The sequence below is a fragment of the Pelobates fuscus genome, chromosome 4 (assembly GCF_036172605.1).
Source record: "Pelobates fuscus isolate aPelFus1 chromosome 4, aPelFus1.pri, whole genome shotgun sequence".
In the NCBI taxonomy this organism is placed as follows: domain Eukaryota; kingdom Metazoa; phylum Chordata; class Amphibia; order Anura; family Pelobatidae; genus Pelobates; species Pelobates fuscus.
Genome location: NC_086320.1, coordinates 29,931,000 through 29,993,717, shown reverse-complemented (window position 1 = coordinate 29,993,717; position 62,718 = coordinate 29,931,000). Strand labels below are relative to the sequence as shown.

Genomic DNA, 62,718 nt, shown 5'->3' with positions numbered 1-62,718 from the left:
CATCTTCAGACCAAATTAAGGATCTGCTAATCTATTGAAGAATATCTGTATTTTTGATGAATGAAAACACAGTTTATTAAGCTTATTAAACTTGCATCACAATTTATTGTGCTTTGTGGTGTTTTATTTCCAAAGTCTTTATCTCAAAACTCTTTAACAATGTTCCAAGAACTGATCAACTGACCCAGTAATGACCCACAAGATTACATGATTTAGATTATAGGGATACATATTTATTATAGTACTTGCACCTCACAGAGCTCAATTAGATACTGTCTTAAAATATTGATGTATGTTCTGCAACATCAGTTTATTGTTTTTGGTGTCTATAATATTAATAATAAAATGACTACATGACATCGTCTGGTATAATGTCTCAAAAACCATGAACATACATGGCCATCCGAATTTCCAATGTTAGCTTTTTGGCCACATATTGGATACTTTATTTTAATGTAAACAACTATACCCCATGGTATAGTATAAAATTACAGAGCAGAGGAATATGGCAAGGGCACGGCCCTCCTTAGTTTAGCAGCAAACTACTGCTCTCGACAGATTAAATGGGAAGGCAATCATAAGATAATGAAGCTGAGATTCCTCCATAACACTTCCAACTTGCAATTAGAGATAACATCATAGAACTATATTATACACAACTTTACAACATGTATTGTATACAACTAAACAATGAGACAAACCTCTCAAACTGAAGTCCAAGTACATCTGGGCACACAGCAGCTGAAAAAGCAGTCGTGTTTATTGGAACAAATTGTACAGATAACGTCTCAACCTCGCCATGAGGTCTTTTGTCAAGCTAACTCATGGCGCAGTTTAAACGTTGTTTATGTTCAATGTGGGGGTTAGCCCACTTCTAAGATAGTCTTGCCCATTGTGGGTGTCGCCAGTGATGCAAGTTGAATCACTGGTAATGCCCCATAGAAGAACCGCACACACGTTTCGATTACAGACCTCCAAATGTTGAATGATATTAACATGTGATTCAACTTATCTGATTCCTACTGCCTAGACAAACAAATATTTAGAATGAATAATTAATTAAAAGAACAACCTGTTTCATTATCGTGTCCCAAAGAGAAAGGATGGACTCTGCGTGCATGAAAACCTCCATTCTTTGTAAATCCCTCCTGAACAGTGATTTGATGAAGACTAGCAGGAGTGCACCCATAGATTCCCTTAACCATAACTTCTGATATAAACTGTAGTGGTTTTAATGCTTTGATGCATTCCTCTATCACACTATGCATCTTAATCCTACCAATAATATCTTTAGGTTTAGGGTTTAGTAAAATCAGAAATATAATTGTACGTACAAAAAGAATGAAACTCATCGGCAGCTCATTGAAGAAGCTATTTTCTCTAGTTTATACAAACTATAAAGATATGTTTTTTATGCACAACACATTCATTAATATTCTCTCTTTCAATGATATATTTACAGAATGCTCCAGCGTTTTGCTTCCCCTTATTTCCTTTAAATATTAAAATATGGTAGGGAGATAGACACATTCAAAATTCTTTCTTTGTTTGTGCATTCTGTTCCAATAAACAGCGACTGTGTTACCAGATATACTTGGACTTTACTGTGATTGAGGGAGGTGGGGACTACTCCTGTTCGGATAACACCAGTTGCTACGTTTATGGGAGAGTGCGGTCCCTGTTTGTTTGGTAAGCTTCTCAAACCAGACCCAACAATGCACGTTGTTAGGATCTCGTCAAGGTGGTTTCAACAGTAACAATAAACCATTGCTTTGTTGTCAGTGATCATGTATGGATGTTCTGGAGACCTGTCTTGTTGGCTATACCATGATAAAATAATCTCAGTGAGCACCAAAGTTCAACATAATAAATTCAATCTGATACAAACATTTCTTCCTCTTTGGAACCATTTGTGCAAATTATGTGCACAGCTAGCTTAGTACGTCTCCCGGGGAATAATGGACGTTTGGTAACATCTCACAAAGGCCTCAATTTAAAAAGCTTTCAAAATTATTCCAATCTGTAATGAAAATGTTTCTAATGATTTATCTATAAATAACCAATAAAGTCTATGCGAATGTCTTTAGCCAAATAATTCAGAAAGTTTTTCCGACGGATTAGAAACATTTTGAAAGCTTATTAAATTAAGACCATCGAGTTAGACGTCAATTTGTTTCAACATTAGTTGTCATATCAGACTAATTATCATGAAAAAAATAAAATTAAACAAAACCAATGGAAGAACTAATGAAACATGCTCAAATCATGTAACCAGTGGACATCTTTTTTTTTTTAAATCATACTTCAAAGATCCAGATTATATTTAACCTTCCTTTAGTCTTCTTCATCCAAGCATTAGTTGTTCTTAGCTTTCCAAATACATAGCACAAAATCTTAACATTGTGATGGTTCCTCTGATGTTGAACAACAAGGTGGGGATCAAAGCCTTTATTTCTTTAATACTATTAAGAAATCAATAATACGACACCACAGTGCAAAGTTACACATTTATTTTTCTTTAATAAATACAATGATCCCATTTGACATATAAAATGAGCTTCTTCAACATAATGAAACTCTAAACAAATCACAGTTTTTCTGCTTGAAAATTTTTTGGAAACATAATTAGAATACTGGAAATCGTAGACCAATAAAGAGGAAAGACTTACATATCTGAAATCAAGCCATACGTGGTTTAATATTATCAAAATAAAATGAAACATATCTTTAAAAATAGAAACAAAACAATATAGTACATACCCTCTATCATCAGAACAAATGAGATGTTTTTAGTGACTTTCACAGATATGATAACCGCTCTATAACCCTCCCCACGTCAAAGATCCCAAAACCCTTTCCCCATAATATAAACCAGAAAATAATTATATTTCAAATGTTTAAAATTTGTGATTTTTTTTTTCATTCATTACAAATTTATTAATTATAAGCACCAAGAATTAATACATATTTTATGGTAGTTCAGTCCATGTTAACAAATAAAGAATAGCCCTCCTTTTTATTTGCCGTTAACGCATTTTTTTTTTCTGTGATCACAATTAACAAGATAGTGGTATCCCATTGATGATATTCACAATATTATCCACACAGATTTTAACAACCTGCCACAATACAATAATATTGCTTTGTTTGCTTATACTAAACAGTTAAAGGGACACTCAAAGGACCATAGCCACTATTATTTATATAGTTGTGATGGTGCAAGAAGTCTATGGGATGGACTCTGCGTGCATGAAAACCTCCATTCTTTGTCAAATCCTCCTGAACAGTAATATGACGATAACTAGCAGGACTGCACCCGTAGATTCCTTGAGCCATGTCCTTTGCGATAAAATGTGGAGGTTTTGGTACTTTGAACATTCCTTTATCACAGTTTAATACTATCAATAATATATATATATATATTTTTTTTTCAGGGTTTAATAAAATCAGAAATATAATTGTACGTACAAAAAGAAAGCCACTGATCGGCAGCTCATTGAAGAAGCTATTTTCTCTAGTTTATACAAACTATTAAAATAGATATTTTTTTTAATGCACAACACATTTATAAATATTCTCTCTTTCAATTATATATTTACAAAATGCTCCAGCTTGTTGCTTCCTCTTATTTTCTTTCAATATTAAAATTTAGTGATGAGACAGACACGTTCAAAATTCACAAAAAAACAGTGGGGCCACTGAGATAGAGTTCAGAATGACTGAGGACGACATTAGATGCCTACAACAGACACAGTGAGATGTTTAGTTGCTTGTTAATAGCTTGCTTTGACTATCTCCTTTCATTTATTTACATACCTGGGAATATGTGGGATATGCCCACAGGTTCTAACAGAACATTATCGGACCTCCTCGGAGGAGGATGGTATTTAGACACACCACTCCTCAATTCATTCTAAATCATGAATGCCCATTGGGTTTATGAGCAAGCTACTCTGCCTCCTTTGGTATCAGCCAAAATGTATTCTGGAACTGTTCATACACTGGCCTGTCTCTCATCCTACTTGTTAGACATGAACAGAGAGGTCGATGCGCTGGGTTTAATACATACATCCCAGGCATGTTTGTTTCCATAAGCTGAGCTAGTAGCAGCTATTGGTTAACTAATGGTTAAAGCTTTCTCACAAGGTTTTGACATTCTAAGCGCCAGAAATGCACCGCAGTGTTTGCACGCCTCACTGGCACTAAAATGGTTAACTCTCGTTCTCTTTGGTCCAAAGATAGCTCTTGTTCACAGAGCTGACATCCCATTTAACCCATTGGCTGACAGAAGGGCCCTGGCAGTGAAAAGGGTTACATTTTTTTAATTAACTTTTTTTGTTTTGTTTTTTTTTTATTGTTTTTTTTTTATTTTTTATCTGTACAGTTGGCAGGCATGTATTGTTTGGTACGTAACCCAGCTTAGCACGAAACCTCCATAGATTTTGCATTGTTGAGATCAGGGTTGGCTGGGTTGTTGTCAGTGTGGGAACGGCTGCGATTTCCGTCTCCTGTCTGAGACCTGCTCCGGGCGCCCTCTCCGGTGTGTGAACGGCTTCTGGAGCCCTCATTCGTGTGAGACCTGCTTCTGTTGCCATCTAAGGATGAGACACTGGCACCAGATCCTGTACGAGATCTCATTAATCTGGTCATGCTCGCAGCGGGCACTAGGGATGAAACATGACAGCTCAGATTTACAGCAATATGGACGTGAAAGTATGGACAATATAGGAAAACATAAAGTTATCGACATTCTGACTACGTATGGCTTTCCATATCTCCTCTGGTTTGGCATCTGCCCTGTCTCTACCTGGACTGAACTGGACTTTAATAACAATTGGTAAATACTTAATGTGAACTTCTGGGTAATATCTAAAAAACAATGGGAAAAATTATGAATAAAAGAAAAACAAAAAAAATATTCATAGTTTTAAAATTCCCTTTGATGCAGATCCCTCTTACATCTGGATAGACTCCTGTCCCATTAACCTATACACAGCAGGGATAAGTGGTTCATCTCCAAGAGCAGTTCAACTCATCGCACCAAATTAATGGACAGCTCCAGACACTGACAATATGCAGCTTGAACAAACACTAACACAGGCTGCCTGGATCTGAGAGTTCTGTGTGGCCTCATTGACAGCTTTAAGGGGTTGTCAGTCATTTAAAGTCTAGAAAAGTGATGATGTTTGCCTCCATTGTGAAACTTGTTTGTCAATTCAGAAAAACTTTGGTAAATTAATCCACAAAATATAATGTCAGCTAGAGGGAGCTCTTCACATGATAAACTAGACTTGACCTGTTCAGTAAAATATTTTAAGTGTTCTTTTAAATAGCTTATAGATAATGTTCATCAGCTTAAAAGAGAAGAGAAAAATATTGCATTTGGTTGTATATACTTACTGTATCCCATTCCTTGAACAAAGTATTTAAAGGCTTCGGCTAGTTTTGCAGGCTGAAATGGAAAACATTATTTTGTTAGTGATTGTTAAGTTGTCTTTAAGTAAAGAGACATTTATATATTTTGAGTTTAGATCTGCCTTTTTTAAACTTGAATTTTGAAAATATTCTCTCACTGTAGTATGTACGCTTTATATATTTTGTTTTTTCACTAAATAATCAATGCTTAAGGATAAGAGAATAGGGAGAGAGCCATTCGTTTCTTCTTCGATGACTCAATGTGATACTCTGAGATCAGCTAATGTAGTCAGTTCTAGACAAAGTTTTAAAACCCAAGTTAGATATAAAAGAAAGTATTAACTTTTAGTAGTCTGCACTATGCATCGCCCCTAATTTCTCTCTATGTAATTCCTCAAGGCTCATATACAGTGTGGATTTTCAAGATGTCTTCAAACGACAAGTTGTGATACACTAATTATGATTCTTCATGTCATTGTGCCAAATTCACCTGATATTATCTGAGGGATTTCCCAAAGCCAGCACAGAATGGGTGCTTGGGCTAAATGTAAATACTCTGATGATGCTTAAGCTACAATGTCTAGTCCAGTGACAAACACAAGAGATAAAATGACAAAAATAAAACCAAAATACACAAAATACACAAAAATGTATCAGCCTCTACCTGGATAACTTGAGGGAATCCACCGCAGTCTGACATCTGAGAAGACAAATATAAGTCATTAGTAATATTATCTATATCCTCGCAGCTCATCGTAACAGAACAATATCCTGTTTGCAAAGTATTTTTGACCCCATACTTAACACTTAAATTTTTTTTTTTAATATGTAAATCCTCAAATCTTCATATGCATTATCATTTAAAATGTAGATGTGTAAGCAAGGTGTTGGGTATTTAAAAAGAAAATCCAATGGGGGAATTTCTGTTTGACAGTGAACTAAGCACGGTACGTCAACAAACAGACAGAAGAAGATTCAGTGAGTGTTACCTTCAGCAATGTAGTCTTGGTTGGGTCCAGTTTTGAATTACATTCCACCTACACAGTTAGAAGAAAATTCTGTTTAGTTTTATTCCAAAGTATATTCTCCGGGGTATTTTTTTTCACAGATATGATAACAAGCATATGACAATCAATGCCAACTAGTATAAAGGGCACAGTTGATTATATTAATTTATAGCAACAATTGCCATTTTCCATGAAGACTCATAATTCAGCTTACCACAGCATCGACGGCAGGTGAACTATCGCCTACCACCAGCAGGGCAGGACACCTGGAACACAAGAGGAGGAACTATTAAAACATCTCCCATAACCTAGACCTATGTCCCCATTTCTACTAGACATTATTTTTGTCATTTCCTGAAGGACACTGAGATTATTGCAATGTATTGTTTGTATTTTCACATGACTATCTGCACTTAACCTATATCTACTTAGTGAGGGTTATTTATAAATAAATACCGTAACCGCCATGTTGTCAGAATTAAACAACTGGGCTTAACTGGTCCATGGATTATTATTATTATTATTATTATTATTGGTATGTATATAGCGCAAGCTTATTCCACAGCGCTTTACAATAAAAGGGAAATTGACCAAATGAGACAATAACAAAATATAACAGGGACAATAGGTAGTTGAGGACCCTGCTCAAACAAGCTTACAGTCTAGAGGAGGTGTATTGAGAGAGACAGCAAATAGACATGGTGGGAAAGTAGCAGAACTGGAGGTGAGAGTGGAGTGTGGCCCTATAGGAGAGAGTAAGAGGAAAGTTTGAGAGATAGAATTTACTCTTTTAGGCAATAAGCATTCCTGAAAAGATGGGTTTTGAGGGACTTCTTAAAGGTTCGAAGACTAGGGAAGAGTAGGACAGGGGTAGGCAGGCTGTTCCAAAGGAAAGGAGATGCCCGTGAGAAGTCTTGCAGGCTAGAATTTGCAGTAAGGGTGCGAGCAGAAGACAGGAGAAAGTCAACAGTAAGGTGGAGAGACCGAGAGGGGGCATACCTATGAATCAGTGAAAAAATGTAAGAGGCGCTAGAGTTAATTAGAGCTTTATAGGTAAGGGTTAGTATTTTAAATTGACACCTGTAGGGTACAGGATGCCAGTGTAAGGATTGACAGTGGGGTGAGGTGTGAGAGGAGCGAAAGGAGATAAAGACCAGCCTGGCAGCAGCATTCACCACAAATTGTAGGGGGGCAGTACGGCTTCCACCAAATGAATATAGGGTGACGCATATATGAGATGAAGGGGTCTTAATCAGTGGAAAGGCTAAAATTGGCTTTTTCCACACAAAAAAAAACTGTCTTTCATACATTGGCATGGCCACAGAGTAAGTTTCCTTACATCTGTTGCCAAAAGGTGTGTTTTATTTTTTTATGGCCACATTATTGTTACTATTACAATTTTTATTATTATTTTAAATGTTTTTCAACTAACATTTTTCCCATGTCATGCATGATACAAAAATTAAGTAGAAAAATATGTGACGTACTTCAAAGTGACAGCATTGGTCCCAGGAATAGGTCTTTCAATCTCCAGATCTCTTCGGCTGTAAAACACGAAGCAAACACATATATTTAGGGATCTGTATCTTTATCTTGCAACGTCGCCTGATGGAAAGCTTGGGATATGACTGAATAAGATAAGGAACTCTTGGTGAGAGGACTAGACTTACCATGGCTATATTTGACGTGTCAGGTTTATTAATTGCGCAAACACCGAACAGATTCACAAACATTCTCAGAATCTGGGCTATTTAGAAGTAATTTTTGTAAGTAGTTTTGATGCTGTTTTTATAATATCTACAATGTTTTGCACGTCTAGTGTGAATGTGTCTGATTTTGAAATAAATATACACATCAGAAAGTCCGTGATCACTTGGACTCCAGAGGGCAATAGAGTAAAAGGTCAAAGTATGGAATTTGGTAACAGACTGTATACATGTTTCACATTTCCCACTGAGTCAATAATTGATCACAATATTGTCAGTATTACCTGATGTAAGATTTGACAAAGAGCTGTAAGTTATTCTGGTTGATATCGTTAATAATGTGCTGTCTGTAGGTGTGAACCAAGTCGTGGTTATCGTGAATCTCATCCTAAATTGGAAGAAAGAGAGAGTTTTAGCTTGAACGATTACAGTGCATATACGAATACAGAGTTACTCTGTCTGCCAAATGCAGTTATGGATATCTGAAAGTAGGTCAATATACAATCTGCTTGGCTACAGAGATAACACAATCATTTTACTTATAACAGCTCCAATAATACAGTGAGGGAAACAAGTATTTGATTTTGAACGTTTGCCCACTGACAAAGAAATGACCAGTCTATAATTTTAATGGTAGGTGTATTTTGAGAGACAGAATAACCAAAAAAAAAAAAATCCAGAAAAACCCATGTCAAAAAAGTTATAAATTGATTTGCATGTCAATGAGTGAAATAAGTATTTGACCCCTTCGACTTAGTACTTGGTGGAAAAATCCTTGTTGGCAATCACAGAGGTCAGATGTTTCTTGCAGTTGGCCACCAGATTTGCACACATCATCTTTGGTACTGAGTAGCAAGAGCTATTCAGCAAGAGGGATGGGTCGAAGAAGAAGTTGATCATAAAGGTTTAAGATTGTTTGAGTATTACAATAATTGTGTTACTGGGAAGTCTTCCCAGCCAGCGCCTTATTATGGCGCCCAGGAGATGACCACTCCCAACATCCCATCAGCAATGACCGAAATGCAGCTGACCATGGTCCCCACTCCTGGCTAAAAAAAACTATTACACCCTTAGAAAAAGCCTTATCAGTAATGCAGGGACTTCTGTCATATGATCCATGACACAGGCTGTTTCACTTACCGCTCTTTTAATGGTTCTCACTTTTCTTAATACAACCTCGTGCTAGCTTACAATGCAGAGATTCTTGTGTCTTTCTTTTATTTTCATATTGTTTTATAAGCATGGTTTATATTATGCCTCACTTCCCTCCACGTCTACATAATCCTGCATACTTACGATACGTTTACCTCTAACCTAACAGACATGTCTGGATAGCCTGACACTCTAGTTTAATGTACCTTATAAATTGTGCAAATGACAATGTATGATTATGCAGTAGCCTCTATTGCTCATACATTTAAAAAAAACAAAAACGTGTAATGTTATCGATGCCACACAACTGTTATATAATGTTTTATTATCTGTTTGCGCCAGCTGTTGTGGCAGTGCAAACCTGCCTGTTTAACCTATACACAAATAAAATAAAGAATTAAAATAAATAAATAAATACACCTACCTTTAAAATTATAGACTGATCGTTTCTTTGTCAGTGTTCAAACGTTCAAAATCAGCAGGGGATCAAATACTTTTTCCCCTCACTGTACGTATCCGACTGAAAACTATATGTGCCAGAGAAATAACTATGTATTGTTTAATTTAATATTGTGTATTATGTTGTAACTCTTCATTGGACCAAAATTAATGAATAAATCAACTCCAAAAACTGCGAATTTTGCATAATTGACGATTTCCAACAAAGAGCTTGAATCTTTTGGTCATATTTTGTGTTGAGAAAGGAGTCTAACTTACATAATAGTGTAATTTTGTCCTCATTCCTTTTGTCATTTTATCATTGTAATGCAATCATAGCATTTTGTACATAGTGTATTGCTATTATAGCAAAGGTGAATAAAATGAGCCGAGAAGTGTTCTGTTATCGAAGGTGTTATAAGAATATTTCAGAAATTGTTACCTTTGAAAAAAGATGAGATATCACCATGTCAGGCAAGGCGTGGGCCCATCCAGAAATCTAAAAATAAAATAAAATTAATGATATCATTCAAAAGCTGTAAGTTACTCTGATTTATATATACACACGTAGGCAACGATTACTGGAGACACATATTTACTTTTACTGATCAGATCACTAAACTAAGACAATATGAAGTTATTCTATGCTTCTAAGCATAACCACCCGACCATAAGCTAATCACCATAACCTTAAATCCATTTTTTTGAGGAAATCATATTATTTGTGATCTGTTTGAGAGACAACTGGGACCCAAATCTATGTATCGGGCGCAGTGGAATTATACTTTATCTTTCTTAAAGCCCCACACACAAATAGTTCACTAGCCAAATGCGAGGTGCAGAACCTCAATTTACCTTGGTTGCAGCCCAGTCCATCCAGCCTTCAGCACAGGGGTTAATGTTAATCAGCACCAGTCCTTCTACCATGCTAGGGTGATTCAGCTGGGACACAAAAATACATGTGTTTAAAAAATATGTACTGATAAAATAAATTACATGATGCTATTTCAGTCCAAACAACAAATATTTGGTATTTTTTTGTGTGGATTTCAAGACCTTAGAAACTATATGGAGTGTCATGTAAACCTATTTTATTAAAGGGAACCTCCAGGCACCATAACAACTTTGTTGTGAAAACGAGGACCACTTCATTGTGATGAAGTTGTTATGTTGCGAGGAAGTACCTGGCACCAGATTAGTTCCAATTAAATTGTTATGGTGCCTGAAGTGTTATTAATTCCCATAATAAACGAGAGGCATTAATCACTTCCATGAAGTTAGGAGACCTTAATTTGTGTCAGGTAGTGCAGCAGAGCCCCCTCTCTGTATATGCTATGTTTGAGGTCTCACATGTATGAGGCTGGCCCAGTTTACACAATAACCCTATTCTAAAATATAATGTAATATAAAAGATACGTAATGAAAATAATGTCACCGAGGGATTTTACCCAACCTTCAGAATTATGGTTTTATGCTCAATGGCATTATTTACCCATAATGCACAGTTCACCAATATGTATCCTCTATTAATATGTAATGTCTACAATAAAACAAAAGGTCTTGAATAAAAGACACAACACTAGTGATAATGTACCAGGCAAAATATTGACTGGCTATTTTAATATTGATTCCCACGTAAAAACTACTGTTACAGGTAAATGATACATTAATCAAACAAAGAGAGAGTTAAACAAGAAAACCAAAAAGGATATCCAAGAAACCCAGAGAAGAGGTTTCTGGTACAAACAGAATGAGTAAAGATCATGAAGACCCTCTAAGTCATCAGCTGGTTTTATTTCTTCTTTACTTTGAGTATGAATTGGAAGTGGTGAAGAACACTAAATATTGTCACAGAACTCTTTTCTGTTTGCCCTCTGCAGTGGCATGGAATGTTAAGCTACGGTTTACATTGGAGCAGTTACTACAGAAAATAGTAAATTATATTTCTAATGAAGTGAGGACCACTGTGGGACCATTGTGTCGTTAAAGTACAAAAAGCATTCTCTTGCAGACCACTGGCGGAACTACCTCGGTCACACGGGTCGCAACTGCGACTGGGCCCGTCATTCCAGGGGGCCCAGCCGCCCTGTCGACCCCTGTGACCAGGATGGCCTGCCAGCATTTTGGTGTGGCCACGACCGCACGGAAAAACTCTTGGGGCCACCCAATGGCAATGCATTTCCTGGAGCCCATTCAGCACTGCAGCGCTGCAACACTTTAAGAGCGTGACTGGGCCCCAGTCAGAGCTGGGAGGAAGCCGTCACAGAGCCACGCAGGAGGAGAGGCGGGAGTCAGAGTGGGAGCTTTGACTCCCATCCGCATGAGGCAGCCACTGGACCCCAGGTAAGTCACTAAATTTGTTTTAACAGTTTGTGTGTGTGTGTGTGTGTGTGTGTGAGAGAGATAAAGAATGTCTGTATCAGTATATCTGTGTGTGTGTGTGTGTGTGTCTGTCTGAGTGTGTGTCTGTATGTCTGTGTGTACCTGTCGGTATGTCTGTGTGTGTATGTGTCTGTCTGTGTGTGTGCCTGTATGTCTGTGTGTGTGTGTGTGTGTGTGTGTTTGTATGTCTGTGTCTCTGTGTGAATGTGTGTGTCTGTATGTATGTGTGTTTATATGTATGTGTTTGCATGTCTGTGTGTGTGTGTATGTGTCTGTGTGTGTGTCTATATGTGTGTGTGTGTGCCTACATGTGTATGTGTCTGTGTGTGTGTGTCTATATGTGTGTGTGTGTGTGCCTACATGTGTATGTGTGTCTGTCTGTATGTATGTGTCTCTGTGTGTGTGTCTGTATGTATGGGTGTCTGAGTGTATGTGTTTGTGTGTGTGTGTGTTTGTGTGTTTATATGTATGTGTCTGTGTGTATGTGTGTCTGTATGTATGTGTGTGTGTGTGTATGTGTGTGTCTACATGTATGTGTGTCTGTGTGTGTGTCTGCATGTGTATCTGTTTGTCTACATGTGTGGGGGGGCAGGGATGTGGGGGACGGGGACATATGGGGTGAGGGGTAGATGTATGGGGGAGCAGAGACGTATGGGGTGGGGGGGGCAGGCAGGGCAATATTTGTACTGGGGCCCTGTGATTTCTAGTTACGCCTCTGTTGCAGACTATAAGTACAGCTGATAACGGGTAGTCTTTACTTTGTGAATCTGTCTTAATCAACTATAAACTTTTTGCTGTAAGTATCAATGTTTGCGACATGCTAAACATGGCACGATTCCATTACGGGATTATTAGCGGTCGTGTTCCACCTGTTTTAGTGTGTAACTTGGTAAATATCTGACATTACGATTCTAAAGTTTTTTTCACTGATGGTTATTACCTGGAAGGTACATTTGAAAATACTTCCTACAAATAAACAAAGACGTTAGACACTTACTGCAAATCTGGTGAGAACATAAGCTCCAGCTCCGATTCCCATTCCAAGTATTGACTTCAACCTGCAAAATATAAAATGTGATGTGTTTAGTGAAAATTTGAAAAAACTCTCCTTTTTTAAATGATCTAAACAGAAATTATTTTAGAAAATGTCCTGATTCTTTTTAGCATCGCTTGGTCCATGAAAACGCAGGCCCAAAACTCTACTTCAAGGCTGCACAAATCTCTTGTTCTTCTTTGACAAGGATGGTATTGGTTGATACATTGTATTAGTTAAAGGGACCCTATAGGCACCCAGAGTGCCTATAGGTGTCCAGTGGGCTGAAAAACCACATATGAATCAATGCTTTCCTATAGGGAAGGCCTAAGGAGCGCTGCAAATGCGCATTAGTCCCCCCCATCGACTGACGTCTGCGGAGGAAGAGGAACCCGACCCAGCTCCGAGGGAATCAAGAAAGTGACAAAAGTTAATTTTTAACCCTTTACATCACCAGTGGCAAGGGGTCACGAGGGAGGGGGCAAAGGGTTCCTACAGTGCTAGGAATATAGCTTTGTATTTCTAACACTATAGTGTTCCTTTAAACACAAATAAATTATCACTTTACATATAAGTGTGGACTGATGGAACATTTACATTGCGAGCTGGTGTGGCCGTACCAGGCCCATTGCTCCTTCTACAAATCAGCAGGTGTGTCTACATTAACTATGCAGCGTTTATTAAATTACGATTAACAGGATATCACTAACTGTTTTGCAACAGCTACTGAGCTTGCATCTTGGAACTGATTTAAATTTCCACAAAGTTCACATAATTCTTAGTCTTCCATTGGCTGGGAGCAATCATGGAATCTGTAGTCTAATAATTGCTATGGAGGAGCACAGCTTGATGCCCCTGTTTAAGGTGTATCACCCTATACAGAGTGGGAAGCTATGACAATGCTAACGCCAGTCAGATTACAGGATAAGATTACTGTTGTGGCACATAGTGGATAGATCACATTCATTATTTAACACATTCTTGTCATTTTACTCTATTTATTTGACGGAATTACAATGTACATTAAATAAATAATTGTCATAAATGGAACAAAATATACATTTTTCTTACCCAAGTTGTTGGACAACGCCAGGCAGCATTTCAGCCAGTTGATCCATTGAAGGATACACGTAACTGTATAAAGAAACGTCCAAGTCAGGTGACAAAAACAATTGAGAAACCCATTACAGAATCCAAACATGGCTTCCATACTGTTAACGCAGCAGAGTTGGCAGGCCATGTACAAAATATAACTGGTACCAAGATGACATGCAGGTCTACAATTAATTCCGCAATGGTATCCACGAAGCAAAACATCAGGGATATCTACAATTCTTTGCACACGTAAGACATACCATTTAGAGAGTTTTTCAGTTGTCTCTTTAATTTTATAAAATTGTACTGCCTAAAGATTGGAACTCGAGAGTATGAAACTGTAGGTTTTACATCTGTAACTAATAATATACATTTATTTTTCTCTTTCAGCCATTGACGTTACTGTCGGCTAATTTGTGTAGTCACTAAGCAGTCCTAAACCATAATGCCCGATAATTCCCATCCAGGCTAAAGGGATAAAGGGATCCTTAACCTAGAAAGTCACCATACGAAGTAAATACATTAGTATCTCACCCAGCTGGAAACGAAGCCGCTCCCTCCTGCTGACCGGGGGCATCAACGTGACACACCGAGAAATGCTGGGTAATTTCGTGCATGTCCTCGAAGTTAAAGAGGGAATTGAAGCAGGTTTTGTCTGTGTAACAAAGAGAAATTAATTAAAGAATCTCATTAAAACAAATAGTGAAATGTATCAGTAATATCCAAAACATTAACAGATACAGTGCTGGCAGAGGAGCTGAAGAAACAGAACTGTCTCCTCAGCTTTTACCCTAAGGACATAATAAATAAGTAACCATTTTATTTCAAAATCTATTTTTATTTTTTAAATGATGGCCCATTCAGGTTGTTTTTAAAATGAAGCTGGAGTTTTTGTATTCATTCATTTAACACTGATTTCCCCTTGTTTTTTCTCTCATAATATCATTGGAGAGGAGTGGATTATAAAGGCCAGCAGCTGCAGGTAGCAACTGCTTTTCAGTAGTGTAACTCCCACTAATCTCAGGCAGACTGGGACATGCGCTGTACAATGTCAACTAAAGAGTGCTTTACAGAGAATAGCACACAGATGATGTCATCACCATGAAATAATGGACAGACAGCACATGTTTTCAAATCCTGTACTGCATCAGACTATAATACAAAGTATATGTTAGTGTACGTTCTAGAATTTCTGAGTTTCATTAGTTTCTGGCATGTGACTCCCATCATCCTGGGGCAGACCAGGACATATCACATTAGCAATATGAACAGTGAGAGACCAGTCCATACCGAATGCTCAAAAAGAGCTTGGCTCACAATCAGGAGTGGCACCATAACCATTATTAATTAATAATATATGTTACCTGGAGAGTTTTTCCACTTGTGGCAAACTCCTTATTATTAAACATTTAATCAGCGCGCCATTTTGTACGATCACCATGTGGGGTTAAAATGAGCTAAAAGAGTTATTTAACTGTCTACATCATCCATCACATGCAGAGCCATTCATGCATTATTTTTAACCATAAATTAGTTCCGAATCAATGTGACCAAAAGGCCTACGTGAATGCCACATAACCAAGTTAGAACATTAAACTTACAGTTTAATCCGATGTCATGGTAAGTTAAAATCACTGGTCTGTTCTGTCTCGGAGTCCCACACATCGTGACGTGGACAACTCCGTGGGCTGTTTCGATGTCATGTTCCTGTTACGTTTTATAAAAATATATATTGTCAGGCTCCAAAAATAATACATAACAGTATAACCACCTCTTTTTAATTTTAACATATTTACATTTATCTTCAAGGAACCATACATAATTCTGTCAGGGTTTTTCACTAAGGCAAGAATTCAAAGTGAATTTCAAATTTAAATCCAAAACAGCCAAACTGAAAGCCTAGCTAACTATGAATTATCACGTTAGTAAATAGATCTATGTAATTGTGAGTAGAGAATATTTCATGTAAAAAGGATTATGGAATGTGGACGAGCTGGCTATAACTCTCTTATAAAGGGTCTCGTCATTAAGCACCGCGTTATGAGAAGCAAAGTAAATCGCAAAATGTAGAAAAAGCTAGGAAATTGACAACATTTGCAAGTCATTTATCAGCTCACCACAACTTCCTGTTTGATGAACAGACTCTTCCATGCAGGACAGAAGGCGTGTGCGCTTAAGAGACAATCTGGTAGAACGGAATAAAATATTGTTTTTCCAACTGACTATCTTAGCATAAAATTGTCGGTTAGTTCCGGACAACTGCCAGTTTAGAAAAAAACCCTGATCTATCCATGCTGGCAGCTTTTATGCGTATCGAAAGGAAACTATTATTATTATAATTATTGTTGGCATTTATTTAGCACGAACTTATTCCGTAGCGCTTTACAATATTACAAAAGGGGGAAAATGAAACAATAAATTAGATAATTACAAAATGTTACAGGAACAATAGGTTGATGAGGACCTTACAGTCTGGAGGAGGTGGGGTACGAAAACACAATAGGAAGGACATTGAGGGGATAGCAACCAAGCGACAAGGTGCAACCAGGCGACAAGCGAAAGTAGCAGAACTGAAGGTGAGAGTGGAGTGTGGCCCAATCTTTAGAATCATGGCCTCCAAGTGAGAGAACCATTTTAAATGTTGGCCACTTGTAAAATATACATGCTGCAGGCCTGTGGAATTGTCTTAAAGGGACACTATAGTCACCCAGACCACTTCAGCTCAATGAAGTGGTCTGGGTGCCAGGCAGTGGCGTACTAAGGAAGGGCGGGGGGGGGGGCGGCCCGCCCCGGGTGCCACTGACTAGGGGGGTGCCATGACGTCCGGTGTCATGTGTCACCCCCCGGCCCCCATCATTACGCTGTGCACAGCCGCAGCACCTTTGCGGCCCGGCAGGACTTACTACATGGATGAGGGGAGGAGTGTTGCGGGCCGCGGCGTCGCGCAACGTGATGACGTCGTGCGCAGCGCCGTCAGCCCGCCTTCACGGATCTTCAGCGGAAGGATCCGGGGCGGTGAGGCACCCAGTCGGTCAAGGCATCAATACAATGTAAGTAGTCATTTTATGTGATGGGGCTAAATTAATTAAAGGGGGGGGGTGGATAATGGATTAATTAAAGAATTAAAGGGGAGGGAGGTTTAATTAAGGGGGGTGTGTATTAATTAAGGGGGGTGTATTAATTAAGGGGGGTGTATTACTTAAGGGGGGTGTATTAATTAAGGGGGGAGTGAGTATTAATTAAGGGGGGTGTATTAATTAAGGGGGGTGTATTAATTAAGGGGGATGCATTAATTAAGGGGGAGTGAGTATTAATTAAGGGGGGTGTGTTAATTAAGGGGGTGTATTAATTAAGGGGGTGTATTAATTAAGGGGGGTGTATTAATTAAGGGGGATGTATTAATTAAGGGGGGAGTGAGTATTAATTAAGGGGGGTGTATTAATTAAGGGGGTGTATTAATTAAGGGGGGAGTGAGTATTAATTAAGGGGGTGTATTAATTAAGGGGGTGTATTAATTAAGGGGGGAGTGAGTATTAATTAAGGGGGTGTATTAATTAAGGGGGTGTATTAATTAAGGGGGGTGTATTAATTAAGGGGGGAGTGAGTATTAATTAAGGGGGGTGTATTAATTAAGGGGGTGTATTGATTAATTAAGGGGGGAGTATTAATTAAGGGGGCAGTGAGTATTAATTAAGGGGGGTGTATTAAGGGGGTGTGGGTTAATTAAGGGGGGTGTATTAATTAAGGGGTGTGTGGATTAATTAAGGGGGGATATTAATTAAGGGGGGAGTGAGTATTAATTAAGGGTGGTGTATTAAGGGGGAGTGAGGATTAATTAAGGGGGGAGTGGATTAATTAAGGGGTGAGTGGATTAATTAAGGGGGATGTATTAATTAAGGGGGAGTGAGGATTAATTAAGGGGGGTGTATTAATGGGGGTGTGAGTTATTTAAGGGGGGTCTATTAATTAAGGGGGTGTATTAAGGGGGAGTGAGGATTAATTAAGGGGTGAGTGGATTAATTAAGGGGTGAGTGGATTAATTAAGGGGGATGTATTAATTAAGGGGGTGTGGATTAATTAAGGGGGGTGTGGATTAATTAAGGGGGGTGTATTAAGGGGGAGTGAGGATTAATTAAGGGGTGTATTATAATTAAGGGGGGTGTATTAATTAAGGGGGTGTGGATTAATTAAGGGGGGTGGAGTAATTAATGGGGGTGTATTAAGGGGGAGTGAGGATTAATTAAGGGGGTGTATTAATTAAGGGGTGTGTGGATTAATTAAGGGGGTGTATTAATTAGGGGTGTGTGGATTAATTAAGGGGGTGTATTAATTAAGGGGTGTGTTGATTAATTAAGGGGGTGTATTAATTAAGGGGGAGTGAGGATTAATTAAGGGGGGTGTATTAATTAAGGGGGTGAGGATTTATTAAGGGGGGTGTATTAATTAAGAGGGGTGTGGATTAATTAAAGGGGGCTGTGGATTAAAGAATTAAAGGGGGAGGTTTAAATAATGGGGGTGCAGGGTTTTTTTTTATTAAGGGGGTTGCAGTATTCTATTTATTAAGGGAGGATGTGCACTGCAGATTTTTGTTTTTTGTTAAGGGGTGTGCAGGGTTTTTATAAGGGGGGTGTGCAGGTTTTTTGTTATTAAGAGGGGTTGTGCACGTTTTTGTTTTTTATTAAGGGGATGTGCAGGATTTTTATGTGTAGGGATTGTATGAAATTTATGTGATCGGGGTGCAGGGTTTTTATATGAAGGGCGAGACAAGGGACTTTGTAGAAAGGGGCAGGGCAGGAGTTTTCTAGAAGGTTCTCACCAGCCCCTTTCTACAAAAGCACTGGTCTTCCCCCTTCTACAAAACTGGCGCATTTTACAAATTTTACAAGCAGTTTACAAATTTGTGCAATAAATATTATTGAAAACATTGAAAAAAGATGTGGGTGTTTTCTTACATTTTTATTATGGGGGGGGGGGCACACTCAGGGTCCGCCCCGGGTGCCAAATGCTCTAGGTACGCCCCTGGTGCCAGGTCCCCCAGGTTTTAACCCTTCAGATGCAAACATAGCAGTTTCAGAGAAACTGCTATGTTTACATTAGGGGTTAATCCAACCTCTAGTGGCTGTCTTCCTGACAGCCGCTAGAGGCGCTTCTGCGACGCTGGTTCCAATTTCGCATCCAGCGTGCAGAGCGACTGTTGAACAATTGTATGGTATTAGTTATTGACTTGGAACAAATCTTTAAATCCTGCAAAATTTGCAGTAACTGGGACAACAACTGGGAGGATAAACTGTACTGGCAGGCTTATGCAATGTATGATCATATAATGTAACTAAATCCCCATTTTTTTGCCTAGATTAGGTGTTTTTAAAAAAAACTTTTACAAACTAATAAAATCTGTCAACATTGAAGTTGCTGTTTAGTAGATAGGAGAGTGCGCTGGATCTTGTGTATTTATTGTATAATATGGCCCCCAGCAGCACCCCATTTAAGCATGTTTAGGTGAGTGCAACCATCCCCCCATGTTTCCTATATATATTTGGGAGTCTAGCCAACTCCTTGGTTCTGCACCCCTCCCTGTTACAGGTGCCTCATCTCAGGTCCCTATTTAGCCTTGTACTGCAGAGAGCCTCAGATGGAATTTTTTCCCAAGTAAGTGGTTAATCTCATAAGAGCAGACATTAGACTGTGAGAGTAGGACCTGCCAAAGATGGGGTACATTGACGTTGTGGCAGGCTTATGCAATGTATGATCATATAATGTAACTAAATCCCCATTTTTTTGCCTAGATTAGGTGTTTTTAAAAAAAACTTTTACAAACTAATAAAATCTGTCAACATTGAAGTTGCTGTTTAGTAGATAGGAGAGTGCGCTGGATCTTGTGTATTTATTGTATAATATGGCCCCCAGCAGCACCCCATTTAAGCATGTTTAGGTGAGTGCAACCATCCCCCCATGTTTCCTATATATATTTGGGAGTCTAGCCAACTCCTTGGTTCTGCACCCCTCCCTGTTACAGGTGCCTCATCTCAGGTCCCTATTTAGCCTTGTACTGCAGAGAGCCTCAGATGGAATTTTTTCCCAAGTAAGTGGTTAATCTCATAAGAGCAGACATTAGACTGTGAGAGTAGGACCTGCCAAAGATGGGGTACATTGACGTTGTGGCAGGCTTATGCAATGTATGATCATATAATGTAACTAAATCCCCATTTTTTTGCCTAGATTAGGTGTTTTTAAAAAAAACTTTTACAAACTAATAAAATCTGTCAACATTGAAGTTGCTGTTTAGTAGATAGGAGAGTGCGCTGGATCTTGTGTATTTATTGTATAATATGGCCCCCAGCAGCACCCCATTTAAGCATGTTTAGGTGAGTGCAACCATCCCCCCATGTTTCCTATATATATTTGGGAGTCTAGCCAACTCCTTGGTTCTGCACCCCTCCCTGTTACAGGTGCCTCATCTCAGGTCCCTATTTAGCCTTGTACTGCAGAGAGCCTCAGATGGAATTTTTTCCCAAGTAAGTGGTTAATCTCATAAGAGCAGACATTAGACTGTGAGAGTAGGACCTGCCAAAGATGGGGTACATTGACGTTGTGGCAGGCTTATGCAATGTATGATCATATAATGTAACTAAATCCCCATTTTTTTGCCTAGATTAGGTGTTTTTAAAAAAAACTTTTACAAACTAATAAAATCTGTCAACATTGAAGTTGCTGTTTAGTAGATAGGAGAGTGCGCTGGATCTTGTGTATTTATTGTATAATATGGCCCCCAGCAGCACCCCATTTAAGCATGTTTAGGTGAGTGCAACCATCCCCCCATGTTTCCTATATATATTTGGGAGTCTAGCCAACTCCTTGGTTCTGCACCCCTCCCTGTTACAGGTGCCTCATCTCAGGTCCCTATTTAGCCTTGTACTGCAGAGAGCCTCAGATGGAATTTTTTCCCAAGTAAGTGGTTAATCTCATAAGAGCAGACATTAGACTGTGAGAGTAGGACCTGCCAAAGATGGGGTACATTGACGTTGTGGCAGGCTTATGCAATGTATGATCATATAATGTAACTAAATCCCCATTTTTTTGCCTAGATTAGGTGTTTTTAAAAAAAACTTTTACAAACTAATAAAATCTGTCAACATTGAAGTTGCTGTTTAGTAGATAGGAGAGTGCGCTGGATCTTGTGTATTTATTGTATAATATGGCCCCCAGCAGCACCCCATTTAAGCATGTTTAGGTGAGTGCAACCATCCCCCCATGTTTCCTATATATATTTGGGAGTCTAGCCAACTCCTTGGTTCTGCACCCCTCCCTGTTACAGGTGCCTCATCTCAGGTCCCTATTTAGCCTTGTACTGCAGAGAGCCTCAGATGGAATTTTTTCCCAAGTAAGTGGTTAATCTCATAAGAGCAGACATTAGACTGTGAGAGTAGGACCTGCCAAAGATGGGGTACATTGACGTTGTGGCAGGCTTATGCAATGTATGATCATATAATGTAACTAAATCCCCATTTTTTTGCCTAGATTAGGTGTTTTTAAAAAAAACTTTTACAAACTAATAAAATCTGTCAACATTGAAGTTGCTGTTTAGTAGATAGGAGAGTGCGCTGGATCTTGTGTATTTATTGTATAATATGGCCCCCAGCAGCACCCCATTTAAGCATGTTTAGGTGAGTGCAACCATCCCCCCATGTTTCCTATATCTATATATATATATATATATATATATATATATATATATATATATATATATATATATATATATATATATATATATATATATATATCAGGATATATATATATCAGGATATATATATATTGGAATTCTGCATAAAAAGTGTATATATACACACACACACACACACACACACACTTTTTATGCAGAAATTCAATGTGTCATTGCTGTGTTTATAGGACATTCATCTCATTATTACGGTCACAAAATATCAATCAAAACTTTTGCAACACAATTGCAGTACAGGACAAAAAGTAGATCCCCAGCTGGCAAGGCATCATGGGAGGTGTAGTTTTGCAACACACAGAGATCTATGTTGTGCACATCCCTGCTTTACCGCAAAGTCAGCTGTACTGTCAGCATGTAAAATGCTATGATAATCATCACAAATATTGCAAAGATTTTCTAAGTCCTACAAGATAGATAGATAGATAGATAGACAGACATAAAGACAGACAGATAGATAGACATATAATTTAATTATAATTACCTCACTGCTTGTGTAGAAAACCGAATTGTCCATATCCAGGACCATTGTGTACATAAGAGATTAGCTAAATATTTCCCGTACCGTCCACAACTCATTGCGAGGTGAAAACGTAACAGGGTTTTATAGACCAGATGCTATTCTGCATAAGTACTGATACTCCCAGAATGCAATTCAAACGCAACAAGCTAAGTTGGGATGTTCTTAAACAGGATCTGTGTCAAAGGTTCATGTTATGACAAATGCTTTTCAAATCCAGCTCAGACAATAAACAAGGTCAAGACAAGAAACCGATGTGTGCCAACTGCGTTGGCAGCTCTCCAAAAGTATTAATCCATCCCAGCGACTCGGAATAACGTAAATGAACGTTACCATAAGCTGGGAATTTGAGGAGCTCCTGAGGTGGATACTGCAAAACAAATGTAATCTGTGTGCAAAATAGCTGCCACGTCGTATGCCGGCCAACAGTCAAAATCATGTCTGAATACAGCTAGAACCAATGGCTGCAAATATCTCATCAATGGCGTCCACAGGATGACAATGGTGGAGGTAACCTCATATCTACATATTATATTATCTATTGACAAAATGGATATAGATATATATGGGTGGATTCTGGATTTAATTGCATCGTATCCAGTTAGACGCAAATGGTAATGGCTCACAATATAATGGCACAAGTGAGAAAAGCCATTTTTGAGACCTGAGCGTGGACTAACCGAAGGGCAAGCGACTGAGTTTCTCTAAGCTTCTCATATTCTCTGTTTGTGTTGTAATACCTTGTCAGAGTACCAACAGGGCACTTTATGAAATATATAATTTGTCTTTGCTCTCTCCTCCAGCTCTGCTTCACTCCTACTTGATATTTCCTATCCTAATGTTTCTAATACCCCACCTCCTATAGACTGTAAGCTCATTTGAGCAGGGTCCTCTTCAACCTATTATTCCTGTAAGTTTTCTTGTAATTGTCTTATTTATTGTTACATCCCCCCCCCTCTCAAAATATTGTAAAGCGCTACGGAATCTGTTGGCGCTATATAAATGGCAATAATAATAATAATAATAATAATAATAATAATACAATTAGAGACGTGACTGCATTAACCCATGCACATGCCAGAAACCAAAAATACAATAAGGATCTAACATAGTATCATGTACCAATAGCTTGTTTGCAAGGTCAGACATTGCCAAATGATGACAGATCCTAACCTAATTCATTTAGCTTAACAGGACTGCACGTGACGATTTGGATTTAAATAGAAGTTATATTTCCATATTAAGGAATACCAGCAATGTATACTTCTATCCCTTGTAGAAGAGAGGTATTCCAGATCACAGGAGCTTCTGGATCTAAAGAGAAGATTTCCAGCAGAGGGGGTCAAGATTAACAGTGGATGAGTTCAAGAGAGCAAAAAACAGGCACATGTCAAGGACAAAGTCCGTGTTGATCCAGACAGGGATTGAGGGCAGTTGGCTTTTATCTGACATCACGAGTACTAAGTGGGAAATCATAGATATTATTCATTGTGTTTGATAGATTGTTTATAGCCTGCTGAACAATAAAGGAACATTAGGAACACAAAAAGTATTTACAAACCTATCTTAGCAGAGTGTGTTTAATTTAGAAGACATTATGTGCTCTGTTCATTACCTGTAGGTGCAAAGCAGACACCCATATGAGACTAGATAAAGTAAAATAGAAAAATTCAAATTGAAACCTTTAAGAAAAGAAACAAACATTTTCTGAAACCTGTAGATGAGTCTGCATAATCAAAGTAGCACATTTTGGGACTTTTTCCAGCAAAACGTGAGGATTTTATCATATTGCTATAATTTGCAAAATATCCAATATTCAATTATTAAATACTGCTATATAATGTTGTATATTATTGTCACAAACACACACACACACACACACACACATACACACACAAACACACACACACACACACATACACACACACACACACACATACAGTGCACGGTTCAGTTTAGCTGCAGATTCGCCGAAAAAGTATTTTAGAGACTCAGCAAAATAATTTTGAAAAACAAATAAATGCATATTGTATCTTGCTTATTGTAATTTGAACATTCCTATATGCCAACTTCCAAGCTCGGAACATGTCAAACAGTATAAACCAATAAACAAGCAGACGCGGTGCTCTTTGTTGCTTTGCAATGTATTTCATGAATTACATAACATACCGCTGAGGTTATAAAGTAACTAGCTAATGGGATTTGTTGCCACATCGATTCATTAAGTGAGAGGAATGCAGACATCAGTGCCAGAGGCGATGGGCTTCGTTTTCTAAACTGTTCTCTGAAGCAAACTAAGGTCTAGCAGAATACACTGTAACAATGCAACTATGATAAAAATGTATACCGTATGTATCTGCTGCTACTAACACACTGCACCTCCGGCAAGAACCGATTCACCAAATATTAAAATCATGCAGATTAGCAATAATGAGCAAAAAGGCTATATATTATGTTGGAAACCTAACCATCCATTTTAGAGTCAAACTTTGTATTTATAATTTTATATGCGTCTTGATGAACTCATATACACTGTAGATAGTGTTCTGAATGACTCATTCACATTTAGTTTAGTTTAATGGTGCAAAAAAAACTTTTATTATCTAATTTCCCTATTATTTATTTATGTGACCGAAGTCAGAATTTGTTTTTCTTCTTAAAATGAATGTTTATGGTGGAGCCTCTTTGTAATATTTCATTAGTGGTCGAAAAACAAGACTTACAGGCCACTCCACTGCTCAAGTACAAAAATAAATCAATGTTTAACAGAAATAACTCCAATGAAAGCACACATGCATTTATTTATGATTTTTTTTTTCATTCGGGGTACAAGTAAAAAGTCCTCTTGTCTGCAGCCATTGCAAGCACTCTCCTGCTAACCCCGCCCAGACTTTCTGTGGCTGTCCAATCACAGGCTTCCCAATGCAGATCAATGAGAAGTCTTTGCGAGGCAGGTGCTCTGGGCAATTGCTGCCTCTTTAGTTTACCTGCACTGAGCTGAACAAAACAGGAAGTAACAGTGCATGTGTTCTGATTGACAGCCAGGGGGATTTAAGAGGGTAATTTTATAACAGTGTTAATTTCTATTGAAATCTGCACATTTTGTTAAATGAAAAAAAAAAAAAGACACACTCTTCACACATAACGTATTTCAGCAAGCTGTAGGGGCCTATAGTTCCCCAAATTCATGGATAATCCACAGGGTCTACATGTGACACCAACAGTGTAGTCAGAAAAAGTCTGGCATAGGAGAGCAATATAGACACACACCAATCAGAGAGTCAGCACAGGTACCAGACAGCGGAAACCAAGAAATGCTAAGGCCAGGTTAGACAAATTATGCTGGATCACAACACACACAGCTGTGACCAATTACCAACCGGAAACATTGAAGGTACTCTGGTGAGTATACACTGCAGTGCATCAGTAACACTTGGTCAATGGTAATGTATATTATACACTGAAGAACACGTTGAGGTGAGAGAAAATCTCAATGCAACTTTCCTGGTAAACGACACTCATTCCATTAGCTCTTATTGTTTTATGATTTGATATATCAAAGATCCTCGAGATTAGAGACTAGAGACTCTGGGAGATTTTGGCACAATATGCTAATACTGAATTTGAATTATGAGCCACGACACTGGACGGTTTTAATGCAGACATAGGGTAAGGTTTGGCCCTTTTATGAGAAACTGTTGGGGAAATGAAGAATACAATAACCCGTAAAGGAGCAGCAAACAGATGGCTTCACGTAACAAGGATATGTCAGGGTTATTAGTGAAACAGGGTCTTTAACCACCGATTTGCATTAAAACACCATTTCAGGAAAGAGTCTGGCTCGGTAATCTGAAGGGGGGATGACATGCCATCTGCTAGACGAGACTAACCTTTATCCTCAGTAGCATTGTTTTAATCAGAATGCCAGACATTCCCAAGGAAGGGAAACACATTGAGAGGTCGGAATAACCTGCATTTCTAGATGGTCTCAGTAGAGAATCGACCAGCTAAACATTGTTATGTATAGATAAATAAAATACAAGTGAGGTGTACTATTACACTGCTCGTTTCTGAGATTCATTCAATTCTTTGTCAAGTTACTGGCCATTACAATATAGTCAACTAAACAACTGTAGCTCAATAAAGCAGTTTTAGTGTATAGATTGTGCCTCTCAGGTTTCACTGCTCAATTTTCGGCCATTTTGGAGTTAAATCACCTTCTGTTTATGCAGCCCTTGTCACACCTCCCCTGGCTATGATTGACAGAGCCTGCATGAAAAAAAAACTGATTTCACTTTCAATCAGATGTAATTTACCTTAAATAATTGTATCTCTTTCTCTAAATTGAACTTTAATCGCATACAGGAGACTCTTGCAGGGTCTAGCAAGCTATTAACATTGCAGGGGATAAGAAAATCTAAATTAAATAAAACTTGCAATAAAGGAAGGATAAACTTTAGATGACTCTTTACGGGAAGTGTTTATGGAAGGCTGTGCAACTCACATGCAGGAAGGTGTGACTAGAGATCATAAACAATGTGATTTATCTCCTAAATGGCAGAGGATTGAGCAGTGAGGCTGCAGGGGCATGTTCTATACACCCAAACTGCTTCATTAAGCTAAAGTTGTTTTGGTTACTATAGTGTCTCTTGTCTTGACTGTCTCTTGTCTCAGTATATTCCCATTTCAGAAATGCACAGTTGAACCAATGATTGATTAATCCCATCTTGTCCTTTCCGAGTTGCCATAAGGAATCAAGCATTATAATCAGAGGACCTTAGAAACCACGTGATGGTGGGGATATTTGTATGGAGTTGTATGCATATAAATGAACCAAAGAAACTGCAAAAGTTGAGCTTCAGAGAATAGATCGTTCTAGAAAGTTTCCCAATATGTGTAATGGTTATAAGGTGCAGCTTACCTCCTTAAAAGGTCTCCTAAAACCAAATTAAAGAATTAAAGCTCCAAAGAAATTAGGAGCAAACTAATGTGGGTTATCTGGATTGAGCATCTCAGCAGCTACACTAATGTCAATGGTTCTCATTTTGGGCAAACTTTGGGAAACTTTATAAGTTTTCCTTCAAGCAGGAACTGGTTCTATTCCATTATCAGTAGGTGCTCTGAATGTTGAAAAACCATAACTGTGATCATTACGTTGACATTAGAGATATTTGTCTCAGTTATTTAACTAATGAATTCGTTGACAAAAATGTAGGACTGAATAACCCAAACCTTCTACTTGATTTACTCTCTATTTAAAAAAGGTTAAAAAAAATGAAATCTCTTTAGTTTGGTAAAACGGCGCCTTAGAGGGGATATGATAACTATTATATACATATATGTTCGGGGCCAGTATAAACCATTATCTGGAAATCTATTCATAAACAGGGCTATACATAGGACACGAGGTCACACATTTAGGCTGGAAGAAAGGAGATTTCATCTAAGGCAAAGAAAAGGTTTTTTTACAGTAAGAACTATAAGGATGTGGAATTCTCTGCCTGAAGAGGTGGTTTTATCAGAGTCCATACAGATGTTTAAACAGCAAATGGATAAATACTTGCAAAAACATAACAGACAGGGATATAATTTCTAGTTAGTGGGGTAATAGCTGCTTGATCCAAGGAGTAATCTGACTGCCATTTTAGGATCAGAAAGGAATATTTTCCTAGTTTGTTGCAAAATTGGACGCGCTTTAGACTGGGTTTTTTTGCCTTCTTTTGGATCAACAGCAAAAACATATGTGAGGAAGGATGAACTTGATGGACGCAAGTCTCTTTTCATATAACTTTGTAAGTATGTAAAATTCTCTGTTTCAAAATGTATAAAAAAAATTATAAAAATGACAATAAATATCTGCAGGGTGGAAAGTTGAATATCAAAGCAGAGCATCAGAATACTCTGACGTGGAAAGAAATTGTGGATCGAAATGCGATTAGCGACACATTGACAATTGTATACCATTCTATAATAGAATAAACACAGAGACTGCTTTTCATTGAGCTCTAGGCAACAAACATGTACTATTGGAACCTGGAATTATATCAGCATGTTAAGCCATTTGAGTTGGTTTAAAAAAAAAAAACACTATGGAAGTATTAATTTCAATAATTTTAGACTCATTAACTACATTCCAATCACAGTTACAATAACAGGGACTTCCCGAAAGACTTTGACACTACTATGTACTGGTTTTCCCTAGTCATTCACAAAGCTGGTCCTTTTAACTTCCCAGTCGTAGAATTTCAGCATCTGACCACTAGATGGCACAGCAATCCTCGCACGATACTATCTTACCACAGTATCTAATGAATATTCTTTTATTAGGACAAAATAATCTATAGTGATTGTAGAAAGGCATAGCCTGCATAAAGATTCAGATAAAACACTAGAAAATAAACTATACCTTATTATAATACCTAATTGAGAATAAGATAACATACTTATTGTAACATATAACCTTCCCTTGGCACAGTACAGAGATTAAAGGAAAACTATAGTCACCTAAATTACTTTAACTAAATAAAGCAGTTTTAGTGTATAGATCATTCCCCTGCAATTTAACTGCTCAATTCACTGTCATTTAGGAGTTAAATCACTTTGTTTCTGTTTATGCAGCCCTAGTCACACCTCCCCTGGCTATGATTGACAGAGCCTGCATGAAAAAAAAAAAAAAAAACTGGTTTCACTTTCAAACAGATGCAATTTACCTTAAATAATTGTATCTCAATCTCTAAATTGAACTTTAATCACATACATGAGGCTCTTGCAGGGTCTAGCAAGCTATTAACATAGCAGGGGATAAGAAAGTCTTAATTAAACAGAACTTGCAATAAAGAAAGCCTAAATAGGGCTCTCTTTACAGGAAGTGTTTATGGAAGGCTGTGCAAGTCACATGCAGGGAGGTGTGACTAGGGTTCATAAACAAAGGGATGTAACTCTTAAATGGCAGAGGATTGAGCAGTGAGGCTGCAGGGGCATGTTCTATACACCAAAACTGCTTCATTAAGCTAAAGTTGTTCAGGTGACTATAGTGTCCCTTTAATAAATTAACACAGACCATGTGAGTTCAGAGGGCATAAAAATGTCAATATGTTGCTCTATATTTTTGAATCAACCTGCAGTTCACAATCTATTTTTCATATTGCACATATTCTGTGACATCTTTAGGCACTTTGATGCTGGGAAATCATCATAAATAATCACAATTATACATTTAAATTGTACCCCACAAGTCTGATATAGACTGTGTTATCAACTATTTCCAACTGTAATTATGCCCGTTTCTAATACAGCTTCGGGAATTTATTGATGCCACTAGGGGAATCATAAAAGTGTGAATACTTCTCAAAATAGTTAATTACTAAAGTGTTAATTGCCAGGAATTCAAACTAAATTTCTCCAAGTAAGCCAGTATCTGTTTTCAGTTTGGCTATCCTAGTCTGAAACGTGATCTGTGGAGAAGAAAGCGTAAAAAGAAATTCTAGCTATAATTGAAAAAATCTTTGACTCGATAATTCTTATCCTATGCCATTTTAGCATGAAATGTCCAATTTCCTTGCAAGCTAGTTTATTTCTTTTTTTGAAACACAAAGTTAAGGAATTAGTGTTTGGGTGAAAGTGGTTTCTAGGAGGAACCTGGCCGTCAAGGAACAGCCTTGTATCCTCATGGCACTGTTCGGTAGACTGTGTTTGACATGATACTCAGACAGCCTTGCCGCAAATCATCGGAAATGTTTTTCACAAAAGATTGCCGGGACACGATCACTGTTTTACAGCACAAAGTTTTTTCATCCTTTTTTAAAAAAAAATATTTTTAGTATTTAGAAAAATGTTTACTGTTTCAATCTGTCTAATCCCACATTGGTCGGTTTTAAACCTGTTTTTTTGTACGTGCTGCTTATACCTGTTTACATTATTAACACTCTTAAGAAGATCTCAAAGTACCACGGATTTGTAGCTTGACAGACAGAGGGGTGGTTAAACGGATTAACATCTGCCTGCTACTTAACATACGCTTTTTATAGCACGTCCCCTAACTGTAAACTGGTAAATAGTGTAGCTGAAGATGACTTTGTAGTAGTAGCTGGGCAGGCAATCGAGAAATCCAGCCGTGGGCTAATCATCGTGGGAAAGGTAATTTGCCACCATCTGCAGTGCCAAACGCAACCAATCCCAATCTGAAGAGTCAGGTATGAGCATTTCTTGTCACTCGTTACACTTTATTCATAACCCAGAAAGAATTAAAACTGCAAGAAAAATCGAAATCTGCTTTTCTCAACATTAAGAAAGATTTCTTAGAGACAATTCATTCACAGAGGTTGACAAGCTACGGCTGGGTAAGCATGATGGGTGATGGGGGTCTATCCAATAATGTCCACATTTTTATTTTTTATTTTTAAGTTGCTTGAAGTTATTCTTTATATTTGTTAAGCACTATCTACCAATCAGCGTCAAGAGCTCAGATCAAGAAAATAAATGCCCACTTTGGTTCAAAGACCCCAGACTCGTTATTTAAGTTCCCCACCAAGCTCTAGGGTAGCTGTTCCAGCCTCTGTTGTAATTTAAACATCGGGGGTGGAAATAGTGTGTTTATGGCAGGAGATCCCCACCCATCTACAGTTCATGGACAGGGGTACAAAACAGGGGGTATTATTGATTCATTGTTCAGTATTAACCCCAAGACACAATGATTTGACTGTCTCTGCTGTTTCTTACATGGTTAAATATATTTTTTAATAATTTTTTTGTTTCAGTCTGCTGTAACAAGTAAGCTCAGCTTCAGGATTTGAAGACAACCCCTTATTAGGCAGTCAACGCATTTTAAGGTACGTGTAATGTCCAGTTGGCTATTTCTCTAGCTTTATAACCTACCTGGACAGGGTGACATAGGTAAGTTTTCAACCAATTTACTTTTGCGCAATAGCCAAATGCAGGATGGCTACAATTCACAGTGAAAACAGTGAAGGGCAGAAAATAAAAAAATGTAATTCACAAGAAAACCAACAATCGTTATTAATATAGATAAGTTCACAAACACGCGTTAAAACATTACTTTTTAAAAGTTTGGCACCTTCGCTGGATGGGTTAAAATGTGATTGGAGGTAACTGTAATTATTGTCTGAGCATTGTGATATCTGATAAATAGATCGGGAATCAGACTGATCAGTATAAAGAAAGCAGTTCGTGAACTTACCTTAATCTCGTATTCCTGTAATAACACCGTGATCCCCTAAAAGAGAAAACAGACAAACAAGAGAAAATTATTACAATGTTTTCAGCCTTTTCCTGGAGGAAATGTAATATATAATATTTGTGAATAGGGGATTGAGAGACAGAAGGAGAGTCAGGATTTTTAAACATTTGTTAGGAACACGTAATGTTTATGATATCATAGCATGTTTGGCATGTCATTGGTCTTTAAGGGGGGAAGACCCAAGGGGAGAAGAAAAAAGATTTTTCTACAAATATGGATTCTGTAGCCAGAGGTGCGCACAGCTGTCTTCCAGCCAAACAAAATGTGACATCCCAGAATTCCTAGCAAGTGGGTACAAGCAATGCATTGTGGGATGTCATCACGCGCCATTTATGCGTACTGTCACCTGTGGACTCCATACCCAATATTTCTGACAAATAATGAACTCACACAATAAGAGAGGAAATAACTTTACACCTGTGGCCTATCACAAAATATTAGATGAAATTCTATTCCCTACATAGTGACAACATGCCGTAATCGATGTGATACGTGCTCGGTAATAATCTGTCATAGGATAGGACATGTGTTTCCCGCTGTTTGTACGCAGTTTAAAAACATAATCTTTTTTTTTGTGTGTGTTTTTAAAAAAGAAATCAGCTTGTTTGCAACATCGACTTCAATAGATCTATGTAAAACGTATATATATTTGCATTTTCATTTTAACAAATTCGATAGAAGTCTATCGTTGCAAGGGTTAGAATGACACAAATGTGTAAAATCGAATGTGTAAATTCTAACCTTATATATAGACATTACTTCTTCATTGCAGCAATTATATACTTTAATTGTGATAGATCGCTGGATGTTAATGTTTACTTGGTTACGTTTTCTTAGCTTAAAAATCCAGCCTAAAACATCAGTGTTCTGGGATCTCCATGGGATCTCCATCTCCCCTCTCACTATTGTTTTTCCTGCAGGTCTGCCCTCTATGACTGTGTATGACTGTGAAGACTGTGAGTTGCCACCCGTTAGTATGATGGCATAGAGTGATCACCGCCGGTTCTCTGCCTACATTTAATTTGATAATTCCTGTAACATGCAGACATTTAGGCCGGGGGCACTAAGAGATTCCATAAAGCTTGCTCATACTACATTCTTCGCAAACAACTGCTGTAACTATATTAATGTAACGAATTTCCTTCATTACTATCAATTAAACTGAGCCAGGAGATTAGTTTGCAAAACTTTGTGAAAACATATAAGCATGTGTCCAGCTTTGGCCCTCTAATTGTTAGTGGACTATATTAACTCACAGTTTTATTCCAGCTGGTAGATACTCCAGATTTAAATCATACCCATGCCGGGGTACTTTAGAGAGCTGCTTGTCAAAAAATCACACAGAAACTGGGCAATCTTAAGAAAAAGAAGGCAGCCTCAACCAGAAGTAAAAGAGGCATGACCTACCCAGAATTGGGTGACAACCTTTGAAGAGACATGGCTACCTCAGTATTGGGTCAGGTCATGGTGTTTTGACATAGGAAAAGGATTGGGAGTAGGGACGTTAACAGGGCCGGCGCGTCCTATAGCCGATTAGGCAGCCGCCTAGGGCGCTTCTTAAGGGTTGAGGGCAATAAGAAGCATTTTGTGTGTGTGCTGCAGGTGATGGCAGCGGGCGCTTGGAAGCACTTACATGGCTGCAGACTAGCGCTCGGTGTCTTCAACCTTAGCCCAAAAAGATCAGAGATCCGTTCCCCCTGCACACCTGTCATGCCAGCATTGCACGGGTGCTCCCGCCCTGCACTTGGGATCAAGTGGGCAGTAGCATAGCAGGGGCGGAGCTAAAAGAGTCAAGCAGCCAGGCCTGGACTGGGACCCATGGCAAAACTATTTGAATGGAAGGCAAGTGGGGAACTTCATGGTGTGTGTGTTTGTGCTTGTGTTAGCCTGTTTCAGTCCGTATGTTTGTGTGTGCTTGGGTCTGTCTGTGTGCGCCTACTTAAGTCAGTGTGTTTGTGTGGCTCAGTTTTTTATGTGTGTGTGTCTTCTTGGGTCAGTGTGTGTGTGTGCTTGGGTCTGTTTGTGTGTCTGCTTGGGTTAGTGTGTGTGTCTGTATCAGTATTTTGTGTGTGTCTGGATCAGTATTTTGTGTGTGTGTGCTTGGGTCAGGGTGTGTGTGTACCTGCTTGGGACAGTGTTTGTGTCTGCTTGGATCTGTGTGTGTCTGGATCAGTGTGTGTCTACCTGGATCTACATGTGCTTGGGTCAGTGTGTGTGTCTGCTTAGATCTGTGTGTGTGTGTCTGGGTCAGTATTTTGTGTGTGTCTGCTTGGGTCAGTGGGTGTGTGTGTCTGGATCAGTGTGTGTCTGCTTGGGTCAGTGTGTGTGTCTGGATCAGTGTGTGTCTGCTTGGGTCGGTGTGTATGTCTGCTTGAGTCTGTCTGTGTGTGTCTGCTTGGGTCAGTGTGTGTGTCTACTTTAGTCTGTATGTGTGTGTCTTCTTGGATCAGTGTGTGTGTGTGTGTGTGTCTGCTTGGGTCAGTGTGTGTGTGTGTCTGGATCAGTGTGTGTCTGCTTGGGTCAGTGTGTGTGTGTCTGGATCAGTGTGTGTCTGCTTGGGTCAGTGTGTGTGTGTCTGGATCAGTGTGTGTGCTTGGATTAGTGTGTGTATTTGCTTGGATCTGTGTGTGCCTGCTTGGGTCTGCATGTGTTTGCCTGCTTGGATCTGTTTGTGTGTGTCAGTCTGCATGAGTCAGTGTATGTCTGCTTGAGTCAATGTGTGTGTCTCACTCTGCGTGAGCCGTGAGTCATTGAATTTGTGTGTGCATTGGTCACGGATTGTGTTTGTGTGGACCATTGAGTGTAAATGTGTGTGTGTGTGTGTGTATGTGTGTATGTATGTAGTATCAGTGATTGTATTTGGGGAATAAGGACCATTTTAATAAAAAAAAAGAAATAAATCAATACTTTTAACGGAACACTATAGTATTAGGAATATAAACCTGTATTCTGAATACTATAGTGTCTCTGTCCCTACATAGATTAAAAGCCCCCCCACCATAAAAATATTTTTTTTAAAAGGGGGGGGGGGGTACTTACATTTATCAAGCACAAATACTCCCTTTGCACTGCTTTTCCCCTTACTTTGCTCAATTTCACGAATGGGGCAATGCTGGTCCAATCTAATGTTCCTCATACAGGAGCATTGGGGACTTGATGCGCATAGTTAACCATGGCATTGTAGCGGAGGCGCCTCTAGTGGCTGTGACTGTGACAGCTACTAGAGGCTTGAGTAACCCTTCAAGGTAAGGCAATGTTTTATCTTGTGGGATTAAACCTAAAGGACCACTGTGGAGTGAATGGGACAGCAAAACATTTTTAGCCTAGGGCGGCAAAAATCCTTGCACCAGCCCTGCACGTTAAGCATCATTATCCCCTCCGAGATGACCTGTCCGCTGTATACAATGCCAAATCTGGTAATCTCCTAGGAATAGGTATAGCTAAATTTTATTTCCACCACAAGAAAAAAATAGAATTTTTACTTGTGAACATTTCAGATCTCACATTTTGATGAAAGAAAAAAAAAAGTCTAAAATGGGGAAATTATCAGGATAAGGTCTCACTTTTCAAATCGGTGGAGTTTCTAGTACTTACAGACAGGTTGGAACAATACGGCACTACCCATGCAACAAAAAACATCGATACTCAGTAAATATCTTAGCATTAACATATGGATATAAGGAGATAGAACATACCTCTTCCTTCTCCACTAGAAGAGGTTTGCCCTCTGAAAAATTGAAGTCTTGAAGCTGTGTCGACATGTTGGCCACCTGCAAAGAGAAAGGAAAGCCGTCGTAAGAACATGACCTTGGTCAAATGTTTCGGCACATAATTTACAAAACAATACAAGATAACACGTTTATTAGCAATATTATTTATTAACTCTGCTAACAAAGTGATATCAGACACGTACCTAACTGCCAGTAAACACATTGGGAAATCTTTCAAAATCAAATATGTACTTATGAGGTGTGAAAAAACATATAATTGAACGCAGAAATTCCCAACTCTAGGACCTACAAGTGGGTGCTGCCATCTTAGCTCTGTCATTCATTTTTATAAAATCGGTTCTCGGCACCTGACAGTCAGTCTAGAGAAAGCACACAGAGAACGGGAGGGGGGGAAGGGGGGGAGGAATTACACAATGTTTCTATATCTTCTCCCTATTTGCAATTTGTGCCCTGACTGTGCCTGAACTGAACTGAATTGTGACGTCCTTTTCATATCAATTTGAACAAAACGGATCATCCCAAGGTAAGAAAAAAAAAAGGTTAACACAAGTTATAAGTAATTTCAATGTTGTATCCAAGTTCCAGAAAATTTGAAATTCCTCTTTAGTTAGAAAGGTTTGTGGAAGATGTACATTTCAGAGATGGGATGGCTAAACTTTTTTTTTCACTTTTTCTTTTCACATCTCGTTTAACATCCATGTTGGGTCAGACACTACTGTTACCTGACCAACTGCTGCTTGACCGTACTTGCTGCTGCTGTGATTGGTCTGTGTGAACATGCTGCACGTTAGATTGAGCAGCAGTTGGTCAGTTGACGGTTGAGTTTAACTGGCTGCTCAGCCTGCTAAAAAAAAAGAAAAAATTATACAAAATAAATAAATAATTTTATTAAAGACCCGGAGGCTCCTATTATGCCTCTCTTTCTTTGCTGCTTTCCCTCAGATAAGTACAACTCTCTCAGCTTCTGGCTGTGGGAATCTGTATTTGTTTATGATTACATGCTAATTATATATGTATTGAATGCTACTCATACATATTGATCGCTAGTTATACATGCTAAAAAAAAAATATTTTATCTGTGACTAATTATTCATGTTCATATAATTGTTTTGCCTTAATTGAATTGTGCTATGATAGGCACATATGACTTTAGGTTTTCAGACATTATTCTATCCCCAATTCAGAATTTGCCCACAATTCCTTTTGTATTTGTTACTCCCTAGGATTCAACAAATCCTAGGGAGGTTTTCTGTGAAACCGCCGCAGCTCCCTGGTGCTACCTTGATCAGCCGCGCATGCGCATCACGTCAGGGACGCCTCCGGCGGCCATCTTGCGGCTCGGCTGCTGTGTCCGCGCTCGGTATTTCGTTAACCGAACGCGGTAAACAGCCGCAACCAACGGCATACCGACTCACTAGCTGAGTCCACATATTCTTCTGCCGCCTCGCTTCAATTCAGCCAGAATTTCATGTTGTGGCGGACGGTCCCCCCTTAAGTTATGGGAGCAGGTAGAAAGGGGGGACCGTCCGCCACAACACTGGACACCAACTCCGATTCAAGGGATGGAGTGGGCGTGTCACGGAGGAAAAGGGCGCGAAAGCGCCGCTTAAAATGGCCGCCGATTAACGAAATCCCGAGCGCGGACACAGCAGCCGAGCCGCAAGATGGCCGCCGGAGGCGTCCCTGACGTGATGCGCATGCGCGGCTGATCAAGGTAGCGCCGGGAGCCGTGGCGGTTTCACAGAAAACCTCCCTAGGATTTGTTGAATCATAGGGAGTAACAAATACAAAAGGAATTGTGGGCACATTCAGAATTGGGGACAGAATAATGTCTGAAAACCTAAAGTCATATGTGCCTATCATAGCACAATTCAATTAAGGCAAAACATTTATATGAACATGAATAATTAGTCACAGATAAAATATTTTTTTTTTAGCATGTATAACTAGCGATCAATATGTATGAGTAGCATTCAATATATATAATTAGCATGTAATCATAAACAAATACAGATTCCCACAGCCAGAAGCTGAGAGAGTTGTACTTATCTGAGGGAAAGCAGCAAAGAAAGAGAGGCATAATAGGAGCCTCCGGGTCTTTAATAAAATCATGACTTTCCGTCATGATAATTGTAAAATCCTTGAATTAATACACATCATTTTAACACCTTGAGAACAGAGGCAATTGTCCAAGTTCTTAACCAAAGCAAAACCTGGAATTGGAACTATATGTCTGTTCAACCATAATTTACCTCTTTCACATTAAATGCACCCACACTTATTATATATCATAAACCAGGGTTTTCATTTCACATCAAATATTTATATATGGAGCCCAATTTAACATGAATGAAATAAAAAATAAAATAAATGTCATTAGTTAAGAAATGGTGTTTTCACACAAAAAGCACTTTCACTGATGATATTGTCATTATACATTTTACTGCTCTAAAACACTCATATATGTGTTCAGCAATGTAGAGCTTGCACATGGAATGAAATGATATGCCATTTCTGCCTGGGTAGTCAGGCAGGTCCCCCAGCATATAAGTATTAAAATAATATATAAATACACTTAGAATGAATGAATGTTTAATTTTCATTTGTTTTACTTTTTATTGTAAGTGTATAATATATGTTATTTTTATATATATATAATTCTAATATTTTATTTGTGTGTTATATATATTGGGGGGTTTGCCTGACAACCCAGACAGTCCCACTACAGCCAATCCTGCCAATTGGAGTCATGTGATATTGGTGTCACCGCAATCACCACTTGGATCAGCTAGATTGGCTGCTGGGTGACTTCCGATGGGATCCGGCAAGGTGAGTATGAATTGGTGGGGCTGCAAGGGCACAGACATTAGGACGTGCCATTACTCTTTAACGTTGTTAAACTCCATGCCATCCGGGACGTAAATACAAGTTCTAAGGGCTGGAACGGGTTAAAAAACTAATCTTTAGGGTTAATTTAATATAATAAACATTTATAAGAAAACAAAAAGAAATGAAAACTTGATGACAGTTGCGATTTAACAAATCTATATGCACATCATCAGGTTTAACTTGTAACAATGAATAGTGCTTCAGTGAGGAAATGGCATCCACAAACCCAGAAAAACCATAGGAAATATTACAAAAATAGATTTTATTTTTCATACGTGCGTCGTCTTCTTGTTCCTCTGCGGAAAATGAATCATTCTGTTAAGTTAAAGCGACAGTACATCTTCCTAACAGAATATAGTTCAGCTAGAGTGGATAAGCATGCCAAGAGGCAGAAAGCCAGAAATTAAGTGAAAGAGACTTACACAGAACCTGTAAAAATGCTTAAAAGGACAATAAAAGCACTACAAGCACTTCAGCTTTCTGTACCACTAAGTTGTAGTGGTTATGGTTTCGCTATGGAAGAGCCGGCTATGGGTGCTGTCCCTCTGGCAATAAGATAACCAAGGGAGGCTCCCTCTTTATATCTAAAATTATTATTTGTATGAGCAGGATTTACCTGTGGTGGTACGGTTCACAGGGGTTCCTAAATAAAGAAACCTGTATCATTAGCCCATTAGAGCGACCCATTGAGACAGTCTCGTACATAAACAAGCATGTAGGACTGTTCTGCATGAGAAACTAACCAACCCTTAATAATAGTTCCAGCCTCTCTAGGCATCAGTATATCTCGCTAGATACATTGAGCTGTTACTTCTGGGTTCTAACATTCTAGAGTATTTCAATAGGTTTCATTTAACGGACCACAAAAGCTACCAGACCACTACATGTCAAGTGTCTCTGAAGTTTTAACCCTGCAATGTAAAACATTGCTAGAATCTTAGACAAGGAAGGGGACCGGCAGCGAGGAGAGAAGTGTGACAGGGAACACGGCCTTTTTACTTAAGACAAGGGGGACCCAGGCACCTAAACTGTAATAAATACTGTCTGTAATAGATACAATAAATACAGGTTTGTATTCCTAATAATATAATGTTCCTTTAATAAGTCTAAGGTGGACTGACTTTACACAAAAGTTACCACATTTTGTATGAAAATTTTTGAGTATGATTAAAAAAATATATAACTTTGCCAAGTCTAGTCCTAGTCTCGAATTCAGAATTTCTCAAACTTCTTTATGGAAATTCATCTGATGTGATTGTAATAAGGGATTGGTATCGATTTAGTTTCAGAAGTTAACAGTATTCCATAATCATTATGAAAGTCATTTCTGAAACTGTTTGGTAAAAAATTCGACATAGTATCTGATCCTACAGTTCATAAAACCATTAATATATATACTGTATATATATGTTTGTACATATTAAAAAGCACAACATACACATTTTAAATCTAAATGCAGATCTCTTAGTAACAACTAATTATTTTTTTATGATATATGTTGACTGTAACAAATAGGTGACCTGTGAGCCTCACTATATGCACAGCATGAATTTCAATTTGCCGGTTCACTAATTTATTGTGTACTAATTAATCTGGCAGCAAATCACGACTACAGTATTGTCCTTAACGAACCTTAATTAGTGTTTTGAAATCTCAGATGAGAGGATGCAGCACTGTTTGAGCATGTTATATACCAGGACAAAAACAGGAAAGCACAAAATAAAGCATTGCATTACCAAAAAGATAGATGCATGTTGAATAACGAAAAACGGCAGGGAGGAACCAAGGAACCGAGGAACCGAGGACACTGAAAGAGTGCACCAAGGGTGGAAGTGGTGTCTTGAGAATGAAAGGGAAGCCTAGCAGTCTGTTCGGTTCAGGAGGAGGACCTTGAGGTGAAAGCTAGAATGCATCCAGAAAAGCGTGAGTCAACTGAGACTTCTGGTCAAATAGGAACTTGATGGTGGAGAGAATCCCATTTGGCTCCTTGGAATTAAGAGATCCCTTGCGGAGAGAAAAGAGCCTGAAAGATGTCAGATGTCAAGAGAACCCTGGGGTGAAATACAATAACTGGCAGGGGACTCTCATGGGTGTGTGAAGTGTAACTCGACGGACCTTAGATGCATAAAAGAAGTCTGGGGATGGTAGGAGATCATGTTGGCCCAAGCAATTCAGGAGATAGTAGTTGAGTTTGATTGAGTGCAGGGAGTGAGAAGGGGCATTTGATGTTGAGTGGCTTCCCTGCAGAGGGTTTGGTTTTCAGCAGAATAAGAGAAAATACTTTGATGGCCATTTGGGAGTCAGTGAAACCTGTTGGGGGAGAGGAATGCCTATAGTTTAGGTATCGGTAAATCCCTACTGCTTTCATGGACACTCACTGAACTAACGAGGAAAAAGAAGAAGAAACAAATTAAACACAGGTAATTAAAATACTACTATTGGAATTGCTTATGTAGCTTACCATCCATGGTATTACCATCCATGCACAATACTACTTGTGGTCTTATGTAAAACTCAAAATTAATGCTATTACCAGTCCATATATATATAATTTTTTTTTATTTTTTTTTGGTAAACAGGTTTTCTGTTTCTTAAATACTGTGATGCCCCTAACCCAGATTAAATGCAGACTACCTTAGCTTTATTTCAAACAAGTGAACAAAATAAAAATGTGAAACTTCTAATAAATAAATAAGCATGTATCATTGATATTCAGGATGATGCCTGTAAGGTCCACCTTTTCTTGTGTGTGAATTGTACAGAACTATACATTTTAATGTACAGAACTATGCGTGTTCTAATCGTAAAGGAAAGCAAAGGGTTACTTTACTAGACAGATTACGCAGTAAAACAATGTTTCAAACTAATATGGAAATAGAAGAAATAAAAAAACAACAAACACTGGAAGTTTTCCGATTTTTACAAAACTTTAGTTCGTATTTATAACAACGCCCAAAGTGTTTAGTGTCAAACACCCTTCCTTTAAGCCAAGTGTTTCCAATTCAAAACTGTAATAACTCTTTTAAATTGCAAAAGCTTAAAAAGTTTTCATTCGCTCACTTCAGGGAAGTTTACTCAAGCAAAACACAAACTCACTTTGTCATCTCACAAACATCACATGATTCGGTCAATTATTTTACAGAACGCCAGATTCCTGTTTAAGTGAACACATTTAATCATAGGGGCTTATTTTTATGCAGCTGTTGTATCAGTTACGTGTTTTATCCACTGCCAAGTATGTCCAAAATTACGCATACGATCACGAACGAACAATGGGAGCAAACGTAAATTATAGAATTAATTGCTAATCCTAATTAATTCTATAACTACAGAATTAGAACCAGCCTGGTATCATAGAGGTCAACAAAGATCAATGGTTCGGCAGGCACATCTACAGTTACTGAGATAAGCTTTACAATCTTTAAATATTTTAAATAGAACACAACTCATCTATGTCTCATAAACACATAGGTTGAAAATAATGTGTGCATCTGGGTCCTAAATCCAAACATGGATGGCAACTCTTGACTGTCCATAGCCTACATGCTGAAAAAAAAAACGTATTCAAGCCATCCATATAGGAAATACGGAGAAAGACATAATCTGACAAGGTCTGCAATGGCAGTCAAGCTATAACCTGCATGGGCTTGTGATGCCACCTCTTTGGTTCATGACAGTGAAGCACAGCTGATAATGTATGGTACACTTGACAACGAGGGCAATGGAGGGGAAATTGCCCTTGCATACAGCGGTTGTGGGCTGCAGCCTCACCCAATTTTCCTGCTACTAAAAAGCAGCAGAAGTTGCAGTGGGGTGCCTCGTGACAACGTATGGCAGGAGTGATGCAGTAGCCAGGATTTATACAGGATCTCAGCTAGCCTACTACTCTGTGGGTTTGTGCCTGGGCTAAGTGTCCTCGGGGCCTTGACTAGGCCACTGAGATGCTTCCCAAAAGAATACAGCATTTAGAATACAGGTCCGAGCATGTTAGGCAGCACTTAGGGGTTATGTGAAGTTGTGCTGAAGGTATTGAGGCCAGCACAGGTCATCCCAGTTGGCAATGGATTCATGGGAACCAGAGTCTTGGTCTCGAAGGCATGGACAGACCTCCATGTCAGATCCATACAGCATGTGAGACACATGAATATAACTGTCCACAGAGAGAGTTTTCTGTGTAAAAAGCCATTTGTTTGCACTAGCCAATGTGCCAAGAACATTTCCTATGAACACTATATGTGGAGGGAACTGCCCCCCTATACCATGGACTTTCTTTGGTTCTGTCCAGCCTAAAAAACTTCACCCAAGGCCTTGGGGTACTCAATAAACAGACACACAGACACTAGGCAAGATGGAAGTTTTAAGTGTACCAATTTATTAGAACAAAGCAATGTTTTATATTTGCCCTTCACTGCATATAAGCCATGTCCACGTTAACCTTAATTTATCGGACTACCAAGAGTTTTGAATGAGAAAAAAAAAGAGAGAGAAAATTTCACAATTCTTCAGCAAGATAAAAATTTGTGAGTCCTGAACTGTGGGTTCACTCAACAATGGCTTGGGGTTTTTTGTTTTGCACTAAACGTCAATGAATACATTTAAATATTGCTTTAAGGGTTCTAGTAAAGACATCTTAAACTTCCAATTGCTGTTTAATATGGATTGTCATTGCTTCATTCAATGTGCTACATTCCAGCGCTCCAGCCATCAATATTACCATTATAGATTATGGCCTCATTAATATGCTGTATTTGTAAATGCTTAAATGATAGTTTTTGCACAAATGAATGTTTTGAAAAACGCTTCACCAAAAGCCTGCTTTCTTATCCACATCCCCCTAATGCCAGAAAAAGACATCAAAAGTGACAGCAGAGCCACTGACCGCACTGCTCGCTCTGAACCTCAAAGCAGCCTGCATTGGATGGAGAGGCTATATAAATCACTGCGTGTTCGTCTGTCATTCTGTGACTGCCTGAAGCCAGGTTGGGATTTAAAATCAGCTTACTCAAACATCAGAGGCCGTCCACAGGGGCACTTGGGGCAGAGCCCCACCAGTTTTTATGTAGTGAAAAATGATTTGCAGTAGGTTAGAAAATGAGTGTCTCTTTAATTCTATGAGAGGTTTCAATTCTTCAGGACCTCCCCCCCCCCACCCCCCATCCCCCACACCCCTCATTGGTAGCTGTTTGGAGAAGCTTACTTAAGAGCATCTAGACATGTCAAAAAATGGGTCTGTTTTAAAGTCTGCCATGTTTTTAGAAGGTTTTGCACATGCCTAATGTCTTTTAAGAAGGAATTCCAGGAATTTCCATTGAGTTGTCATTCGTGCAGCAAAGCCAGCTGCCCATGAGTCATGCTATTGGCCTCTCTGTTCAGGGGCCATTATTGGCTGATAGCAGCAAGGGTGTGGTAACAGTGTCCACAGGAGAGAAACGCAAGAAGCCATCTTAGAAGTAACACAAGGAGATCACAGCAGTAGCTCCTGGCCCCTGCCAAATGTAATTGTATAATATTATTCTTTTCTTTCCCCCAATATCCCCAGTAACTACCTGAGGGCTGATTAAGCAAGAATATTTTCTCAACTATATAATTAATATATATAAAGCCAGGGAAGACCAGGTGTCATATGGGGACCAGGACATTTCTGGCACAAAGCACTGTGTTGCCTATCACTAATAGAATAAATCTTACTGCACATATCCACCATCTTCTTCAAAGGGCTTAGTCACTCTACAGCTGAGACCCGGTGCTATGAAGCTTCAAACTGCAGGACTGGGGCTGTGACTCTGAGGACTCAGCTGATTCTGTTTTTAACCTGTTTCAATCTGTAATGGTTATTTTTTTCTGTTAACCATGTAAGCTACTTGTCTCCATATTACCACTGCAGATTAATTATTATTGCCAGATGCAAAATAAATGTGTCTATAAGTATCCTGCTGCTTAAAGGACCACTATAGTGCCAGGAAAACAAACTCTTTGGGACCCCCCCACCCTCTGGGTACCCCTCCCGCAGCGTTGAAGGGGGAGGAAGGGATTAAACACTTACCTTTCTCCAGCACCGAGCTCCCTCGGCGCTGTGGACTCTCCTCCCTCTTCTGACGTCATCTGCTGAATGTGCATGCGCGGCAAGAGACGGGCGTGCATTCAGTCAGCCCATAGGATAGCATTTCTCAATGCTTTCCTATGGACGCTGGCATCTTCTCACTGTGAAAATCACTGTGAGAAGCGCAGGAGAACCTCTAGCGGCTGTCAGTGAGACAGCCACTAGAGGCTGGATTAACCCTAATGTAAACATAGCAGTTTCTCTTAAACTGCTATGTTTACAGCAGAAAGGGTTAATCCTAAATGGACCTGGCACCCAGACCACTTCATTAAGCTGAAGAGGTCTGGGTGCCTATAGTTTTCCTTTAATCCATGGGCACACTATGTGCTGAGAGCTAATGGAGTAGTTCACATGTTTCATGAAAGCAGAAATAATTAATAGAAAGCTAAAGTTATCATAGCAGGACCAGTACTGAAGGTGAGGTCATTTAAGGGAGAGCTACGAGAGAACTGGAATATTATACAGAAGCATGTACTGTGTGGGTACCTCTGTATTGCAGCCCTGTGTAATCCATCACTGTGATCCTGGCTGTTTGGGATAGTTATCAGTATCTCATTATTGTGCCCAGCTCTGTGAGTTATTTCTCTGTATTTTACTCACCTCTACCTATTGTATGGGTATATATGTACTCTACCCAGCTCTGTGTATTGTATAGGTATCTCTGTAGTCTACCCAGCTCTGTGTATTATATATGTATCTTTGTATTGTACCCAGCTCTGTGTATTGTATAGGTATCTCTGTATTGTGCCTAGCTCTGTGTATTGTATAGGTATCTCTGTATTCTACCCGGCTCTGTGTATTGTATAGGTATCTCTGTATTGTGCCTAGCTCTGTGTATTGTATAGGTATCTCTGTATTCTACTTGGCTTTGTGTATTGTATAGGTATCTTTGTATTGTGCCCAGCTCTGTGTATTGTATAGGTATCTCTGTATTGTGCCTTGCTCTGTGTATTGTACAGGTATCTTTGTATTGTGCCCAGCTCTGTGTATTGTATATGTATCTTTGTATTGTACCCAGCTCTGTGTATTGTATAGGTATCTCTGTATTGTGCCCAGCTCTGTGTATTGTATGGGTATCTTTGTATTGTACCCAGCTCTGTGTATTGTATAGGTATCTTTGTATTGTGCCCAGCTCTGTGTATTGTATAGGTATCTTTGTATTGTGCCTTGCTCTGTGTATTGTACAGGTATCTTTGTATTGTGCCCAGCTCTGTGTATTGTATAGGTATCTCTGTATTGTGCCCAGCTATGTGTATTGTATAGGCATCTTTGTTTTGTGCCCAGCTATGTGTATTGTATAGGTATCTTTGTATTGTGCCCAGCTATGTGTATTGTATAGGTATCTCTGTATTGTGCCCAGCTATGTGTATTGTATAGGTATCTTTGTATTGTGCCCAGCTATGTGTATTGTATAGGTATCTCTGTATTGTGCCCAGCTATGTGTATTGTATAGGTATCTTTGTATTGTACCCAGCTATGTGTATTGTATAGGTATCTTTGTATTGTGCCCAGCTCTGTGTATTGTATAGGTATCTCTGTATTGTGCCCGGCTCTGTGTATTGTATAGGTATCTCTGTATTGTGCCCAGCTATGTGTATTGTATAGGTATCTTTGTATTGTGCCCAGCTATGTGTATTGTATAGGTATCTCTGTATTGTGCCCAGCTATGTGTATTGTATAGGTATCTTTGTATTGTGCCCAGCTATGTGTATTGTATAGGTATCTTTGTATTGTGCCCAGCTATGTGTATTGTATAGGTATCTCTGTATTGTGCCCGGCTCTGTGTATTGTATAGGTATCTTTGTATTGTGCCCAGCTATGTGTATTGTATAGGTATCTTTGTATTGTGCCCAGCTATGTGTATTGTATAGGTATCTTTGTATTGTGCCCAGCTATGTGTATTGTATAGGTATCTCTGTATTGTGCCCAGCTATGTGTATTGTATAGGTATCTTTGTATTGTACCCAGCTATGTGTATTGTATAGGTATCTTTGTATTGTGCCCAGCTCTGTGTATTGTATAGGTATCTCTGTATTGTGCCCGGCTCTGTGTATTGTATAGGTATCTCTGTATTGTGCCCGGCTCTGTGTATTGTATAGGTATCTCTGTATTGTGCCCAGCTATGTGTATTGTATAGGTATCTTTGTATTGTGCCCAGCTATGTGTATTGTATAGGTATCTTTGTATTGTGCCCAGCTATGTGTATTGTATAGGTATCTCTGTATTGTGCCCAGCTATGTGTATTGTATAGGTATCTTTGTATTGTGCCCAGCTATGTATATTGTATAGGTATCTCTGTATTGTGCCTTGCTCTGTGTATTATATCTCTATTTTTTTTCTCATCTCTGTTTGTGCCATTTTTATCTCTGTATTGTACTCAGCTCTATGTATTTTATAGATATATGCATATTGTGCCCAGCTTGTTTTATTGTATGAGCACCTCTGTATTATGCTCAGCTCTCTGTATTGTGTGAGTATCTCTGCATTCTATAAGTATACGGAGGAGTAAAGTTTTGGGCGAGGTGTCTGGCACCCCACAATCTTAAAACTGCACCAGCCATCACTGCACTCAATGCTGTCCTAGATACTTTATCACTGCAGATAACCTATTGTTCCAACGAGTCTGCTCATAATAAATTCAATCAGATAAATTTAGCATTTTTTATTTTCTCTGAATGGTCTATATGCCCCAAGGATCCCATGGGCTGCCTAACCCTAACCATAAACTCCAGCCACAGAGAGGCCATTCCAGGTTATGTTGGAAGGTTTCTGTATTATATTCTGATATCCAGAGACTGAAACGTTGCCAGGATATGGATACACTCATTAGGTGTAACAGGCATCCATCCTACTGGCTGTGTTTGCTGTTAATAAATGTCATAAGATCTGTTAAACATTGTACATGACAAAGGTTAAGAATCTGCTGACAAAGTGTTCTAATGTCTTAAATGTGCGTTCTCTATCTTTCAGATCTTCTATAAAGTTTATAAGCCTTGTTAGATAAAATTAAACAGACACCTTCATGTTCGGTGCATAAAACAAATATGAGGACCTTGGTCTCCGACAATGCCTGTTTCTGGAAATGGCTACTGCGAGAGCAGTATGGCAATCCCTGGTATTGTGCATGTCTGTCCAATGTATTTCCCAAGATGCACCATGTGATATGCAGTTCACCAACAGATGGAGTGCCAAGATTAACCACTATTGTCCTAAATGTGCTATAACTAAAACCTAGCAAAATCAGTGCGATCTATTGCATTAAAAGAACACTCCACACCACTGACTGAAGTGTTTATGTGTGAAGAGAGTGCACTCTCTTTTTCATTTCACATAAAGTGTAGATTTAAATAGAAATGTACACTTTTATAAATTATACTGGTTACACCCCCATGGCTGTCAATCAGGCGATTAGTCCGGTTACTTCCTGGTTGTTTTGCTCAGTGTAACTTAACTCAAGAGGCAGCAATTGCCCAGAGCACCTGCCTTAAAAAGACTTGTCATTGAGCTACATTGGTAAGTCTGTGATTGGACAGACACAGAAATTCTGGGAGGGGTTAGAAGGCTTGCAAAGGCTGCAAACAAGAGATCTTTTTAGTTATAGCCCCAATGAAAAAAAGTGCAAAATTAATTGCATGCTTTCATTGGGGGTAGATCTATTAGACAGAGATTTTATTTATTTATTTATTTATTTATTTTGGGAAGTGGAATGTCCCTTTAATGTTTTGTAAATACATATGCCACTCTACCTAAGCTAAAAACATTTATTTGTGAATATGTAGTACGATTGTAGGAAGACGCTCCTGGTTGCTGTGGATTCCTTTTTATATAAAATGCTTAAAAAGCAAAATAAAATGTATATTTTGCGTAATTGCGGTTGCTGGAAATCACCAGGATTTTTCGACTTGTCTTGGTCAGTAGGGTTTTTTTTTAGTACGCCAAGCTGAGTAGTTGCTTGTAGTTTCATTCATTACAGACATCAATGAAGCCACAACATACCTTCTATTATCTTACTAATAGCATCATTCAGATTTGTTCATTTTTGATGTTTATGTCTTTGCTATAAATCCCCAAGTAAGAATATCTATTGCTCATTTAAAAAAACTTCAGTAATAAAACAGTAACCTAAAATAGCATTACTACAGGCACACAATATAATCCTTACTGAGCCATTTCCTCCCTAAATACTTGAGTAACACATTATTTTGTATTAATTTTGCCACAACAAATTCTATTGTAGATCCTATCACTTATAAACAACCGTGTCACTTAGAATTTCCATAACACTCTCTGTCACCTATAAACAAACCGGGGCGGACTGTGTTACCTAAGAACAACCCAGCCATTCTTAAATTTCATTGAAGAACCTGCCATCTATGAACACCCCTGTTCCAATGAAACCATCTGTTAGCTGCAATCAAATTCTACTGTAGACCTTGTAAGCAACAAACAACAAATGAACTACGAATAAATTTAATATTCACCTGTAAACAAATTAATATTCACCTGTAAACAAATTTATTTTTACCTATAAACAAATAAATATTCACCTGTAAACAAATTATATTCACATGTAAACAAATTAATATTCACCTGTAAACAAATTATATTCACCTGTAAACAAATTAATATTTACCTATAAACAAATTAATATTCACCTGTAAACAAATTAATATCCATCTGTAAACGAATTAATATTTACCTATAAACACATTAATATTCACCTGTAAACAAAGTAATATTTACCTATAAACAAATCAATATGTACATGTAAACAAATTAATATTTACCTATAAACAAATCAATATTTACCTGTAAACAAATTAATATTCACCTGTAAATAAATGTCATGGTAAATCTTATTACCTAGGAACAACTGTTTCTATGAATAAATGCATAGTCCTTATAACCTATTGCAAAAAGCAAAAGACGCTAGCTTTTGTTTGAAACATAACATAACAGTAGACAGCTCTGAGATGCATTGCTCAATACTAGAACTCTGAAAGTGATTTGAAAAATGATGCAATTGCATAATTTCCTTCCGTTCCATGGGCTTGTGCGCCAACTGACTCACTCCAAACCACTGATCATTGTACAGAAGAACCCAGATGCCTTTGCTGATGTCTGCAGACAGCTTGTACGGTGAAGTAATGTTCGCAAGGAATAGTCCGGCCTACCAAAGAATGTTTGCTCAGTATTTTTCAGTAACAAGCCCTGACTGTGAATCATCATCCCAGCAGTCAGATGGATAATGCATAAAACAAATGTTACTGTATTTGCATTTCATAAATATGAATGCAGGATTATCAGTAACTAAAATATACAAAGAGAGACAGATACTAAACTGTACACAATGTGGAAACAGACAGTGACAACCACTGAATCACAAACACATTAACATTACATGCAGGGGTTTATTCGATAAACTCATTGCAATTCAGTTTTAGTCAATATGTCCAAAGTGTAATGCAGCTGTACAGAGTGGCATATCATTATAATGGATGTTACTGCCCAGAAGGACATTTTATAATACAAGGGAACTGTATCTCAAAAGGAAAAAAGGCCCATTGTTGGGGCAAATGTACAAGATAGGGTTAGAAGGAATGGTTGGTGTAGTACAGGGGTAGGTGGAATGAGATGGGAAAAGTCATGATATGTGGGAGTTAGAAATGAAATGGGCATTATTCCACAATAAAGATCCATTTCTGAATTGGGAAAGGCAAAGTCAACCAAAATAGAAAGCACGCAAGATTTAAAGTCAAGCAAACCAAACTGTCTTTGATAAGTAACGTTGAAAAATAAATCATTGTAAGAAGAAGCTTATCGCTGATCTGCACATGTAATAAACTCTACAGAAGATTATCACATACCTTTAGATTACAGAGTTGCCAAACTTCTCAGGGAACTATAAAGTGTAACCAATTTATGTTCCTCGTGACTTTATTGCTCGTAGACTTATAAAATCTTCCATTTTGATAAAGATTTACCATTTTGATAAAGCCCCAGCGGTGAAACGCATTATGGTTATTTATATTGTGTTATTTATAAAATAAATTATTTTTTGGTTAGAAATTTGCACCACTATCATTTTTAGCGCACTATTATAATTATTACTATTTTACTTTTTTCCTGGCATTTTATACTACATATCCTGAAGTGTGGATTATACCACTAACGCTATTCCTAAAGTGCAGTGTGACCTGCACTTTACTTGTGAGTATATTTTATTTTATTTTACTCATCACCTTATATATATTATCAGAGAGCACTATCTGCTGTTTTTATCTTCCCCTTCTCCTGAGAGTTGGACCCTGAAGGACAAGCACCAACATATCCTGTAAGCGGGGATTATTCCGCTATATGCCTACAAATCCTGAGCTGGCTATAGCTCACCTAAATGTGAGTGCAATATATAAGTTTTAAATACTGCCACACAAATTGTATACACTCCGTACGATTGGTCCTTGTTTTCCATATCACGAGACGGTGTGAACTACTACAAACAAGAGGAATCACCCCCACAGCGGAATCAGTGACTATATTTATCTTATCTCCTGATATCCATTGGAACTTATCCATTATTATTTTTAAATTTTTTTGTATTTTTATATATTTTTATTATTACTTTTATTTTTATTCATTTGTTTTATTTATTCTTTGGCGCAACCTTTCTTTTTCTTTACTGAGAAGATTATCACATACCTATAGATTACAGAGTTGCCAAACTTCTCAGGGAACTATAAAGTGTAACCAATTTATGTTCCTCGTGACTTTATTGCTCATAGACTTATAAAATTTTCAACTGACCTCAACAGATCACAGTGGGTTTACACTCAACTCACAAGTGCCATGTTCTAGGGATACCACTAAGGTCAAAGGATATCTTCAAAAACAAAGAATACGAAAACTCTCAGAATGGACAAAAGCTTAGAGGAACTCAGAAGCTTGCCCTCAGTAAATCCTCAGCTCAGGTCTCAAAATATTATTTGCTCACTTGTGCCATTACAGAGAGAACCAATTCCAAGACAGACTGATCCCACCAATAAGGGTAGTACACAACTGAAATCCCAGCAAGTTGTCTCTGCACGAGAGATAAATCAACCCCGGACAATCGTTTCAGCCTACTTTGGGCCTCATCAGCGAGCTGTAGCTATTACCTCTCTAGGCACGAGGTCCAAGTCTGGATTACCCTTTTAACTTAGTGAGAGCCAAGTTAGTGCAGCAAAACAAAGAATATTTTCACCCTATTTTAAATCTGTGCATGCCATGATTAGCGAATGTTTTGAAAATTGCTTTAAAATGTATTTATGTTTTAATCCATTTTACAATGTCAGATTAATGGTTTTATCTAGTGCACAACTATCAATTTGTGTATACAGGGGGGCTATGAGGCAAACAGTCACATGAAGCAAGAGGTAGTTTAAGGTATCCACATCAATGCTTATTGTGTGCCTCATTCTGCTGCAGCCAAACATTCCTCTAGAGGGAGCCGCAGGGTAGGTCATCCCAATGAAGGGTAATATTCTGTTCGGAGAAGACAATGAGATGGTTAAACGTTAAACAAATTGTCTTGTTGAACCAAGAATGTTATTTACTGAACAGGTGGGCGGGAGGACAGACATTGTTCGGAAATAGACAAACCACTTCCATTGTTGAAAAACCAAAAAGATCCTAACTAGTAGGACCAAACGGGATTGAACACAGGAAAACAAAATTGGTTTGAAAAAAAGAAGGAAAAAAAAACACTTTACTGATAGTTAATTCACGAGTAAATACTTAAAAAACAAATAACAAATGCTTATAATAAACCCTAAGTGATTATGTAAAAACATACAACGTATGTCATACTGCTCAGGTGAAAACTGCACAAAAAGACAAAAACAAAACCCACGCAAAGTAAAGGAATAGGGGAATATGTCGTATTTTTTCTTTGTGTTTTGCCGCTTCCATTGTAGTTCCATTGTATCACATTTCCTATTCTAATACGGTCTATCTGGGGCTAAGGCCATTTGTGATATTGCAGCTGCTCGGGATTCAACGTTTTCTGGTTAACCAAAGATAGACTCATCCTGAATTAAATGGGATCAATTATAGATACTGCAATGTATAATTACACCGTGTAAAGCTATGTCAAACCTTTCACTACATCCCGGGAAACATGATTTTTGGAATCAAAAAATAAAAAAAAAATCTATTCACTGTTTGCATCAATATATCGGCGCATGTTTTAGAGTGAATGATCCACGTACAACCCCTCCCCCTTAATTCTTCAACCAGAAAGAAAGGAACTAAATTATTTACTAAAATATTATTGATGTCAGTGATGCGCAGACATGTTCGTATTACTTTAAATACAATATTTAGTGGGAGTGCGTGAGATAAACGAAACATGCCTAAAAATTAGCATCTGACAATTAATTCAGATAATTCCCCATTTTAAAAAGCATGGTTTTCCCTTTTTTCTCTGTTTTTGATCTGTTTGTTTGGTGCGTATAATGCAATCGTGGCTAATGTAAGTCACATAATGATTTTCTGTATTCTATTGTGTATTTTTGTGAAATAATAAATAAATAAACATGAATACTGAGTATTTATTACATTGGAATGAATGTTTAGTGGAGGGTTTGTCTTCATCCTTTCCCCAAAGTCAATATGAGGATTTTACAGTCATGACACTGGTTTGACTAGATACAAGTTTCCTTTAAAGAGTTAACGTAGATTTTTGTTTTGTAATTTTAGCCTCGAAAGACACATTGCATTTTACAGGAAATGGGAGCTACAGTAAGATAAAAAAAAACATAAATTAAATTATAGTTAACTTATTCAAAACAAAGGCTGTATTCCGATTGGTTGTTTGGTTTTACACCACAAAATACATTTACATTCTTCTAGGCTACCTCTGTAGAACATGCAGTTTCCCTCTTCTCTGCAAAACACTGCCCCTAGCTGCTTGAGAATGCAACCCGCCTTCTGCAGCAAAACTTAGCGGCGGTTTTGCAAGAAGAAGAAGATGTAGTCTCTACAGAAAAACACATGTTTTTGGAAGTTCTTTAAGCCAGGCTCTTAACAGGCCAGGCTCCAGACATTCTAGCACTTACAGTGATGTTATGCTTCTGTCCTTAACATTACGTTATTGTTGACCCAGTGGACCAAGAGCTGCGTAATCTATTGGCACTAAATACATTATAATAAAATGTGCTATTCTTGGTCATTTAAACTTAGCCAAAACAATATTGGTGTCACTCAGAAAAACTCCACAACGGTCACAGGGAAGTGTTAAAGCCTCCAGATATTATAATACTATCTGATACACAATGTTCGTTTTAACTTGTATATGTATACATTATTTACCTAATGTTCATCGCTGTGACATACAAGTCTGTGTTATATAAATAAAAACAAAAAGGAACTTAACATTTATGAAATTGAAGAAGAAAAATGTCATTGTTTTTTTTATGTAAGCAGGTTAATCTGTGCTGCCCACATGGTGACAGGATGGCAATTTGTCCTTCCCTTCTGCAATATGTTTGTGGGGTGTACATTCCAAGTTATGGCACTATGACACAAACATAGGTCAACTGCCCCTGGGATTTAATATAAATGTTATAAAATGCATTGTGGGAAATATTAAACAAAATGCAGACTCAAGAAGCGGTTTGCATTTATGCTAAAATAAAAAACTTAGATAGAGTCTGCTACTTTATCCTTAAGTTTGCAAGCGGATTTTACAGTCTAAAGACTGCCCTCCCTCTCCTCCCTCATACCTAAAGCATTATAGATATGATCAGGGATTGGATTAACTCTGCAGATTACTAATTCTGTGTACAAGTCCTGCCTGCAGTCTGTCTCTCTATTTTGGGACAATGGATTGTGCTGGTGTTTACAAAAAAAAAATATTAAAATAAATATTATGGTGTTGAACAATGCAACAGGAGAGTATACTATAGATTTATCAATAACACAGGACGTTCAGTGGTCCCCTCCTCCCCCTTATTTCTTAGAGTCATCTAGTTATGTAACTTTATGTGAGTGCATGTTTTATCAGGCTATACTGCACTGCGGACTATGTTGGTGCTATAGAAAAATGTAACGATTAAATCTAAAGGCAGAGTTACAAAAACACAGCATGGTGAATGTTTTATCAGGCTGTACTGCACTGTGGACTATGCTGGTGCTATAGAAAATCTAATGATAAAATGTTTTATCAACACATTCCCATTAAACTGGCAGTTGGGAAAAATAATAAGAAATGTAACACAAGTTCTGAATCTAATTAATATTCTAAACTTGATTTATTCTAGAGCCAGCAATGGGATACTTTGTATCTTTTAAACTATATTCAGTTTAGAGTTAGAGGTGGGATACAATGTATCTGGAACTGTTTACATTCTCCAGTGAGAACTGTATCTGCAATACTGAATGTCTTCTAGAGCTGGATACAATGTATCATTTAAATTGTATTCATTCTAGATCCTCAGATACAATGCCATATTTATTCCAAACTCTTCAAGTAGAATGAAAATGGTATATTTTAATGGTGAAGGCATTCTAGAAGCAGACATAGGCAACCTTCGGCACTCCAGATGTTTTGGACTACACCTCCCATAATGCTTTGCCAGCATTATGGGTGTAAGAGCATTATGGGGGGTGTAGTCCACAACATCTGGAGTGCCGAAGGTTGCCTATCCCTCTAGAGCCACATATGTAACAGGATTTATCTTTTAAAACAATTTACATTCTAGAAGCAGAGATCTTATGGTTATGTCAGCTTCCAAGAGGTTCTGAGACAGATGAGGTTTCTTTTTAATGCATGCTATTAATCCTGCATGTGTTAATGAGCTGATTTAGAGCTGTCAGACATTTGCAAAAAACCTTCACACTGATCCCCCATGGCTTTCATTAAAAATACAAACTTTCTAAAAGTAAACAGTCACAGAAATGCCAGCTGTACCCACCAAGACCAATGCCAGTGGATGTAGCACAAACAATCCCAAACATTCTCTGTTACATCAGGTCATAGAACGTGATGTGCAATGTATCCCTCAATTCTTTGAAGCTGTCACTTAGTTAGTGGGGTAGATAGCATCTAACACTCTGGGCTGAGAGTGCCCAGCAGGTATTCCATATAACTCCTGGTGGGAGATGGAGTCCACAGATCCAAGAGGCTCTAATAACTGTCACTAGAGTCAGCAAGGCTAGTTAATATCCCAGATCTGTGAGAGCCCAGAGTAGTCCTCAGGTCATTTAGCTTACCTTCCACAATCCAGATGTTTTGGGGGGCGGTAGGGGGTCAGCTGCTCTGCCTTCTCTGAATAAAAGTCTGTGAAGGGTTTTTTATTTTTTTATTTCCACTAATCCGGATGGCTCTGTGTGGGGGGTTATATGGGATCCCAATGACCCGCCCAGTGCTCTTCCCCCCGGCTAGTAGAGTGGAAGGGATGGTGAGTGGGCAGAGACTGGCCCAGATAGGAGCCACCCAGACCCACCCCCCCCTCCCCTCCTGCCACAGGCTGCTGGTTTATTGTAAACACAGCTAGGAGAAGATTCTCTGTACAAGTGACTCAAGGCACTGCTTGCACTTAATCATTAATCACAACAAACAGAGGCAACTGCAGGCTACTCGGGAGCTCTGGATTGATACTCCCATCAAAGGAACGACATAACACCCATCATTCACAGCCAGCTGGAACTTCAGTGTTAAACCTGTGCTAGGACCCAGCAACAGCCCATGATGGGATTATATCTCAACTTGGGCACAAGGGCATCAGTAACAATGTCCCAGTCATTGTACAACGCTATGGCATATGTCGGTGCTTTATAAATCCCAATAGGTAGAAATTGAATGATGTCACTGCTGAGACATGCTCACCTGTTTGACCCTGACCTAGAGCACGTTTGAAGAACACGGTCCCAATACGACTCTTGTTATGCTCAGCATGCTAGACGATGCACTGTACTGTGACTCCCATCACACCCATCCCATCTCATTATCATCATAAAACTGTATTTCTTAAAACTATATATATCCAGCTGAAATTATAGGATAGCCTCTGTGACAAATGTGTTGCTTGCTGCCTCCATTATATAACTGACTGTATAATGGAATGTTTTACCCACAAGATTCACTTGTACCGATTATAGCAACACATACCTGCTCAGTGTCAGCCACCTGCATTTTGTAAATAAACCACATACTTTTTGCAAGTGACACAAAGTTCCATAAACACCTCCAGGCCTTGTCACTCACCAAACTGATCACAGCAGATATTTAATCTCTGCAAAAAAAAAAAACTTGATAATAAACAATACAACAGGAGAGAAAACTATAGATTTATTAACACAGCCCCTCACCCCCCATGCACCCCCCCCCCCCCCCCTGAATTTCTTTGTGTCATCTAGTTCTGTAACATTATATGATTGAATGTTTTATTAGGCTGTACTGCACTGCGGACTATGCTGGTGCTATAGAAAAATGTAATGATAAAGTCTAAAGGCAGAGTTACAAAAACACAGTGTGGTGAATGTTTTATCAGGCTGTACTGCACTGTGGACTATGCTGGTGCTATAGAAAATATAACTGATTTAAGGGAGTTGGAAAATATGGAATGTAAAAAAATTCTGAATATAATTAGTGGATATTCCAAAGTGTATTTATTATAGAGCCCGCTATGGGAAATGTTGTATCTTTCAAACCATATCCATTTTAGAGTGAGGGGAGGGAGGGAATACAAGATATCTTTCAAATCCATTGTAGTGTGAGAGGGGGGATACAGGGTATCTTTTAAGGTAAGCCTCCACTGTGTGAGATCACCTGCTGAACCAGTGTTGTTCCAATGACAATACAATTTATTGTATAGAACACATGTAGAATAAGTTATTTGGTCTCTGATATAAATTTATATGAGAGAGCTTGTACAGCAGCCTCACACATGCTTCCAAACTTCCAATAGATTACAATATCAGCCAATTGCTGCCTTCTGCAGAAGAGGCAGAATTATAGTAAAAACAATCATTTATTGATATATTTATTTTTCTTGTTAATAATAATAATAAAGTAAATAGATCATCAATGTATTTGCTGGTAAAGAAATTCTAGACATAGCCTAGTATGATTTGCCATAGCCTTGCTAAAAAACAAAATTGGTTATTGACCAGATCAGAAACAAAATCTGTTGAAATAATGGAATTGCAACCAAATTTGCAATTCTCATATTTACCAAAGGCAAATGTTATTGCAATTTGCTTATTTTATATAAATCATCTAATTTTAGTCTGTTTTAAAATCAGTCATTTCAAATGTGACTACAATATAGAATTCCCATATTTATCAAACACAGAATTTGACCCATATTCTCACAAGCAGCCAACATCAAGGGCTTAAAATATATTACAAAAATAAAATAGATTAAAATCATATCTTTGAAAGAAGAATCATATTTATAGCGGAATAATGTAGGCCTCTCATGTGTTAACCCGGTCTCCCTAGAACTTAGTTATGATGCCAAGGACAGGTTTTTGTAATTTATTAGTTTATATCTGAATTGTAAATTATTGCAGGCAAACCGTGGCCTACTCTGCTGAATCTAGCCAATTCCTTCTGTAAGTCTATCATTTGATTTTTAGATTTAAGCAGTTTCGGTTCCATCTGGACACACAGACATAAAGCTGCATTGTAAAATCTAGACACTGATACAGTTTGAGAACAATGTCCAGATTTTGTAGTCCAATCGATCCAATTGACAGATGGTACCGGATTATTTTTAATATTCTGCACCAGTGACATTTGGACTTTAATCAATAATCCTGTTAATGTTTTGTGTATTCTAGCAGCTGATCTCCTACCAGACATCCACCCAGCAGTGGACGTGGACTGTATTTGTGGTCCATACTGGTATAAAACTAATATTGAAGAGCCGTTTCCGGTCTGGCTTTGCTTTGGGGCTCTGTGTGACCTTATTTTTCTTTCCTATGATACAATGAAGACCATCTGTCTTTTGTTTTAGTATTTATCGACGAGTTTCGTTTTCTATTTCCTGTACTTTAAAAGCAGTCACTTCTGGTTGAAATCATGTAAAATAGTTACTCTGTAATCACCCTTAGTAATGTAAAACAATATTTAGGGGTTTACCCAATAAACAGCTGGTTATTGCGATCTGCAAAAACAAATTTCATAATATTTCGGTGAATGCAGTTTGATAAACAGGAAATGTGACATTTAACTGAATTATGAGTGATTCAAATGTAGCCAATAAATCCACAACTCACTGTTTAGACCTGCAGTGAGCGTTGTGCTGATTTTAAAGGGACACTCCACTGCCCAAATATTGATTAAATAAATATATATAATTTAGTAGATATACAGATATACTTTAATAAAAACATGCATTTATTTATTCATTATTTCCATTACAGGTATGTCTGAAAACAGCTTGCAGAGAAGAATGTCTTTTCCGAAGCCTTTGCAAGCCCAACCCTTCTAATTTCTCTTGAAATCTGAATTTTTCGCAAAATGAAAACAAGAGGACACATTCTTCAAACATGAAGCACTTCAGTGAGCTAAAGGGTTTTTGTGGCCTAGTGTGTCCCTTTAATGGTGTTTGTAGGATTAATTAATAAACTTTCTACACATCACAGCTTCAAACATTCTCTTTATTGGACATTTGTTCACGTACAGCCTGAGGGCCCAGTCCTTCCTCCGTATGCTTTGATCTGTCCCATGAAATCATTTAAAACATAACGAGGTAGTGTGTTTGTGTCCTGTAAAGAACAGCAAATGTTTCGTTCTATTTCTAAGGGTAGAGTTTGCTTTCCCATAATGCTCTGAGCTTCCAGACCATTTTTTTTCAGTTATCATTTATGAAACGTAATTTCACTTAAAGGGTTACTATAAGTGCCAGGAATAAACCCTTTATCTATTTACCTGATCCCAGCGCCGATGTCCCTCAGCACTGCGTCGTGGCTCCGCCTCCATTGATGTCCCGTGACGAGCGGGCGCTAATGTGCATTTGCGTATTAGACCTCCCCATAGGAAAGCTTTGAATCAAATGCATGACGCTGGATGTCCTCATGCAACGTCCAGCGTCAGATACCGGACCAAAAGTCTGTTAGCAGTCAGAAATCGCATCTAGTGACTGTCTGTGAGACAGCCACTGGAGGCAGCCTTAGAGCTGCAATGAAAACATTGCTATTCTCTGGAACTGCACTGTTTTACATCGCAGCACTAAGTGCGATAGGGACGCAGCACCCAGAGCACTTCAATGTGTGGTATTCTTGCACACATTGATGTCATGTTAAGACAATATTTAAGTTGCGCTAATGCCTTTACGTGAATATTTCTAAAGCAAAGCGTTACAGTGTTAGAACATTTTGCTGTGTCAGGTCAGAGAGTAACTGGACCTGTTTGTATTCTTGTGACATCGTGCAGGACTTGTCAAGACTCACAGAGAATCAATACATAACAGTCAGACAGAGGGAATGGAGTAGCTGTCAGTAAAAGGACAGTCACGAAAGGAATCAAAAATTATATTTTATTTTTGCACAAAAATTTCAATTTGTTTGGCATTGTTAAAAATACTATTGAATGCACCTATATACATGGGTACTGCCTTTAAATGGACAGCCTAGGCATCCAGACAACTGATATGCATATAATTTCTTGTGGCCTAAACCAGGGGTCAGCATCCTAGGGCACGTGGGCCATGCATGTTACTCGATGTGCCTTTGCATGGCACTCAAGGCAGCCAGAGCCCAAACAGGCTCTGGTATAAGGAGTTCCAGTAGGTCTTAAGACATCTGCTAGTGCAAACCGATTGGTGATTGCAGATGGTGAGGGACAATCCTCAATTTAAACATTGCATCACTTAGAGGAAGTGATCTCAGAGCACTTGTGAACGTGAATCCGCATAGCAGCTATCGAGGCTCCTGCCCTTAATATGCACCTGGCCAGCCCGGTCACCACTGGACCCCCGGGAAACCACTGCTAGATATACGCAGAGCTGCAGAAGAAACCTCTCCCTCATACAAATAATACAAACAGCTTACACACAAACACACACAGTCCTTACAAACACAACACCACTGACAACCCACATACAAGCACACAATCTCACAAGCAGTCCCACAAATACACACACCACCAATCACACACTGTGACATATCATCCACATACACAAATTCACAAGCAGCCCCCATACACAGATGACATTTATAGGTATCTTACACAATACCACAAACTACTCATGGACATGTACAATATAACAACCCACATACGCACACATACAATGTTACAAAGCAACTGCAGCACCCATAAATAACACACACAAAATACGGCAACATACACAGCCAGAAGCGTAACTAGAAACAACGGGGCCCCAGTTCGAAAATTGCCCTGGGGCCCCCATACGTATACCTCACACCCCATATGTCTTTGGATTTCATCTCCCCTGTCGGTCCATGCAGATCCAGCCTTGCTGTGAGTCCTCTCGGGCTGGTGAGGAGATCATAGATCTCCCTCATTGGCCCGCTGGCGCTCCAGCAGAGGGAGGGAAGTGCCTAGGAGGCTATGTGTTCCCCGCGAGCAGACTGGTCAAAGCAGGAGGAGGATAGGAGAGTCAGACTGCAGCCGGAGGAGTCGCAGGCTGAAGTGAACATGCCACCACTGGACCACCAGGTCTTGCAGCATTATGTACCTCCTCCCTGGCAAAAGGTAAGAAGAAGGGAGGGGAAGACATTAAGGTAGATTTTCAAATCTCACAACATAGACCTTATGCACCCTTCACACACAAACACACACTACACCCCTCACACACACTACCCCTCACACACACATACACTGCCCCCTCACACACACACAGACTGCCCCATCGTGCACACACTGCACCCCTCATACACACACACACACTGCCCTCTCACAAACACGCACTGCCCCATCACACAAACACTGCCCCATCACACACACACAGACTGTCCCCTCACACACACACACACAGACTGCCCCCTCATACAGACTGCCCCCCACGCACTTCCCCCTCCACACACTGCCCACCCATGCACTGCCTCACCATGCACAGCACCCTACACACTGCCCCCTACGCACTGCTCCCCACACACTGCCCCCCACACACTGCCCCCCTATTTCCTTGTCTCATAGAAATAAAAGTAAAAAAAAGTAAAAAAAAAATACTTAGAACTGGGAAACGTACTGGCCTTGCGCTGGTTTACAGGAGTGTGTCAGCTGCTCCCCAGAGTGAGATACTTTCTCTTTACTTATTACTTTTTTTTTATATATATATTTCTAAATGACAGGATATCTACTGAATAAACTTCCAAATCAGGCTCTGTACCTGCAGTCAGCCGGTGAGGTTAACTTTACAAATGGCAGCTTATAAATATTGACAGTAAAATGCTATCTCATCATTATGGTAAATAATAGAATGTTGCCACTTTTAATAAGACAGCAGAACTATTACAGAGATGTTAATAATGGCACCACAATATACACTGCATAGCCGGCTTAAATGGGCACTGCAGCATTAGGAACACATATCTGTATCCCTAACGCTGGTTAGTGTCAGAAACCCCCCTCCATCCATGCATGCTAAAAATGAAACAAAATGAAAACACTTAATTTACTCACCTTTGCTCCAGTGCCGAGTCTTCCTCTCCTCCACTGCGGCCTCCTCCACACATGAGGTGTGTCTCCGGGATGATGGTCCAATTCAATGCTCGTCATAGAGGATCATAGGGGACTGTAGGCCCATGCACTGCGCTCGCTGCAATGGGAATAAGATTCTGCCTAGAAAGTCATTGCATGCAATGATTATTTTTGGTATATTGTGATGGCATTGCGCATGCACATGTGATATCATGGTATGCTAGGGTATGAGAATTGGGAACTCACATATGTGTTGATAAACAAACAGAGCCACAATAGTGTACACCGTAAAAAGGAGGGTAAAAATAAATAAATAAGTTAAATCTACTCACATGCTAAAGAGCAAATTCTGGCTTGCTCAATCCAAAGCACTTGGGTGGTATAATCCCCGCCAGGGATATAGCTCCAAACAATCCAACAGCAGCAAAGTTAGGTCTAATTAAAAAAGTACTTTAATATTAAAAAAATAATAAAAGTAATACAGTATATAATAAGATAAAATAGTGATAAAAAAAAGTTATAAACAATACACTTAACGCATACACTGGAGCTGTATTGAAGTGCACGTCTTTCATCTTACCTATCACAACTACAGTTTAAAAATACTAC

The 62,718-nt window shown here is 38.7% G+C and overlaps 1 protein-coding gene across 2 annotated transcripts; it reads right to left on the bottom strand.

The window, feature by feature from the left end:
• Window positions 1-2,493: 2,493 nt before the first annotated feature.
• NDRG1 (N-myc downstream regulated 1) lies at window positions 2,494-55,827 on the bottom strand. Of its 2 annotated transcripts, XM_063451040.1 has the most exons (16): window positions 55,710-55,827; window positions 35,435-35,509; window positions 31,680-31,715; window positions 15,830-15,935; window positions 14,763-14,883; window positions 14,205-14,267; window positions 13,098-13,158; window positions 10,574-10,660; window positions 10,161-10,217; window positions 8,413-8,516; window positions 7,910-7,966; window positions 6,637-6,688; window positions 6,405-6,452; window positions 6,080-6,115; window positions 5,401-5,452; window positions 2,494-4,664 (listed from the first exon to the last, which is right to left on the bottom strand). In XM_063451040.1, the coding sequence occupies exons 2-16, from the start codon at window positions 35,498-35,500 to the stop codon at window positions 4,420-4,422; spliced, it is 1,191 nt and encodes a 396-aa protein (XP_063307110.1). In that variant the 5' UTR covers window positions 35,501-35,509; window positions 55,710-55,827; the 3' UTR covers window positions 2,494-4,419. The 2 variants fall into 2 exon arrangements, with proteins under 2 accessions (XP_063307110.1, XP_063307111.1); XM_063451041.1 differs by lacking the exons at window positions 31,680-31,715; window positions 35,435-35,509; window positions 55,710-55,827 and adding an exon at window positions 22,448-22,552.
• Window positions 55,828-62,718: the final 6,891 nt, after the last annotated feature.

Excerpts from the sequence above, each read along its gene's own strand:
- NDRG1 (XM_063451040.1), bottom strand. The coding sequence starts at position 35,500 with ATGTCGACACAGCTTCAAGACTTCAATTTTTCAGAGGGCAAACCTCTT. Across the intron at positions 6,116-6,404 it reads CCAAGACTACATTGCTGAAG|ATGTCAGACTGCGGTGGATT; the intron begins GTAACACTCACT and ends TTGTCTTCTCAG. Across the intron at positions 4,665-5,400 it reads TGTTCAAGGAATGGGATACA|TGCCCGCTGCGAGCATGACC; the intron begins GTAAGTATATAC and ends TTTCATCCCTAG.